The sequence below is a fragment of the Camelus bactrianus genome, chromosome 7 (genome assembly GCF_048773025.1).
Source record: "Camelus bactrianus isolate YW-2024 breed Bactrian camel chromosome 7, ASM4877302v1, whole genome shotgun sequence".
NCBI lineage: Eukaryota > Metazoa > Chordata > Mammalia > Artiodactyla > Camelidae > Camelus > Camelus bactrianus.
The window spans coordinates 30,291,807-30,352,754 of NC_133545.1; the positions used below are offsets into that span (position 1 = coordinate 30,291,807).

At 36.1% G+C, this 60,948-nt stretch overlaps 1 long non-coding RNA gene across 1 annotated transcript; it reads left to right on the forward strand.

Annotated features, from left to right (window-relative positions):
* Window positions 1-31,676: 31,676 nt before the first annotated feature.
* Window positions 31,677-57,791, forward strand: LOC141578250 (uncharacterized). The gene is made up of 3 exons (XR_012508391.1): window positions 31,677-31,967; window positions 55,509-55,770; window positions 56,147-57,791. It is a non-coding gene; the product is annotated as an uncharacterized LOC141578250 (long non-coding RNA).
* Window positions 57,792-60,948: the final 3,157 nt, after the last annotated feature.

Consider the following 60,948-nt stretch of genomic DNA (forward strand, 5'->3'; position numbering starts at 1 on the left):
ATCTGACACCTTGTATTGATTTATTGAATCATACGCTAATTCAACAAGCATTTAGTGAAGGAACTATGAGCTCTGTGTATTAAATAAAGCATAGACTTTAGAGATAGATATTCCTATTTTGCTATTTACTAATTTAAACCAGTAACTTCACTGAACCTATTTTTTCTGTACTTTAATTAATAACTCCTAACTCATATGGTTGCTGTGGGGACTGAGATGAGTGACACAGCGAAGTCAGGACAAAATTAAGTTTCGTTGAACTAAATTATCATTTTCTCTATTCTATCACACAACAGGTAACATATTAGGGCTTTAAGAGTCACATGTGAAACACCATTCCTGCCTTTAAAAATTCTCAAAATGAATGCAGTGGTCTATTTATTTGGGGTGTGAGAGAGAAGCAGGACAGTCGAGTGATGTAAAGAAACTGATCATTGCTTTGGGAACCCAGAGAACTAGGCAACAACATCAATTGTGGAGATGAAGAAGCCTTCATAATGAGGTACATCTCGACCTAGATTTTAAAGAAAGAAGGAGAATATTCATATCAGGGGGAAGAAAGAGGAATATATATACCAGGAAGAAGGAAGGAATGGCATGTGAAAAGCACAAAGTGGGAAAAGTGGCTGAAAGAAGCAGGCAGAGGAGAGAGATTTAGGACGGCACACTGTGTGTTGTAGCAGAACGATACAGGATGACATAGAAAATGGGTCGTGTGCCTATTGTAAGGATCTTTGTACAGTAATTTAAAGAATTTGAAATTTTTCCTGTAGGTTAACCCAAAACTGAAAGAGATTTTTGGCAGGATCGGTTTTGCCTTGAGGAATGTTACCTAGGCAGTGGAGTGAGGGTGAATGGACAGGAGTGAGAATTCAACAGCCAGAGTATGAACAAAGAAGTTGAAATATAGACATGGAGACATCAGCATAAAGCAAGTAGTTGGGAATCCATGGGGATGGCTGGGATAATCTTGGAAAATAAGTAGAATGAGATTAGAAAAGGAGCGAAGGCAAAATCCTATGGATGAACTATACTTCAAGAGTTCAAGGAGGTGACAGATCAAACAAGATAGATCATTTAGGAAGAAAAATTTAGAAAGAGACCAGGTGGACTTGATCAAACATGTCCATCCTCTGAGGCAGCCACAGAGGAGGTAAGTGGCACCATGAAGGAAAACACATTTCTTTGCTGGTCACTGTTCTTGTTTACTGATTATTAAATCAACCATCTGATTTAATCATTTATCACCTCCGAGAACTAGGCACAGGGGCTTCAACTGCCTAATGAGAAATTAGAAGTTAAGAAATCTTCAGAAGTTCGCCCAAGGTCACACAGCTGTGTGAGGTGAAATGGGGAAGTGTAGCAGCAGGACAGTAAGTTGAGTGAGTTCTTCCATGGACTTCAGCTTCTTTGTAACAACAGGAACATGGAAAGAGAGAATCAAGAATAGGGAATAGGCTATCTATATAGTGTGAAAGGGACCTTTGCAAAGAAAGTACAAATGTTGCTGGGCCCTGTGAAGGTGAGAAACTATCAACTCAACATTAGTACCAATTCTCATAACTGCCATTTTCTGCAGTGATGTTTGCATTCTGAGAGCAGGAGTAGAGAATAAATTCATGAAGGTTATACTTTATCAGTTTTGCTCTTGAAGGATTTTCGTGGACTCTTTAGTTCAAGGTTATAACACGAAATGCTTGTAGGATTTTGTTAGATAACTAAAATTAGAGGCTCTTGGCCACTGGCTCCCTGAGGAGGATGGAGCTGTGAAGAACTGGAAATTTAAAGGGGCTTCAGATACTTGGACCCTGCAAATTATTGCCTTGAGAATGCCTGGGTCCCAAGTTATCATAACTTCAAATTTTTCAAAAGAGAATAGAAATGCAGAATTTAACATAAGTCTAATTTTAAAACATTGGCTCTTTGGAAAAAAAAACCCCACTATGCTTCATAAATAACCTATAGTTCTAGTTTGTGATTTGTACTCAAAGTGACTCTCCTTGTGAACTTGCAAAGGTTAATTGTATGTAAACGTCAACAGTGGTTTTTAGTTCCATATCATACTTTCATGTTAGTCCTACCAGAATAAAGTTTCACCCAAGATTTGGATACCATTCAAAAAATATTTAAAGAAGTTTGTTTAATGACTTGGCTGTAACCAAACCTGAATCCAGAGACCACTGAGGAGTTGAGATGTCATCATAGTTTCTGTTATGTTTCCTGAATTCTGGTAAATCACATTGAAACAGAAAGACATCCCTAGTCGAAGTTTTCCCACACTCTACACAGTGACAGACTTCTGGGATGCCCAGGGAAAAACATATTTTAAAACAATTGAAATTTTGGCTTGACATTTCTCAAAACTTTTCCCTATATGGGTAATAAAAAGCTGAATATATTATACAAGATAACACTGACAGAAGATTAATAAAATGTTTTTCTCATCTTCTACATGCATGCCATGTGCTCTATGCTGGAAACACAGGGGTTCAAATCACTATCATCTTTCCCTGGGACTTAAAATGGTAGAAAAAGCACAGATCAGAACTGAACATTCTCTGAGTCTTGTCACTTGCATACAAATGTATTCAGATGACATAGCATTACTTAGAGTAAATCTGGAGCAGAAATAACTCTGGCTTCTGACTGATTTCAGTTTCACTTGTTCCTGGTTTAGAGATAATAGATTAGTATTAAATGGAAATAAGTCAAGGTCATGGTTTTTTGGTCATAAGTGAAATTCATCAGCCTCAGCCTTTTTTCCTATATCTCCTCTGACTTCTGCTGAAACTTTTCCTATTCAGATGACTTATGTGGAGAATTTGAGTAGTATTTCTGTAGTAGACTTCAATATGATATTCACGGTCCTTAGTAAGAAAATTACACTACCTGTCAAATTGATGTTCAAATGCTACCATGCCTTTATGGGACAGCTTTCCTCTCCTTTGATATTATATGTTTCCAATAGAGCAGACAGATTTGTTTCAAGTTGAGATGAGACATTCATTATTAACTCAAAAGGGTTTCATTGGCTGATTAGTTTGCTCTCCAGTCAAGTTCTGAACACTCACATTTCTTTTAACTATTTTTGATCCACTAATAATTTCTTTTCTAATAGCTTCAATTTTTCCATCTTCTTATGTCTGGGAAGCATTTTTTATTTCCTTATTTAGCAGAGACAAAATGGCACTTCCTGACCTTCATCTTCCCTTTATCTACTTGGGGGTAACAATTATAGATTGAGGAGTTTTGTTTTTTTCTAAGACATGTAAGTTTTTGACCAAAGACACCATGTGTGCTCACCATAAAACATGACTATAGATTCCTTTCCCATAACCTGGAGAAAGACAGTGACATAGATGGTGGGGAGGGGTGATCTTAAAGTTATTGGATGACATAAAGCCATGCTATCAGGAAGGGTTGCTGAGGTATCCCTGTGGTGTCTGGTGGCAGTGTGGTGGCAACTCATGTATGGTAGGCAGAACTATGACCATCTAAATGGACCAGTGTTCAAGCTATGGTAGAGACAAGGCCCCAGGACAGAGGGCCTGAAGAACCTCAAGTCATGTGAACAGATGTGCAGTATGACTAGTACAGTGCCTGGCAGGATTCCCTTTGCTACGCCTTGATGGCTGTATGACTTTGGGAATGTTACTTACATTCTGTGACTCAGTTTTCTTATTTTCGTAATGATGAAGATATTTCTCACACAAAGTCATTGGAAGTGTAGTGGTGAGAAACAAAGTTTCATTTAAATTCACAAATATTCTAAGGGCATACTTTTTTTTTTTCCTCTTAAAAAAGTTTCCCCATTTTTTCCATTTGGTTTTAAAAAAACTGATTCTCGGGACATGTGTGTGGAGCCAAGAATGCTAAATTGCTCTGCATGATAGAGTAAAAACAGTGACATTTCTGGAAGGAATAGAGGGATCTAGGAGGATCTGAAGTATGAAGAACTCAGCAACTGGAGTGTAAGAGGGGTGTGCAATCTGTGGTCAATGAAAATGAACAAGAGTAAACAATATGTTCTCAGTCTCTGACTCCAGATGGCCTCATTTTACTTTTTATTAGCTCTGTGACCTTTGGGTGTGTTTATTAGCTTTTCTGTATCTCAGTTTCCTCATCTGTCAAATGTGGATTATAATAAAACCTACTTTATAGAATTGTTATGATAATTAAATAAATTGATAGTTGTGAGTGGTTGAGACCTATCTCTAGAACATAGTGTTAGATGTGATGTGTATCATGGTTTCCCAAAGTCTAAATTATTAAATTTAGAATGATACCATGGTAACTGATACCATGGTGGAGAAAGGGATGGTAGTGAGCTGAGATGCAAAGCAGGGTTTCAGCAAGACCGTCCAGGGGAGATTTGACTACTACTGGTCTGGGTAAACCACTCAAAGCCCTGTGTTATTCCTAATCTTTCCTCAGGTAATTGTCATATGAAACCACACATACACACAGCCCAATGATGAGAAATAATTGTCAGGGATGATGCAGTCTGAGTCCATATCTGTAGTGTCCAGTAGAAACATAATATGAGCCACAAATACAAATTAAATTTTTGAGGGCCACATTTTAAAAAGTAAAAAGAAACAAATTACATTTAATAAGTATTTTCTTTAACTCCATATATCTAAAATTTATAATAACAATACCTGATCAATATAAAAATTATTAATGGTATAATTTACATTCTTTTTTATTTGCCAGGTCTTCCAAATCTGGTGTGTGTCTTATATTTACAGCACATACCCAATTCAGGCTAGGCATATTTTAAGTGTTTAGTAGCCACAAGTGGCTTTTGGCTACTATACTGGACAACACGGAGCTACATTAAGAAAGAGAAATATACACAGATGCCTTTAAGTACATTACAGACCTGCTGCTGCTAAACTTTTCCTAGTCAGCAATGGTTTCAGCCCTGTCGTGCTCATCATCTGGGTACAAAAAGATACAACAGACACTGAAAGGCTACTTTTTGCTTCCTTAGCAGAGATAAGTTTCTGAGGTAAGCCTCTGCCTCCTCTATTTTTTCTTCCAGTTACATTTCTATCCAACTGAGTTGAATTTATTTGAAGTATCAAGGCATGCACATGTTAGCACAGGTAAAGATCTGATCACATTTAAATATGCCTGCAGTAATCCAGGGTTGTGACACAACAATACTTAAGTAAAATCTTTGTAAATTTGCTTTCCTAAACTTGGGATACAGTGAGAAACAATCAGAAAAATGTAATATTGTTCTCAGAAATTGTACATGTTGAAGAAATTGATATTTTTAAAAAGTCTGTCAGTGGCTATAAGTACAAAGTAAATACTAAAAACAAACAAACAAACAAAGAAAAACCTTTAAACCAAGTAAGGAAAAATATTCTTGTGGAAATATCTAAGTTTGCCAAAGATTATTTCTTGTTAAAGCAAGACACTTCATGCCATGCCCAAGTGTTTGTCTTTATAGTTGGACAAAGCCCCAATCCTAAAATGTGCCTCTCTAAATTTATCTAAACTCAATGAGAAAGATCCATTTGAATTTGTTGTTTTACATAAATAACATTAGAATCTGTATCTAAATATCAATACCTCCCAATTCACATGCGTGATAGTATATATTACAAACCAATTATAAGAAACTTTTAAAAAATTTCACTGTGTTCCTGTAAGGCAGAAATTATGTTCTAAGAGAACACTGAAGTACAAGCATAGGTCATATTATAGAAGATCTGACAGCACCCCAAGTAGCTAATCAATCCAAATGAGAGATAGGAGTATGTAGTGAGCCCCATTACCTCAGAACAACAAGAATCCTTTCAGGAGAGTGGATCTCAACCCGAAAGTTAAGTAACTTCATAGAAGTCTTACAATTATTATCAGAATCAGGAATAAACCTAGATTTCTTACCTAGTTTCTCTAGTGATTTTGCCAGTACATTGTTACTGCTTAAAGTGGAGTGACTAATTCTGAGCAAAGGAATGGATCATCTGGAGAGGTGAGGAGAAACAGTTCTAAACAGTCTCTATTCAAAATAAATGCAACTCTTCGGACATTGTTTCTGTGTGTTTCTGTTCTTATAAAAATGCCCCAATGTATATAGAAAGCACTTAGTAAAATGCCGGGTCCACAGTTCATACCTGATAAGCCATTATTTTGATCATTGTTAGCCTTGCACTGGACTTTTCTACATCAGAGATGTATGAGTGATAATACTGCTATGCATGGATCTTCAATCTTGAAGGACAACAGCATATCTATTTGTGAAATAATCTAAAGCCCTGTAATGGGTGTCATTAAATCTTGTCTACCTGAGGCAGTATAAATCATTCGGGTAAATGAACCAATTAAAAACCAATTACCAACACCGTCTGACAATGGAAGATTGAGGAATGGAAGGAAAGGCTGATGTGGCCTCTCTGAAGCTGGTAGAAAGGCTCTGCCCCTGAGGTTCCAGGGAATGGATTTGACAAGATGGTTAGATTGTGGCTGTTCTTCTCAGAGGTATTAACTCCTGCATTTCTTGTAAAAAAAAAAAAAAAGGTTGCTTGCTGGCTAGATACAAAAATGAATTGCATTGAGCAAATGGTCTTATGCACCATGGCTCTTCATTTGATATTTTATTCATTTGGTTTGAAATTTACTTGGAGCAAATAGTTTTCCTCTGGAAATTGTCTGGATTTGGGTCTCTGATTTAAGATCCTTCAAATCAGTAGTGACCATAAAGTTACTAGTTCGTTTTCAAGGTGAGGAAATTTGGTTAAATCAGATGGGCAGTCTTAATAGAAGCTGAAATCACCATTTCAGTGGCAAATTTATCTGATACAGTCAAGGGGAAACTGAACAGACATTTTGGGTGGTTGTTTTATAATAGGCCACCAGTTCATTGTTTCAAGTGGATTTTTAATTTTTCATGTATATGTTGGCTATTTGCAATGGCATAAAACACATTCCTATACCAGCATCAAATGAATGTAGAAATTATCTTTATTATCATATGTAAGAAAACCAGGTCAATGTTTTCTCTTTATATATATATATATATAAATTCAGTCTACTTTATTATTCTAAGGTTGTGTGCTTTTATCTGCATTTTCTCCATTTTCGGTCATTGTCACATAATAACAATAGGAAAACACTATCTGGATTTTTCTTCTATTTTGTTTTTCTGCACTCTGCACAATTGGATCCTTAATGTGCATGTATTGCCTCTCGACACTGCATTTTATTAGCATCCTAATAATGGCAACTCTAAGGCAGTGGCTCTCGATCTCTAACCCACATTAGAATCATCTGGGGTGCTATTGTAAGGACATTCCTTTCACTCCCCTGGTGATTTTGATGTCCTGGGTCCAGACTGGGGCCCAGGAATGTGCACTTGAGCAGTCACTCTAAGTGAATACAATGCAGATGTCTGATGGCTACATGTTGAAAAATATTTTTCCTAAATGAGCCCATCCTGGCTTTCTTCTCATTAAATTAATAAATCTACTTAGTATTTGTTCCTCTCTCTGACCACACTGTGACCATCATCCCTTTCTAAAGTGACCACATCAATAATCCACTGACCATTATATTGCTTCAGTAGAATTGCTCTGACTGTTGAAAACATGCATTGTACTGTTATACTGTGTTCACCAGAGCTCTTGGTTGCAAGTTATAAGAAACCCATTTGAATAAGCTTAAATGCAGCAAGAAATGTATTTGAAACTTACTAGGATATCTTATGTAAACAAATTCCAGAAAGTGCAGGACTAATCCTGAAGACGATTGGTCCATCATTGTCTATGCTTTTCTCTTTATGTTGGCCATACCTCCTTTCGGTGCAAACTGACATTCTAGTATTTGGGAACATGGTAACGAGCGACTCTAGAATTATCGTTCTCATACATCTAAAAAGTACTGGTTAACATTATCTATGATCCAAAGTAAAAAAACAAAAAAATCCAGAGAAGGGCTCTGACAGGCCTAGCCTGAGTCAGGTGTTCATTTCTGCTTTGAGGTGTAAGGCCACTAAGACCGTGTCACCTCCCATTCAATACGAAAGCTTGGACTCAGGGATGGGTCAAATGTTTCCCAGAAAACTAATGTTCTGCCCTTGGAAAAGAAATGGATTCTGAGTAGGAATAGGTGACCACTGTATTTTTTGCTACACAGGTATTATGAAACAGTTCATTATCTAATTGGCCCCTACCCTTATTGCTTGGACAAGAAGGATTAACATCCAGAGAATGTGACCCAAGAAAGACCCACTGACCTAGTAAGTAAAAAGACATCTTTCTCCACGTTTTCCTATCTCAAAATTCCCTTTTATGCTCTCCACTCCTAACTCACTCACATGTGCACACACACACAGGTACACATACTAATAAATTCAATGATTTCTAAAATTTTGTGTTCCAAATCCTTATCTCTTTCAAAGTTGACCGTATGTCACCTACATTTTCATTAAAGGTAGTGATTAATTTAATTAAGAACCTAACTACAAATTTTGAAAGAGAATGCTTCTCAGTTTCTGTATCAAAAATATCTTGAGAGTAATAATATTTAATAGGCCTCCATCTTTTTGTTTTCTTTTCCTTATTGAGATGAATTGCCATATAACATGGTGTAACTTTAGGTGTATAACCTCATGGTTTGATATGCATGTATATTATGAAATGATTATCACAATAAAGTTACTTAACATATCCATCACCTCACATAATTGCCAGTATTCTGTGTGTTTGGTGAGAATTTTTAAGATCTTCTCTGTTAGCAACTTTCAAATATATGGTATTATTAACTATAGTCATCATGATGTGCATTTCGTCCCCAGAATTTATTCAACTTATAACTGGAAGTTTGTGCCCTTTGACCACCTTCACCCATTTTTTTTCCCACTACATCCCAATCACCAATCTACTTTGTTTCTATGAGTTTAGAGGGATTTTTTTTTTAGCTTCCACATAAAAGGGAGAGCATACATTGTATATTCTTGCCTCCTTTATCATAGATTAGTTGACCATATGTACCTGAGTTTATTTCTAAGATTTTGGTTCTTTTCCATTGATCTATGTGTCTTTTTAAAGTCCAGTACCATACTATTTTGATTACTATAACTTTGTAGTGTAGTTTGAAATCAGGAGATGTGATGACTCCATCTTTGTTCTTCTTTTCCAAGATTATGTTGGCTATTCAGGGTCTTTTGTGGTTCTATATGAATTTTAGGATTTTTTTCTATTTCTGTAAAAAGTATCATTAGAATCTTGATAAAGATTGCATTGAATCTATAGATGGCTTGGGGCAGTATGGACATTTCAAGAATATTAATTCTTCCAATTCATGAACACAAGATATCTTTCCATTTATCTGTGTTTTCTGTCTTCTTCAATTTCTTTCATCAATGTCTTAGAGTTTACAGTGTAGAGATCTTTTGTCTCCATGGTGAAATTTATTTCTAATTATTTTATTGTTTTTGATGCTATTATAGATGAAATTATTCTTTCTCTTTAAAATAGCTTTTTGTTAGAGTATATAAAAACAACAAAATTTCATAATGTTGATTTTTTTTATCCTGCTGCCTTACTGAATTCCTTTATCAGTTCTATCAGTTTTTTGGTGGAGTCTTTAAGGTTTTCTATATATAAAATCATATCATCTGTAAATACAGATATTTTTACTTCTTCTTTTCTGATTTGGAAGCTTTCTTTCCTTTTTCTTTCCTGATTGTTCTGGCTAGAACTTCCAGTACTGTGCAAAAAAGAGTGGTGAGAGTAGGCATCCTTGTCTTTTTCCTTATCTTAGAGGAAAAGTTTTCAAGATTTCACCATTGTGTGTGATGTTAGACTAAGAAGGACTGCATTAGAAGAATGGGTTGCATTGGAAAGTGCTGAACAAATGCCATTTTATGCCAGAAATCTCTTGAAAAATGATCAGATAGAAACTTAGAGGTAAGAAGAAAAAGAAGATACTACAGACTTGTGTACTAATTCTGCACCTCCTGTGAAATCCTTCTCAAATAATACATATTTGAAGTGTGATTTTCATGTCTCTGGAATTTCATAGCTAATTCAATTAAACATATTAAATCCAAGACAGTGCTCATATGTTTGACTGTGTATATCAGTCACAGAGTTTTCTTTTTAAAGTTCCCATAATTCTGCTTAAGATCCTCTGAATCACTATTCTGTGTTTTACAGTGTATTCCACATTTTCCCTCTCAACATTTTTATTAGCAATTTTCATTGCCTTCATTAGTTCCCCCTTATTTAAATTTTTCATCTTCATTCTTTCTTAAAGACATTTTTAAAATGAGCTCAATATATCAGCCTTCTTAGTGTAATAATTAATTCTTTGCTTCCTCTCATTTATTAGTTGCCCTATTTTCTCTTCTGTTTCTGTCTTACCCCGTTACATCTGTTACAGACTTTTTGATTCTTTTTCTTCTAGTAATGTATCAAGTCAGTATTTTTTATTTGCTTATTTGCATTCAATTTGTTTTGCCCTTCTATTTATAAATATATAGCCTTTTGTTGGAAGGGGGTGAAAGAAAATATATGGTAAAACTCACAATGGTACTCTAATTTGGCTTTTTTTCCCCTGATTTTTCCACAATAATTAATTCCTCCTATTACAAAAGTGGTTCTTTGATTCCTTTTATTTTGTGAGTTTTCTCATAGACCCCAAGTTGCCTCAGGATGCCAATTAACCCTACCTGTAACTACAGAAAAGGAACTCATTGGTATATTGAGAAAGATTGAGTTTAATTAATTAAAGTTGTTGTTGCTGTTGTTGTTGTTGTTGTTGTTGTTGTTGTTTTAAGTGAATCTGCCCCCTTGCCCTAGTACACAACTTTGTTCTTTACTTGCTAGGGCCTTAATTTAATCTTAGAAGACTTATTTTTGAAGATAAGACAAACATATTTTCAAGTATGCTCAGTGATCCTAATAAATAACAAAATACTGTAAAATATATTTTATATTAGATCTTCTTTGGATCATTTTAAATTTAATCTAAATTTGGATCATGCATTTTAGGTTTGTAAATCTTTACACTAATGGAAATTTGTTCTTGTGAATGAAATCACAAGTTCTTATGAAACCTAGGTAACACTAGGGGGCAGCATGATATTTAGAAAGGGGATGGAGTTCAGCTTCAAGGAGCCTGGGTTCTAATCTCAGATTATCTATTGACAAAGAGAAAAAGCCTCTGAACTTTTTTTGGGTTTTTTTTTTTTTTCCTACATCTGTAAAATTAGGGGCATTGACCATGTGATCCAGAGGAGTCCTTCAGGCTCCCAGCATCGATGTTTAATATCTTTTTTTATGGTCTGTACAAGGGTAAAAATTAAAGCCAAGTCCAAATTCACGTTAGTAGGATTTACATTAAACCGATATGCTCCTTCCATCCCTGCAGTTTTCATCCTTTAAAATTCATGTGTGTGTGTGAGCTCCATACAGTAAAACTCTCCCCTTAAAAAGGCATATTGTGCTTTATGAGCGTGAGCTGACTGTGAACCAAGGAGGCTTCAGAGAAATGGCCCAATTCCAACTGCAATAGTAGGTGACTATAGAAAATAACCTTGAAAAAGAAGTGCCTCAGCAGTAGCTCAGTTGTGAATTATGCTGAGAGGGCAATTGTGAACTCTTCATTCTCCAAGGGGTTTGCAAGCTGTTGGCAAGGCACACAGGGCACTGTCAAAGAGAGAAACCCATGGGAGAATCTATCGTTGTTAGCAGAGTCAACAGAAGCAGCTGATGGCGCTGACAGAAAGTGATAAAAGCCACTGTTGGGAACCATTGACTGGAGCTTCTTTGGGGAACTCCCTTTAATCAGGGTTTTTAGCTTGAGTGTTATACTAGGGAGAACCTTTCAAAGTCTCTGGTCTGCTCCAGCATTCAAATATCTCCCTTTCATGTGGACAGTACTTTACTGAGAAGAGCAACTCTATTTGATCTCTAACATAGAGGTGGTGACTATACTTTCTACCATATGAACTCATACCACCCATTATAGGTGATTGGATCAGGGATTGACCATTAACTCAATGAGAGCCAATCTATAGAATGGCCAGGAGATTATGGGATGGCCTGAAATGCAGTCACTTCCAAGAAGAGATATTATTCATTGGCCAAACCAATCAAAGTCTATTTCTTTGTAATCTGAAGTCGTCATATGGGGGAACATCAACATGTTCATAGCAGAAACAGAGGCTAAAGTACCTACAAAGAAAAGGCAACATGCAGATGCTAGAAGGGAGAATAAACTACAGTTAAGGATAAAGTCTAAGTTAGAATATCCAGTTAGGTTGGAAAAATCATTACAGAGTAAAAGTAAAGTACTTGGTTGGTAGATGCCAAAGAAAAGATAGAGATCTGCTTAAGAGACTACACTAAGAAGGGATTATTTCCACCACTGAGGGGCAATCAGCTAATCCAGTCACTACTTCAACATTGGATTCTCCTACCTACCATTGCAAGTGTGTTCTGATTTCAGAGACAACCAACTACATGACTTTTTCCTACTTTCTTGTGAAAATTGATCACATAGCTAAGATTCCCTTTCCTGTATTACTTATTCTCATGTACTTTCTTGAAATAAATTTCTTGTTAATTGAGATAACAATACTGTCCTATGCAGCATGAGGATAAGCTGATCTCTTAAAGGGCAAAAGCCAGTTATAAAAAGCCACGTGAGGTAACCAGAATTCAACCAGATAGCATTTTAAATGTAGTTGGAATTATATGATACTGAGAATTTGAAATTGGGCAGAATTCTGTCAAGTTCAAAGGTATTTAAGCTTTTAGATAGAGGTAAAGAGCAAAATAAATGCAGCATCCAATTGAATATTTAACCTGATGTGCCAGTAATCAATCATTTTCTTTCAGCCCTAAATCCATCTCTTTCCCATGCTTTGTGATAATGAAAGTGGACCCCCTTAACATATTTACTTTGACAACTGGCAAAATTCTAAGGATCATCAGCAGAGGGCACTGGAGAGATACTACAAGCCTGTAACAGGAAGATACTTCCTCTGGGGTTCTGGTCTTGCAGTATTATTATTCAATGAGAGAGCCTAGGAGCCTCCTGCAGAAGCAGTCCAGTTGTGCCCTTTGGTTATGATCTCCTGCCAATGGTCACTTCTGAGCAGCTCTGTCCTGCCACACCCACCAAGCAACTACAGGCCACTTCTACAGACTAGGTCCCATTCATATCCTTGGGGAAGTTGCTTTGCCACAAGCAGTCTCCATGCTCACCCTATTGAAAGAGGTCTGAATCTCAACCTAGAGGCCAGGGCTCTCCTAGTCTTTCATTTTTCTACTTGGTTTGAGTTTGTTTTTGTTTTAGTTTTATTGTCCACACTCCCTCAGCTTAGAGGTAGCAGTTACTTTCTTGTATCTGCTGTTTTCAAGTCTTCTTTTACCCCTTTTATCCACCTTCTACTAGTTAACAATTCTTTTTATTAAATTCAAGTAACCGTTATGGTTATTGTCTCCTGATTGGACTCTGAATGATGTACCTGTGTAGGTTTTGCAGACTTCTTTGAGTACTGAATAAAAGGATTTGGACTACAGGATCATCTCCTTTGAGTAATGAAATTATTGACACAGCAAATATAAATAAGGTTCAGTGTGTCACATCAGGATGGCCAACAAGAATCCAGTCAGCTTCCATTTAAAAGCTTAGATGTTGTCTTCACTAGTGAGAGTGCATCTTTTAACTATGGGAAGATTTTAAATTAAAGACGGAAAGCCATCTTAGGTTGGATTCCAGGGAAGCAGAGTCTGAGTTGGGGATTTGTGAATAGGAACTCTTTTGGGGAATGCTCTCAGGATCAACACCTGTGGGAAGTGAAGGAAATACCACTGGGAAAAGAGAGGAGTTGATGTGTGATGCATCCCAAAGAAGGTCTCATAGGGTCTCATAGGGAGTTCAGATAATTCAAACTCTTCCACCTTCATGGTGTTTAGGACAAGAGGACGTTAGCATTCCTGCATCAACCAGTCATTTGGTATGAGATGACCCCAAAAGGACAAGTTACTTAGGGTGTTGTATGCCAAATCTCTTTAGCTGAGGGCTATTTCCAGAGAGTGACTCAGCTGAAAACCTCCCCATCAGCTGCTCCCACCCTCACCAGCTAGAGAAATGGGTGCCACAGTCGTAAGGGGGGTTTTGAGCAACTGAATTAGTTACCTACTGCTGCTTAACACCCCCCTGTTTTAGTGGCTTAAAACAATGACAACATGTATTATGCTCACAAATTTGTATTTGGGCAAAGCTCAGTGAAGGTAACTCTTTTCTATTCCCTTCAACATCAACTGCAGTAGCTTCAAGGCTGGGAGCCGACATTATCTGAAGACTTGCTCATTCACGTCTGGTGGTTGATGCTGGCTATCAGGTAAGACCTGAAATTGAGTTGTAGCCTCTCTGTGTGGCCTGGGCTTCCTTACAACAAGGTGGCATTGTCACTTTTTCTGCATTCTATTTTTTTGAGGCAATGGAAAGAACTTTCCCAGGTTTAGGAGATAGAGAAATAGATGCTGCCATTTGATGGGAAGTGAGGTGTGACCAGAAAGATCTCTGTGACCATTTTTGGAAAATATAATCTGCCACAGCAGCTCATCACAAAATCTACTGTAAAGGGAAATGAAAAACATAGTATAAATATTTTCTTAGAAAAGAATGTGTGCATGGCTGCCATTTTATTTACTCTGATATTAAAGAGAATCTTGGCATTTAAAGTAAAGCCTTATTACTCCATTTAAAAATGTATAATTGAGCAATTTATTTAAAAATAATTTTAAGTTGAAATCATACTATGTTTCTTTACAGAACAAGAATTTCAAGAAAATGTAAAGCACACTACCTTTTTATGTTTAATTTTTAGATTAATAAAATCATATTTAGTTTCAGCAAGCTCTAATTTATTGAGTTAAAGTATGTAAAAATAAAAATAACTTATAAATTTATAAATGTCACTTGAAATATATCAGTATATATATATATATATATGAATATATGGAGATTATATATATGTAAATACAACCAAACATTATTCAAAGTCTTCTTAAAAATGTTTATTAAAATCTATAATGTCACAAATACAACATTAAATTTGCAACTTGAACTTAACAATTAGGGGAAAACTAGGGTTTTGAATGTGTAACTTTATTGAGTAATAACCATTAGTTCCCAAAATGAATTTCTAAATAGTCTTTTTGTGCATACAAAACCCACCTCTTTTTCCCCTACACCAAAACATTCTCATCAATGTAATCAAGAGGGTCAACTAACATAGAGACATTAATTATAAATCTCAAACCCTTAATGTAGGTTTTTAACCTTGCAGAATAGGTTTGTCGAAATTTACAGTATCAGCACAGATTGATTCAGCTGTATGTATAGTGCAGCAGACTTAAGACAATGCTACACAAACTACTCCTTTTCTCCCTAAGATCGTCTCCCAAAGGTACTCTTTTTCAGAAGCTTACAATATGAAGTAGGCAAAAGCAGAGTTGCTTTGTTTATAGAGACTAAGATAGAGCTGGAGTTGAATTTGGCCCTGACCAAGTACTTTTACCTTCTCTTTACAGCACATTTTAGAAACCATTGCTTTGTCTAACAGATAAAGAAATCCAATTTTAGGGCTCAAGGTATCATTAGCAATTTTACTGTCAGTAATCTACTGATTAACTGGAACTGAAATATCTTATTTTTCTTGAACTTAAAGACTTCAGAGGGTCAGCTCTGTAGATTAGTACTCACACAAAATTCTTTCTTTTGGAAACTTGATTTTAAATTGTGTCTTGGAGTTATATTGTCTAGAGATACTATAATTAAACTTTTAATGGCTGTCTTTTACTCTGTAAATATTTCCTTTGTGTCACATTAATTTTATAGCAAAAATGGTATGATATTAAATAAATTGATTTGAGATGTAATTAAAGATTATAGTTTTCCATCCAGAAGAGATATGAAACATCTCAAGGTTGAGGGTCCAGCTTCTCGAACTCTCTTTTTTAAATTGGCCAGACAGACTCTAGATCTGAAATAATGTGTTTTAAAAATGAAAAGGTGATTCAGCCCCAAATCTTCATGCTAGCATAATTTAGGTTATTTCTCAGCAATCAATGCAATAAAATAACTGAAAGCTGACTGTTGTGGTCCTAAACTGAATAGATTCTAACTATTTATCACTGTTCACCATTGTCATTTGTAAGAATAACCTATCTACTCCTACCCCTAAAACACTACATATTGATGAAGTCTCAGTGGTGTAATATTTGTGACAAATAATAGCAAGTTAATACTATTATGGTTAGGCTGCATTATATTAATTTTATATTTGATTTAGAAAGTTCTTTCAACTTCTTGCTTAGTTTTTCTTATGTAAAGAAAATAATGGTTTTGTTGTAGCATATCTGTTATTTTAAAACTTGCTTAAAAGATGAAAACCATTAGATACCTATTGTAGTTGGGCTCTTTAGGAAGCAGCCTTTGAGATGGGGATTATAGACATTAGTTTTAGATATATCTGTGGTTGATAAAGAAGCCATGTGGAATCCCCATTCCTAGGAGAATAAGCATAATATAGACCCGTTGACTTCTGGGAAAAAAATCTTTAGCAGAAAATTTCACACCACTCCAAAAACAGCAGCTGGATGCTCCCAGGCTCTAATAGCAAATGAAGGGTGGGGGCCAGTGTAGCTCAGTTGGGAGAGTATGTGCTTTGCATCCATGAGGTCCTGGGGTAAATACCTATTACCTCCATTAAAAAAAAAAAATAAATAAATGAATAAACCTAACACCCCCGCAAAAAAAAAATGTAAATGAGCATCTGATCATGGGACATGAATTGATCGTGTAGCCAGAGCTGACCATCTTTTGCCAGGCTCTGTTAGGCTTTCTAAAACATAAGCTTCAGTGGGCCCAGCAATTTATTGTAAGACAGAAGTGGTATGTGTGGCATCAGGCAAGAGTAGAGCCAAAGGGTAGACCCTCACATCATCCACCACTGTTGTACTTATACTCATTTATACCTATTACTCATGCATGTGGCTGCAAGGGTCCCATAGAACCAGCTGATGGAGAGAATAAATTTCATGCTTAATTTACGTATGGACTGATGCTCCACTCAAGTATGACCCTGAAATATAGTGGTGAGGGGAACTTCTCCCAGTGGGCAGAACTTTGGAGATGATGTACCTGGTCATCCACTTCATATAGGAAATTATGTGACATAGATGAGAATACATACAGACTTGTAAGTTGGTTGTTCAGGGACCTGGAAGGAGAAAAATCAGAAGCTCAGGAACAAGGGGATCTGGGGGAAAGACATGTAGGTAAACCTGAGAGAGTATAAATGAAGGGTGAAGATATTTCCAGCAAGAGTTGTGTATACTTTGTGTCTCCATTTCCTCATCCCTCATGTTCTAAACTTACTTCACTCAGGCTTTCAACCTCACCACTTTACTGTCAAGGTCACCAGTGGTCCCTGTCTTGCCAAATCCAAGGTCTATTCTTCACCTGTATTTACTTGATCTCAACATTTGACATTAATGATGACTTCTTTGTTTTTTAATTAGGTTTTTTTCACAAGTTTTCTAGAATATCTAACTCCCTTGGTTTTCCTTTATTACACTGAATCTTAGTTTTCAATCAGTTCTTCAGGCTTCCCATCTTCTTTCTGTTCTTTAAATGTTGAAGTGCTCCAACGCTAAGACCTTCACCCTCTTCTTGTATCTATATATGTTTATTCATTAGCTACTATTGTATAATCCTGTGGCTTTAGATACCACTTATAGCCCTCACTCCTCCCTGAGCTCCAGATTGGCATATTCAACCGCCTGTATGACATCTACACTTGAATGAATAATGAGTATGCATAAATTAAAATGTCTAAACCAGAACTATGGATTTCCCTCTGGAAACCTGGTTCTCCATGGAGCCACCCCTGAATCCTCTCATCACACACACTGTCTGCCCCACCAACATCAGATGTCACGTTTATACTCAAAGTACAGCATAAATGCAACCTCTTCCCTAAGCTAAGCCTCTTAAACTACTCTAAATGCTGATTTATTGACACCCCACAGTTCTGTTCTTGCTCTACTGCAGTTAGTTCTCAACAGAGACATCCTGGTGACCTTTTATTTAAAAAAATTAATAAAGTCATGTAACAGCTCAAAGCCCACCAATGGTTTCTATTCTATTCAGAATAAAATCCAAACTCCTTGCCACAGACAAAAAGGTCTACCTGATTTAACGCCTGCCTGTATCTCTGACCCCTTAACCTAGTTCAGTCTTCTCGTCACTGATTCTTTTTTGGCCAACTAGCATTCTCACCCTCACCCAAATCTACGAGTTTCATTCCTACTTCAGAAAGATTGTTCTTGACATTCCCTCTTGCAGAAATTCTCCTTCCTCAGATCTTTCTGTGGCTCCCTCCCTTATTTCATTCAAGTCTCTGGTCCAATGCCACCTTCTTGAAGAGTTTTCCCCGAGTTGGTTATTTAAAATACACATCTATCTTCCCCATAGCTCTCACTGTTTTGCTTCAAAGCACTTACCATTATCTTCAAAGCACTTACCATTATGCTGTACTCTTTTCATTTGTTCATTTTCTCCCTTTTTCATTTTCTCCCTTTTCCTGTAAAACATAAACTCATGAGGGCAGACATTGACTTTCGATTCACTGCTTATATTCATACCTAGAACTGTGCCTGAGATGCTAAGCATAGAAAACATTTGTTGAACTAAGATTCAGTTTTGTAATTCATTGTCTCACCAACTTTGGAAGATATACAAGATACAAAAACTTAAGCCATTTTTGCAGATGAGGAACATAAGGTGGGAAGGTTAAGTAACTTGGTGAAAATCACGTACTTATATTAGTTAATGTTCATATAAAATAGCTTAAATGGGAAATTTCTTTTAGGCTCTAGCACCAGGAGAAAAATGCCTTTTGGGAAATATAATTAAAGTGATATTTTTTTAATTCATGTTTCCTTCGTGAACTTTGCTTTAGGAACTTATAACCAGGTTTCCACTCAGATCACTGCATTTTTTGGGTTGTTGTTGATCCTTACATTTTATTTTTTTTTTTATTTCACATTTTCATACTTTACCCATTTACAGAATCTTATCTCATTCTGCTTATGGTCAAATGTGCTTTATTTTAAGGTTTAAAGTTCAAGTGAATAAATTTGGACAATTAGGCCAACTTCAAACCAGAATAACTAAGAAAGAATAAATTGTAAGATATGAATTTGTTGTAGTTTTATGTAAAAGTGTTAGCAAGGTGAAGTGAGAGCAAAATGATTCCTAACAGTCTTTCAGAGGCTTTACAAATTAATCAGAAAAAGAAGAGCTCAGGAAAAAAAAGACCAAATAATAAATGAGGGTTACGTATTATTAATAATTCTGCTAAAAAGGCTGATATATTGAGCTCATTTTAAAAATCTCTCTTTAACAAGAAAAATGATGAAGCTAACGTGGGCAATTAGCTACTGACATGACCATTGCATATCTAGGTAATGATCAAAAGCGTGTGGGTGGTATGACCAGCCCAACCTCACAGAGGAGGATGCGCTTTCTGACACGAGGCATGGAGTCTGAGCATTATTAACTGTTTAAAGTTCACAGGGAATGCGGGTAAATTATTAATTTGTTTTAAGATCTTGATATTTATTTTCTACTTAGTTGTTTGACTTTATAACTCACTAAGGTCCTTTAAGTGTACTGTGAAATAATTTAAGCAATTAAATATGAAGTAATATTTATAAATGTCAGTTTTTTAAAGGAAAATCAAACATATAGAATCAGCAACCAATGGGAATATACTTTCAGAATTTTTTTGCCTTGAAAAGAAACTTTTCTATTTAAAAATAGTATCCCTGACATCCTTATGAATCCAAGGGCATGTTTAATGATCTTACTACCTGATATTATGATTTGTTATGTTACATTACATCACATCGTGTCACATCCTGCCATATTTCTTATCATCCCATATTCTACTGTATTATATATTTGTTTTCTATTTTTTATCTATATTCAAAAAAGAATGCAAATTCTATGAAGTCAGAGTGGTATCTCTCTTTTTATGTTTATATGCTTAGAATATAATAGATCCTCAATAAATATTTATTAAAGAATGGGTCATCTGACCTGATTAGGTTTGAAGGCAGGAGGGTCTGGTTACAAGCAGAGTACAGAACACTAGTAGTCTTTGTCAACCAGCAGCATAATGGCTCCTTAAGAAAACATGTCTGGTTGGAATAAAGTGTCCATTAAAGGCATACTTTTGGCAGACCGCATGGTAACTGCCACATAACAGAATGATGAGCATGAGGAGTACAAAAATTTTGGATAGCCTGACTGTGTTTAACTGTACTTGGGAGCTAGAGGAAGAACATGACAGGCTCAGGGCTTGATGTTCTCAGCTCAAGGCAGCATCAGAGGAAAAGAACATTCCATCTCTTATAACTCAAATTTATGTAAAGAACCTGATTCGACAAGTCAGAAACTCTACAATACAGAGTGAATTACTGCTACATTTTTTCTGTAAAGTTTAGGGTTTCAATTTGAAAAACTGAAAAATGAGGCTCTGAGAATTAGAATAGTGACATTTGGTAGGATTCAAATGACTCTGAGTACCCCATCTCCAAACTGTCCTGAGCAAAAGCAGCTCCATCTTCCAGTCTGAACAGGCTGGTTTACCTTGTTTGGAGAGCCTAGACTAACTTTACCAAGGATGATTGCTAGTTATTCTTATGCTTTACCACTACCATGCCCCACAACCTCCAATCTTCTAGCCAGAGTCAGATCTCAGCATGCCCAAGGGATCAATTACCAAGTAAAACCAAGAACAGAAATGTATATGTCAAAAGAACTCAAATGTCAGATAAAAAGAATAAAAAACTTGAGAAATATGCATGTGGATTCTTTAGTAACAGATGGACCATGGAGAAAAAAATAATTTTTAAATATAGCAAAATTATTAATAAGGGATATTTGCCAAAGATGCTAGATTCAGTGTGCTAGCTTGAGCAGTTATGAGCATTTCCCCAATTAGTTAACTAAAAGCAGAATTCAACTGTGGTCTACAATGAATGAAGTGAATAGCCCTCGATACTATGTACAAGAAGAAAGCCCAATACATAGGGAGATAGGGGTGTATCATGTGCAGTCCACTCATTCACCCTCTAACTATCCTCTCCGCCTTCATTTCAATGGGAGTTATGAAATCATTAAAGTAGTGTTTTACTGTCAGAGACAATGAAGGCAGAGTTACTATGAAAGACACAATGTGGGAACAGGGGTGAGAATTGTTTTATCCATGAGAATCTTTGCTATTTGATAATGGATCATGGGGTCTCCAAGATGAAATAGATGAAAAGTACACTAAGGCATTGCTTGCTCTCTTCAGTGAATATAACCTTAGGCTTGGTGGAAAAAAACCTTGCCCTAAGTTCCATGAAAGAGAGTTATATCCCATCCCCCATGCAATTCCCAGAAGTGAATTATTGGAAAAGTGGTTGTCATTAGGGGAATATCCCAACACTATATACATATATTATACATAATCTTTTATATATATGAAATCTTTAATATATATAATCATATATATATATATATAAATCTTCCTTCAGTTGCAACTATTTGCCAAAGTGAGTGAGCACTGGGGAAGGAATGGAGAAAAGGAATAATTGAAATAGATGCACTGATTTCAACAGGGTGACAAGAGTGACAGAGGCTAAGTAGTGGCACTTGTTTCTTCTGCCAACTTTTTGTTCTGATTTCAGTTCTTTGACATTCATTGAGACTTGTTCCATGGCATAGCTTGGTGATTACTCTGAATACCCACTTGGAAAGAGTTATTTTGAAGTTGTGTATAATGTTATCTAAATGTCATTTGGTTAAGTTTGTTAATGTATTTGTTCAAATCTTCTATACCATTAATTATATTTTCCCCCTGCATGTCCTACAAATTGTTGAAAATGGAGTGTTAAGTTCTCCAACTATGGTTTTGGATTTATCTATTTCTTCTTTTATATCTGACAATATTTGTTCCACCTTGCTCTTTGCTTACTATTTTCCCCATCCTTTTAATTTCTCTTTTCCTCCTTCCTTTGGTATTAGTTGAGTATGCTTCAATATTTTCCACTCATCTCCTATTTTAGATACTTAAGAGTAAGTCTTTGTTTTAGCTTTTAGCCTCTGGAGGTAATAATGTACATATTTAATTTATTACAGTCTAACTTGAATTAATTTTATACTATTTCACATATAATATAGGAAGCTTACAAGACCTACCATTTTTGCTACTCTTGTTGTATATTTATGCCTATAATGTTCTGCCAGGAAAATGGCTTGGTCTTGCTCTGTGACACATGCAATCCTATATTCACAGATAGTCAAGAATGTTACCTTTTGATAGCTAGGTCAGGAATATTCCCAAACTTGGGAATCTCTGAGAAAGAATTGGTCATAGGTTTTACAGATTATAGATTTTATAGACAGAACCCAGTAAATGTGATTTTGAAGATTCTTGGTTCCTGATCTCAGTAGATAAGCTTACAAAGGCAAAAAATATTTCTGATACATAACAGTAAATTACTATCCTGGAGATTTTACAAGTTCTCCACATGGATAGTTTTTTACTCATAAGCTTTAGAATCCTGTGGTTCCATTTTTAAGGCTAGATATTAAGGAGTTCTGTGTCATTTGTTAATATCTCTCAATTCCTGTAAATAAAACTGATCAAATAAAATATCAAATTAATAATATTAATTTTTTAAAAATGTGTGTGGTCAAATTCATGCCTTAGGGACAGAGATTTGCCCACAGTGAGAGGTCTTTGGAAGCGGACTGACTCTTGGCAGGAGGCACAGAAACACACATGTCCAACAGTCAGAAAAAACACACACTTTACACCTTTAGGTAACAAAAAACAAAAGGATTGACCTATCTAGTTCTAGTCCCCAAATTAAATGAAACCTTAAGCATTTTCTGCAAATTACTGCTATCATAATAAAAACGTTATCACTGACTTTTACAATGCTGTTGTCAGAGGATATGCCATTATTTTTGAATACATAATAATGAGAGAAAATATAGCTCTTTTTTTGCACCATGAACAAACTAACGTAAACTTGCTAACCTTGCTTTTTTCCTTTAAATATCTCTTGTGTTTTTTATTTGGCAAATTGGCGCTTCTCAGGTCTGACCAAACCAACTCCTTTTCTTATCTACCTGCTATTATTTCTGAATATTCCTTTCACAAAAGTGAAGTATTCAAATTATTATAGGTGTCTTGGTTGCCTTCAAAACACTAGAGGGAGAGAGAGTGTTGTGAAGGCAGTTTTGACTCATATACAACTTCCCCTTCAGAGGAAAGGGGTCAATGTAGATATATTCACAGAATAGATTATATCTTTCAAAGCCAATAGTTAAACACATTAGTCTCAGTAAAAAATATTTCAAAAAGCAAAAAGGCAATTTTCATGATCATTGTGATTGTATTTTAATCAATAATTTTATGCTACATGATGACCATAATTTAGCCATTATAATATATTCAATTAAATGACAATATAGATTGGCTTGATTCTTTGTCAGTGAATCATACAATTGAATCATATATTCTTATCACTGTACATTTTTGAAGCTACACGAATTTTAGAGACAAATGCCTGCTTGAAAAGGTTATGACAAACCCCCACAACATCTGCAATGAGTATAGCCATTTAGGAGTTAGATAATATTTAAAGACTCCTGGGAAATAATGTACTCTATAACAAACAAAATCAGAACATGTAGAGATTTATGGAGCCCAAAACCCACACATTTAAATCTCTTAACCAAAGGAGAAAAAGTTTTAAGTATTAGTTTTACTGAAAGATTTGAAACACAGTATAATCGTCCTAATTGGAATGGTCTGATAGAAATAGAAATGTGCCAATTCAAAAATAATAATGCTAATTGGTGACTCAGAAAACACATAGTTCTTCAATCATCTCACTTTTATTACCTAATTTTATTTGGGAGAAAATGCATTTTAAATTTTCAACATTTTATAAACTATAGCAAGAAGTAGAACAAAAAAGGAAGATGTCCACCCTCAGAGAAAGTAACTGAAACCAAGAGTAGCTGGCTGAGCAGAGAAGTAAGACTTTCTAATTAGCCTTCTGATGCATCTACAATCATCCTTTTTTATAGTTCAGGCGGCAGGATCTAGCCTCCACTGCTGTCAGGGTTTACGTGTAATCTTCAGGCATCATTGAACATAAATCTCAGTGAAAATCATGGTGATAGTTAAGAAATGAGCCCTTTCTTCAATTCTGAGCAACATACTGGAAAAACATCATATGACTTTGAAAAGAAGAGATTTTTTTTTCTCTGCTAGATGGAGAGTAGTTTTTTCTTTCTTTCATCTTACCAAACTGACAACGATATGAAATTTTTTAACTTAAAAGATTTCACTTTCATTTTTAGCCAGCTTACTTGATCTGGGGGTTAAGAATAGCTTCCTCTAATGGTGTCAATCTGGAAAAAGAGAAAGACTTGCTCAGAGGAAGTCACTAGTGAGTTGCTGTCTGGGCAAAGTGTAATGTAAAGAGAGTGGGATCCTCCAGAACCCTCCTCCTCTGTCTCCTGCTCCTTCCACCATGTCCAGCTGCTTTTTCCTCAAACTATGACTTGAGACTGAGAGAAAAAAATAAGTGGACGTGGCAGAAGCATGTGACAAAAGCTCTGTGGGAAAGTACCTTTACTACAACACTGACTCTGTAGCTCACGGCTAATTAATCCCACAATAGAATGTGAGTTGGCTAGTTGTATTTTGAATGTCCTCATGTGGCCTCTCTTGACGGGACTTGCCACCGAGGGTTTTAAGCCTTCACCCTATTTAATATTCATGTCTAAAGCAGCAAGGTGCCTTGGGATATTAAGAATTTTTTAAAAATTGGTCCTTTAGGTTTAGATTATAATGGAAAATTCAACAGCTGTAGCTGCTGGAGACAAAAGGTGAACAATTCACATTCTGAAAGTAAACCATCAACTATATGCGGAATAGGAAAAGCCAGAATCATTGGACAGTGAAGTGACTGTCTTTGCAATTGAGTGGTTTAGTAAATTGTACCCATGAGAAGTTAATATCCCACATGATATGATTCCTACGAGCAAAGTTCTTTACGGTAGGAGCAATATTTCAATGAAAGATTTACTTTGGATGGAGGGAGTGAAATCGGATTTCAAAAATATATTGTTAACATTTGTGATACTCTTTTTAATGAAGCACCAATTCCTATGTATACCTTGTGGTCCATTAGTCAGTCAGGCCTTTGACGTGTATTGTGACTTGAACCATACTGAATCCATGGGAAGCAGATTCAAAGTTTGCTAGGAATTTTCCTCCCTGAGGTTCCACGTTGCTGCCAGTGCTGCTCTCATCTCCTGGGCTGTGCGTACAGCAGGGGACAGGTACGACTGGAGACAGATGTACTGCAGCAACCCTTGAGTTAATATTGATGATGTGCCCCATGGCTGTTCTTCAACAGGGTGCACATTTTAGAAAAACTCCCAAGTGATGCTGAGGGGTACCTTTGGCTAAAAATCGCCATAATGAGAAGTTCGAATAAGAGTGTGGATGCTTCCCTACTCTTTAGGGAAAATAAATTTGGAAAATATTTTCTTTTGACTTCTTTTTTAGCACTTTTTGTCTTTTTTTTAAAACCATACCCTGTGTTTTAATCTCCAGATTTCTTCTCCTTTGTAATACATGCTTATCTACTCCCATGGACTTTTGTATGATGTACCAGATTATCATATTTGATTCACATAATAGGCCAAATATCATTCCCTTATAAATTTTACTTATTAGAGAAATGGGAGAGAGAAGGGTAAAAACAAGTAAGATTTAAGGCATACTGATAGTTAATGGTGTTTGTTGAGGTGGTTATTTTTTTTTTTAATTCCATGATTTTTCTACTATAGAGCACTGCTTGGGTTTATTGTTGCCTATAATTAAATAGGATTCATTCTGCCTCTTAAAAGGAATACCAGCTCCCAGCAGAGTTTATTTAGTGGGGGGAATAATCATCTTATGATGACTCAATCCTGAGCACAAAGGCAGCTGTCTATACATTATGAAATCCAAACGTATCTTTTCTTTACCTTGTTATATTGGAAATTTTACAAAAGTTTCCTTATATTCAGATAGACGATAATAATGGATAAAATGACTCATATTCCTTTGGATTTAGAATGTGTATTTCCAAGAATCCACTGTTAAACTAAAAGTTCCTCTGGGAAGTATAATATATAAATTCCATATTAGGTATTAAAACTTACAGCTGGACTAATTTTCTCATAATTTTTCATCACTTTGGCAAGTTGAAGAGAAAATATTCAACAAATAGGGAAATCTGGACTTTAAAATTTTAATACGCAAGCTGGTATAAGACATGTCCAGAAACTGGAATGGTCCCAACACTTGCACAGCATTGGAGAAACACAGAAACACAGGGCCATGTTGGCTCTGGACATCTGAAAGAAGAAAGGGTTGAGTACCAAAAGTAGGAGAGGAGAATGGGCAGGCAAAAGGGTATTAATACAAACATTGATGACTTCATCTAATTTAGACAGACTAACAAGGCACCTAAGCTCAGGCCAAATAGATATCTGATGCAAAGAACCTTAGACCTGGAAGAGACATAGCGTTCTTTTTCTAATTTGAACTCTGTGAATGAGAAAACTGAATCTCAGTGATATTAAGTGAAGCATAAGAGAACATCTTTCATACATGGTTAATGTTTTAGTGTACATTTTTTTGTTCAGCTCTTTGCATAGTACCCACAACCCACTAGTTCTTGCTAAATATAGATGTTGATTGGTTGCTCAGCTGTCAGTCATTTATACTTTTATTTGAATGAGTTTTTCGGTGTTTTAATTTTTCCAGAGTCCTTCCTTGATAAGTAGTATGCCTGAATATGATTTCAAACCATTTTTGCTGTGGTTAAAACATTTTGGGTTTCAACAGATCTTGAAGCTCTTATTTTGGAAAATGGATAGATAATTGACACTATATATCAGATATAACATCCAGGCAATTTCTTTTCTCTGTGTTGGTATCAAACACATGAGAATCTGAATTCATATCAGTATGTAGATATTTAATGTAATAGTGGGCATCACTGAGAAGTGATCTTCCAAAGGGGTACATGGAGTTATTTCAATTTGCTGTTGGTGGACATTTTGGTAAGGTATATTTTTATTTCTGGGTTAAGTTGCGCATGTTGGATGGTAGAAGGAAAGGGGTTTCTAATATCCTAGTGATCGTCCATGAAGAATAACTGCTAATGTTCTTTGTGTTCTTATTATAAACATTGTCATTTTTATCCCATGAAAATTAACTAGGATTTTAGATGACTCAATCTTCATGGTAAACTCTAGGCATTCAACTAACAATATGTGTTTTTATTTGAATTATGAACACAAAACTCGAGAGTTTTGCCTTCTATTTAACTATGCATTGAAAGTGGTTAGCCTTAAAAAATTGAAATAAGCAATTTTAAGAGAAGGTCTTTATATTTTTTCATGAACTCATTCAATTTTTTTTTACATTTCCCTCTTTTTTCCTTATGAAAAAATTATGATTTCCAAAGCTCTAGAACAATTTTTCAAAATCTTTCTTATTTCATTAAAACTATGTAGTTATAGTTATAATATCTATTTAAACTACTTTTAAAAACTTCTTTTTACAAACATTTCTCTTCCATTAAACACACTAAGAGTGCATATAAAAATGCTTCTAATCAAGGTGCTGGTGCCCTTAGTGTGGTCCATGTCCTTGTTTTAGATTGACATAACACAATCTGATCTCTTTCATGAGTAGATCCTGTTTGGGAAACAGTTCTCCAGGGTTTCACATATTTCCACATGATTTGTGAGCAGAGTCACCAACAGCCTTTGTTCTGGAATATCTTTTCAAGAATGTCTGTGTAATGAACAACCTTGGACGAATACAGACAATGTCTGTCATAGCAAAAGGTATGCTATTTGTTTACTGTTCATATAATAAAGCTAATGCCGTCCTTTGGGAAAAGGTCAGGCATGTTTGCTTCCTTGCAGACTGCTATAAAAGGTTGTGATTCCCTAGATTCCTCAGCTGTAACACAAACCCTCTGCATGTGTGACATCCACTTGGATGCCCCATTTCACCCCTGTGAGATTTGGGAGGCAAGGGAAGCTAATAGACACATGCTGGTGCCCGTGCTGCTTGTTGTGCCTTGAGTAATAACATCTTTCTTCTGTGGTTCAGGGGTCGGTGTCTTCTGCCAGCAACTATGAAAATGTATCAGCCTAACTTATTAACTTGCAGGTAGAGTAAAATCTTAGACCCTTCACAGTCCTTGACAGTACTTACATTTTTCTATTCTATAGCGATAGTAAGAAATATGGTAAGTCACTGCTATATGTGCTAAAATTTTACATAGATAAATATATGTTAAGTATTTTAAAAAATAGTTATTCATGTATTTGGAGATCTGAACAAGGGCCATGGGAGAACCACCTGCCAGCTTGCAGGGCTGCCCGTCTCCCCTCCAGAGGCACTGAGTCCACCTGACTCAAGGGGGGACATGTGACAGGGTATGGCTCGTCTGGTCCCTGCCCCCTGTCAACAGTGATTGGTCCAGGAATACATACAAACCTTGAGTACCTTCTCAGATTTTCCTAACTATTCCTTCCTTCTCTTGGTTAGCATCATACCCAGGCTAGGTTGCATTTCCATGCCAAGGGTGTAACATCTAGCTTTCCAAGCATCTGCTGAAAAGCATGATGGTGAAACCTTCAAGTTAGATTGAGTCAGTTTCCCTTGCTTCAGCCATTTCTTCTGCCTTGTTCTCTCTGTCTTCTCCCAACATCCCAGTTATGTGAATATTACACGATTTGATATTGTGCCACAGTTTTTGAAGGTATGTTCTTTTGTTTTTATTTTCACTGTTTTTCTGTTTGCCTTTCAGTTTAGATAATTTCCATGGATCTACCTTAAAGCTCATTCATTCTTTCCTCATCTGTGCTGAGTCTCTGTTGGGCCCACCTAAGGCATTCTTCATTTTCGCTTCATATTTTTAATTGCTGGCATTTACTTCTGACTCTTACAGCTTCCATCTCTTTATTGATATTGCCTATCTAGCCTTGCTACTTTTTCTGGTTAAATTAATTAAATGAGGAGGCTTTTCTAAATAAGGCAAACATAGCCAATCAAATAATTCCCTTGCTTTGCTTCCATCTTTTGTCTATGAAAGTCTCCCCCTTCTGGTTGGTGGAGAGCTCCTAGCCACTCTCGGTTTAGAGATGTCCAATCAGAGTTGATTTTTGCTCATATAAACTCTTAAAATTTTTATGTGCCTCAGTTTATCTTTAAATATTCCTTTAGTGCTTTTAACATATGATTCATAATAATTTTAAATTCCCTGTCTGATTATTCTACCATCTGTATTGTATTCGAATATGGTCCTGATTACTTTGTCTCTTCAGCTTGTGTTTTTTCTTTCCTTTTGGCATATTGTATAATTTCTTGAAGAAAGCAAAACACAGTGCATAGGGTAGTAGAAATTGAGGCAATCAGGTGTTTAGTGTGAAGATATATGTTGTAACTATGAGCATCAGAGGCTTCAAATTCTTGCCATCACTTTGTCACCTTATTTTCGTGTCCCTCCTTGGTTTTGGTGCTTCCTTTTCTGCTGATCCTCAGAAAACTTCTGCCCTTCAGAGTTCTGCTAGCTGTGTTCAACTGTTACTGCTACTGAAATCTTAGCTTGGTGGTAGGATGTAGGGCAAGGCGGATATTTTCTAATCTTTTAACATAAGCCTCAGTCTTTGGACTGCACTAAGGATCTGCATCTCAGGGTTGTGCCTTCTCCCCAGCGACCCCAACCCCATCCTCAGCTGTACCAGGTAGTTTCCAGTGTTCTCAGTCTACAACTTTAAAACCCTCTCCCTAGTTGATTGTCAAAAAATGCTTTATCTGCATTTTTTATTGCGCTATAATGTCATTTCTCCCTTCAAGATCTCTCTTTGTTATAAAACATTCTAGTGATCTTTCTTCTAAACTTGAAAATCCTTTAAAGGAGGGATACTTCAGTGCTGTTATTGTTAAAGATGATTTCACAAGAGAAACACCAAAGTCTCATCCTGTTAGCTGCAATTTTAAAAATCCACGTTTTAAATAGGTATCTACGTGCATCCTACACCTTTTTAAACTGAAGCAATTCTTTGCTATTAATAAATTAATTCTTAGGGCAATTTAGTCTCATCTGCATTGCCAAATTCATTGTTGGGAGCCTAAGAGGAAGCATCTGATATGATGTAACCCCAGATTTTCGGTTGTTTGGAATTTCTCATTCTTTTTTTACATTTTAATTAACTGAGCATACTATATATTGTTTTTGTGAACTCATACATGTTCACTGTTGGAAATTTAATTTAGACTTATCACACCTTTTATAGGGTAGGTAAAGACTGATATAAGTACATTTATATAAACAGAATTATTGGTTAAAATTATACTGTTAAAATTATACGGCACCTTGGATACTCTATTCCTACGCTTTCAGAACAATTGTGGCTGAAGTTAAACTAATTTGGGAGACAATGATTGTGTGATTTTGTGTGTATGTATGTGCATGTGTGTGTGTAAACAAAACAAATGAATAAAACCACTGGTTTATTGAGTTACAAATTCAGTTATCAAAAACCAGCTGCTCAGATTGGTCCAGCTCCAATTCCTTTGATGAGGACAATCTTGAGAGATTTACATCAGCGTCATGGAATTTGAATCTATTTTGATGCTCCCTTGACTTTGATATGGCTGCAATACTTGTATCATTGGTTTCCACTATGACAGACCATTTCCTCCATACAGGTACATTTTGGAATGTTTAAATTATTTTATTAAAATTCTTAAGACAGGCCTGCATGATTAGGATTCTGTAAATTTTGCTTTTGTGAAAATGTGATTTTAAAAACACAAAAAAATTCCTCCTGCTAAATCATGGATGAAACTGATTCTCTCGAAGTGTTGGCCATATGAAGCTTACCACAGAAACGTGTGTACAATTTGCAGAAACTTAGGTCTAGAGGATCTTTTAGAGGTTTATTGCCAGAAATCTAGGAAGATTCAGATGAGGAGCAGAACTAAAGCTTTCCAAAATCCCTAGACCTTGATAAGATTTGTCAAATAATCAAATCCAATCGTAGTAAAGAAACTTATTCCTAAAGATTATTGCAAGAGGAAGGACAGGGACAATTGCAATTGGGAGGACCTGTGACCCTAGGGTTTGCAAGTATCTGAGAATTCAGCAAAAACTATGTTCTATCAGGAGGGAGAAACAAGGCTGGAAAGAACTGGATGTGGGGAAGTGGGATGAAAGAGAGGCATGGTCTGAGAGTAGATCAGAGAATGTTTTTCCATGGGGCCAGCCTGTTCTCAGGAGTGGAGCCAGGTGAGCGTGGGCCAGAATTCAGAGCCCTGAGAGATGCAGAAACGCTTAACCAAATTTTGGTTAACGAGCATTTTGTCCTGATGGATCTGTGGGAACAAGCAGTTCATCTAATCATTTACGAGGCAAAACCCCTGGAATTTGGAGGGTCTGTGTCTGGCCTTGTTACAGGTAGATGAGGCAGAGGCAGGGGCACATCAGCGCGTCTTACGAAAGTCACATGGGGAAGGTGTTCTCAGAACACGAGGGTGAGGCGATTTCTTAACCATCACTATTTTCTTGGAGTGCAGGGCTTGAGTATATTTCAACACTGTCAGATTAGAGGTTGCTTTCTTTAGCTAGCTCGAAGACTTGGACTCTGCAGCACTTGTGCTTGTATCTCCTGGGCCTCTTGGGCCTTTAGAACCTGGAGTGTCGTGTACCTGGCCCAGGATTACATCTGGGCTGAAGGGAATAGAGCTGGAGCTGCCAGACAGGTGAAAGGTGAGCCCTGTTCACTGGCCTGACTGCCGTGTGGCAAACGCGTGGAACTTGTTCGGTACTTTTCTGCCTGGGGAAGGACCGCTTTCTCTTCAAGACTGTCCTCTGACCCTTTGGGGTTTGATATGTTTGGACATGGGGAGCGAAGGCTTTCTTCTACTTTGTTGAGAATTGAATGTTCAGTTTGAATAGTTTTCTATTTTTTTAACTGACTTTTAAATCCTTCTATAATTCTAATTAAGCTCATCTTCATCTCGGGAGCTTGGCTAGCTCTAAGGCAAGAAATAAAGGAAGCTTGCTCGCCAGGCCAGGCTTCCTAAGCTCTCACATCTCTACTTGAATTGATTTGCATTATAATGCACATGGGCAGGAAGATAGGTAAATTGAATGTGTGATTAACTGAGCAAAGAATAAAGCCCATATAGAGTTAACATTATTGCTAGGCTACTTGCAGGCCATTTCTGAAGGGTGGAAACAGGCACTCTCTAAGAATGAATGTATGAAATATGATGATTATCTTACTGAATATAAAACATTTATTACATCATCCAGTTCCTTTTTATTTAACATGAAATGTGTTAAACAATTTCTAAGATGAGAGCTAATCATGCTATGTGGAGGTAGCCCAGTGCTGGCAAAACGGGAAGCCTACTGGATCTGGAAATGATCCTTTTAGTGCTAACAGGGAAATACGGTAAAACAATACAACTCAATCTGGGATGCTAGGTTTTTTTTTACATAGTTTGGCAAAAACTGAATTAATGTTTTTTAAAAATATATATATTTGGTAAAAATATGTATCCTATCTTTAGCTGGATTTGGGGGAGTGTTAGTAAAGCCACAAACATCTATCATTCAGAAAAAATGAATCCTAGATAACTTTAAGAAGTAGCTTTGTGAAGATATGTTTTAAAACATCCGCCTGCACATAGGCAAGAATTTTTTCTTGGCATATGACAGTCTTGTTGCATGACCTAATAGTACCCAGAGTAAACATCTTTTTGACATTCAGCATGAATTTGGGTTTTCTCATTCCTGACATTTTCTACAATGCTTTGATAATTTAAATATCACCTTTAGACTTTCACAATACAATTTCTCAGATAAAGTTTGTGTTAATCATAACAATACATATATAAACACTTTTATTTCATCGTCTCTTTCTATGGAAGGGTGTCCATGGGCAGATTTTGCATAATCAAGTTAATAGTATTCGTGTATCTGCATGATACTTCTGGTTTATTCTCAGTCTTGGTTCTTTCCACTTTATTAAAACCAATCATAATAAGAAAATGTTTATTTCATAGGGAAAAAATCCTATTTGTCATTATTAGCATACCATATAGTGTGAGATTAAACAGTGTTTTATAATTGAATTGTGTACAATAAAAATGTGCTAGGAATAATTCTTCTCTGTGGTAAGAATGAAATCATATCTCTAAAAATACCTTGTATTTTTTAAGAAATAAAAGGTTTATCTTAAGTCATCTCTGAATATCAATGTTGCTGATGTTATACATCCTGAAGACAACATGAGTGTAAGTAAGTTATGGTAGAAAATGTTTTTCCTTGTCAATGAATTTCCACACTTCTGGAGGATATGATCTTTTTAAATGAAAAGACATAAGAATGTTCAATTCTGATACCTAATTTAGCTATGACTTAAGGGACATACAATTAATGCATGGAATTTAAAGCATTAAGATTGATATTACTACTTCTCTTTTGCAAAAGTAGTTGTTAATTACTTGCTAGAGATCTCAGAATATTAACGTCAGCATGTGGCTATCTCATTTGCTTACTTTAAAATGTGCGATTTTAATTGAACTGCAATTTTACATTTTTAAACACATGGTCCTAGCTATCCAGGATAGAAACAAAGTTTCAGCCAATCAAAATACAGCATACATAAATGGTCCAGGTAGCAAGGCCCTAAGTGATTTTTTTCTTTTATTTGTTTGTTTTGTTTTGCTCAGTTTAGAACCTCAATGTCCTCCTGATTTTTTGACTTTTAAAACAGTATTAACTTTGGTCATCCATTTAAATTACAAAGCTGGTAAGTGTATTCACCTTGTCAAAGAAAATTATCCAAAACTTCTGTTTCCTTAATGTCATGCAAGAGAATTATCTAACAGGGCTGTCCTTGTCTGAGGGTCACCTGATTGCCTCTGGGAAAGAAACTTTGTTTTACTTAGAATTCACACTTGGCTAGAGCCTAGGCATTTTACAACTCTGAAAAGTTAGAAGTTAACCTTTGGAAAACTAATGTTTGATAATACTCTTTCTATCCAGTAGAAAATTTAACTCAGGAGGTTCCATAGTCATTGAACCACAGGGTTAATCGATTTTGTAATTTCCTAATCTTATTTCACTATTCTTGTTTCAATGGCTGTACACAAGCCCAGTTCCTCTCATTTTTTTGAACTAGTTTTGCCATCCTGCTGATTTCCTATTAATAAGTTGAATAAAATGCTGACACGTGCTCACTGCTTATTGGTGGGAATTAGGTTTCTTTTAATATTTTAAGAATTATGATTTAATAACCTAATGGCTTTTAAAAATAAATAGAAATATAAGCAGAGAAAGAAGCTGAAGGAGAAGAGGGAGTGAAGGAATTAGGCGTATATCTCAGAGATTATTCTGGATGGGGCATTCATTCCAGTTGTTCTGATAAAATATTACAAATGTTTAAAATCTTTTAATCAATAAACTGAAATTGTGCTGTCTAAGCATGATTGCTTTTTTAAGGTATAATCCAGAATTGGAGCACATAATTAGACAGAGAATAGACTTGAGTTAAATCAAGTAATATTTGATATTAAAACTTTGTGGGAAAGAGGCTTTTTATTCCTTATTCAATCCAACTATTACTATATTGGACAGGTTCACCTGAACCCTTTCCTGTCATAAACTTCAGTGAGTTTTATCTGTGTACATATGTTTGTACATGCACATATACTTTATTATTACATTTAAGATGTTGATTGCCCACATAAAGTCTTTATCGATGAGAAGAAAAGTTTTTAAGTGATGTTTAAAATTGCATTGCTCATCCAATCAAAAGAAAAAAAAAAGGCACCAAATGTTGGAGCTTAAGATAGGAATGCTTTGATATTAAGCCTAGAGAACTCTGGTTAAATTCTTTTTACACTAGGTATGAATGATACCATACCTCCCTGAAATTAGTAGTGAAAAAAAAAAAGACAAACAGACACACACACACACACACACACACACACACACATTTCCTCATTGAGGATCTCTTACACAAAAAAAGGTCTGCATATAAAAGACAGTCCAGAGACATCTTTGAAGGTTCTCTTTCAAAGCAGCTTCACTTTCTCGTGTGTCTGGGGATTTCTGTTATTAATTGAAGTTAATTTTCTAGGATATCAGTTTGCCATGCACGTGGGAAAGATTGATAGCCTCTTCGATTCTCAAGAGTGTTGAAAATGACACTGTTCCATCACCGGGTGCCTTCACTTTTATCATCACAAATCAAATTATAAACATCGGGGCAACCTTGCTGGAATCTGGCTTCGGGAGATTTCCATAAGATTAATTAGGCGGCCAAAGCAAAGATGGTAAAATAGAAAAAGGGAGGGGGTGGGGGGGAGGGAGAGTGGAACCATTCATTCCTCACAGAATGGAAAGTCAATTCAACAATGGGTAATTAGCGTGGGCCACAGATTCTCAAAGGCACTGAGGACACTGGACTCTTTCTCGCACTCTGATGTTTAGTGCCGTATTGTGGACCCCTCATTTAATTAGTGCACTTTGATACCCACAGGAGTTTGAGGCTCTAGGGCATGCTAAACACAGACTGACACCAGCAAGCTTCTGCCTCCTTCCACTCTAATTAGAGACACAATGAGCTGCAAAGACAATGTTTTACTCCAAGATTTCTTCTGCAGATACCTCTGGCAGGAAACAATCGTTTATTTTGTGTCTATATTGGTATTCAGATTAAATTGTTAGCATGCAAAAGATGAGCTAAGGGCACATATCTATTAAAATGCTTAGTGGGGTTCAAAAATTAGGGAGGCAATTTGTGCAAAAAAAAGTATTTTCCTTTTGGGAAACTATTTATTTTCTACTGGTCTAATTAGAAATAAACTTTAAACCGAAATGCAGGTTGCATTCTAAAGTAAATATCAGTTCTTTCTTAAAATAGCTATAAGTTCTATGCCTTAAACAAATGGTTCTAAAATTATCTAAAAGGGAGAGGGAGAAAAAGAGGGGAAACCCTTCTCCTCCTCTGAATTTCACTGCATTGAAATAACTAGCCAGCACTGGGGAGGATGACAGAGGTCATTTTTACAGGAAGATTGCTAATCTGTCTGGAGCTCTTTAAAGAAAACCGTGAAACATTTCAGAGTGCGAAGTTAAAAAAAATTATACCGTTAGTTTTGATGGACAGTTCTATGCTGATTGGAAGAATATAAATGTCCCAAGGGAGATTGCATATTGAAAATTAACCTCTCAGCATCCACAAAATACTAGTATGTGTTGCTTTAAATATACACTGTAAATTTAGTGCCCCTAAAATTTAAACACAGGACAAATATTTCTCTATGGTATTGTTGGCTCTGTATTTCTATAACACACAACCAGTTTGCAAAATAACCTGTCTCAAAGCATCGTCAACTGAAAGGAATCAGTGCTATTATTTCTTTATGTACCTATATGTCCACCCAGCTACTTACCTGCCTACCAATCTATATCTAACTTTTGGCCAAATTAAGCCAAAAAGTCTTTGTTTTGAAAAAACCGAAAACCCATTTTGAGATTACGTCTCCACCAAACGAATATGTCCTAACTAACTTTTGGTGCCTTTGACACTGAAAATCCTCCCCCCACCACGCCCTTTATTACTCATTATGCAATAGATCAGAAAGGAAGGACATTGTTTTCATAGGAAAGTGGCTTGTTCTGTTGCTCACAGTCGCTCTGATACTTTCCATAGACATATTTTTCCAGCCCTATTCTGAATTTACAGCTACGTAAGGATCTGTGCAAGAGTTGTTAAAGCGGTGTCATCTCCAATGCCAAGCCCAGTAGATTGTGAGGATCTCCTGGGAAGACAGTTTTAAGAAAGATTGTGTACCAAGAATGCCATGATTATTTAGCAATGCCTTTTGCTGGCTTGGCTTGGGATGAGGTGAGTCAGAGAACATGAGAATGGTAAGATAAGTTCCATGATTTTGTCAACTCCACCCTTGACTGAAGCGTTCGATGTTTAGACCTAATTTGCACGCTGCCAGTTCTGGCCACTCTTTTACAGTTTATAGAATTGGTGCCCAAATCTAGAAATCTAGTGGAACCTGCCCTATTTGCCTCTGGATAAACTTATAGCATTTCAGATTCCATTTCTTAAAACTATAATCTTCTTTGGGCATTTTGGCAGTTATGGTCTATCATCAATTTACTTTATACTGACCTTGCCTGTGAATACTGGACATGTCCCACATCTTACTTGAATCTCAAAGTCAGACATCTAGGTCAACAAACTTTGATAATGGTCTCAATGCATTTATTGATGAACTTTTCATCTGAAAATGCCCCATTATATCTGAGCAGTTCAAGAAGTTGTGGGTTAGTCATTAATAAGCCATAGTCCTGATCTGCATTTCTTGTGATTTTTGTTGGTGTTCAGAAAAATAACAAAAGAATGTGCTGCTCAAGTGTCTAGAAAAGACTATACCCATGAAAGGAATATTAAAAATTCACAATTAAGCCTAAATTAAAGAAATTCTCCTTTCTTGTCTGTTTTAACCAAGTAGATATCTTCTGAGCACTCGATGACTACGCCCTATATTAAGAATTGCATATTTTAGACCAGGGAGCGATGTATCTGTACCTTTTGGGAGAGAGTTAGCGATAACATGTACTATATAATTTTTGGTAATAATACTTTAGTTAGCACCACTTGAAAGTAGAATCCCGTCTCCCAAAGGTAACCTATTCCCCATCTAAGTCACCGAAGTAACTGCTGAATAATTAGCTAGCAACCACGTATTAATGTTTCAAATCATCCATCATTTGAAATCCTGTATTCAGCCTCAGCGCACTTTCCTAAAAAAAAAAAAAAATTCATGCTTGCAGCTAAGAAAGCAGAGCGTTCTTTTCAGATATAATAGAAGACAGTGTGCTTAAGGAGAAACAACCAATCCCATTATGAATAGTTTACAAATGGTTAATATGCCTTCATATTTTCTGCATGTCCTGCTGAAAATCACCTCATCTATTATTAAGACATGCACTAGATTATAGGTGCTTATGGGAACTATTTAATTTATTTTTTAAAAACGATAAACTAAGGAGGAATTCCTTTAAATATGTGACATCCATAGAAAAGTTTAACTTTGTTGGTCACAAAGATGGGTAGTTCTCAAGTCACCTATTTGCAGAGTAGAATTACATTACACAGGTTTGTATTTAGACATCCCTGAAGCTAGACGAATGTTAAATGCCATGTAGCATTTCGTTAAATGTGACAGCATGGAGTACCATGCTATGACATTATTTTAGATTACAGGCTATGCCAAAAGCCATTTAACAGCGCTATCAGAAAGGAATGAAGGGACCCCAGTGAAAGGTTTCCCTGCTCATCACACCTGCTTTTTAAAGTTCCCCTATTTCCATTAGCCTATTTTCTTCCTATTCTTCTCTATCTTCCCTTTTCTTTTAGAAATTCATTTCATTCCCTCCTGTATTCAATGATGCTCCTTGCTTCAGGGGCCCTTTATAGTAATTTATTCCGTATGCTTATTATCCTTTGTGTAAAAGAGTTTTGCCTTCTTTTTTTCCTTGCTCCCAACTTTCTAATTTTCAGATCATATCTACTCACTTCTCTGGTCTTGAAGCATAAAGACTTTGCTTGGATCAATTTTATCAATCCACTTTATAATTTTTAAAACTTCAATTGGGTTACACGAAGTCTTTTCTTTTCCACTGAGAATTTGCTCAACTTTCCCTGTCTTTTCACATAACTTAATCGTTGATATCTGGTATCATTCATATAATTGCTCCACACTGTTCCCCTGAAGAGCAATTAAACCTTGCAAAGATTTGGTGACCTGCACTGTTTAAATTATATAAGGCAAGGTCTAGAAAAGTTCTATCAATAGCAACACTATAATACCTTCAATTGATAAAAGAACTGACTGCTTCAATTTATATATAGCATTACTAAAAAAAAAGTATTACATACTTCAATAAACATTCATAATCTATCATTTGATAATGAGAGTTTGTGCTTGCGTGTGTGTGTGTGTTAATAATACAGTTAACACAAGTAAAGACAAAACACATCAATGCCCAGATTTCTGTTAGGTTCATGCCCACACCATTTGTAGGGTTGGTTTAAAAAAATCACATTAAGTCATATTCCAGGAGGCTTATTCAGGCTTCCCCCATTTGATAGTATTGATCCATTTTATGTAAATAGATATTTCTTTTTCCACAAAACCTCCCACCTATACTTATGAATCTCTATTTCTATTTCCAAATGGTAAAAAAGTGGGTATTTATATACAAGCCAGCCAAGTAAACAAGAAATAGGCCCCCAAGGCTAGAATTTAGATAAGGCATTCCTAAGGTGTTTTTTTTTTAATCATTTACTACTTACACATTTAATTGAATACTGGTTTTGACTTATAATAAATATTAAAATAAAGTTTTTAGTGTATTAGGCATGGAAGCTTTAAAAACATCTTTGTTAATGGTGGTTTCTTTCTCAAGAAGAAGAATAGTGCTTATTTTTTAAAGCCTTGCTATGACCTTTACTTAGTATGAATTAGGTGACTTGGGAAAAACTCTGATAACTACATTTACTTAAAAATTGTTCAAATGAAGTTAAATTATAAAATGATTATTTTTAAAGACAATGAAAAAAGCCTTTTAGAGGATTCTCTATACCCAGATGTCTACAAATTGCTTGTATGGAATACCCAGTTTTAAAGCTCTGAATGAATATGGATGGAGGGCAGCGTGCAAACTGCCCAGATCCTCATATTATCTTAATGACTCAGAGCAGCAATTCTCGACCGCCTCACTGTCCTCTACTTTCTGAAATACCACTTTGATGTTCACGGGTACTCCATATACAGACAAGGGCCCCTGCATAAGGAATTTCAGCATAGACATTCTTTTGACTAATATCCATCACTGAAATGACTTTATTTTTTACTTAAGAACAAAATGATGGGTAGTTTAGGCAATAGGGTCAAAGGAACACCATTATTTTTCTCAGACCAGTGGTTCTCAGCTCATGTTGCACATTGATATCACCTGGGAAGCTTTAAAACATGCCAATCTCCAAGTCTAACCCCAGGCCAATTAAATCAGTCGTTAGGGGTGGGCTTTGGAATTGGTGCTTTTAAACCTGAGTGATACGAATGGGTGATCAGAGTTGAAAAGCATTTATTTAAACCAATAGTCCTCACTTGGGTGGGGGTGCATAGTGTAATCACTAGGAGATATCTTCTATAATGCACAGAATGTGGGGTGGGGGCCCGGGACAGTATTTTCAAGTTCCTCCAGCTTGTATTGCCATTCATGTTTATCTGAAGTAGAATTTAAATCATGTATCAATGTGTATTTTTGAGAATTCACCATATGATTCTGATTTGCCCTTCATTCACATTTGAGAATCACATACTTGGATTATTTGTCCTATATGTATTAATAGAGTCAAAGCAGCAAATTAATTGGTTCTAAGAGCTGCAGTTATATCCTGCAGACTAATCCTGAACTCAGTGTTTCTGGAATATGCCAGAGGGTACCAAAAATTTTTATTCAGAACTGGGAGATGTGCTACACTTCTATGTTTCTCAAGGTGTTTTTTTTAAAACAAAATATTGTGGTGGTATAATAGTTGTCTTCCCCCTAAAAAATACATGTTTGTTGGGGGCAGTTCTTTGATCTAATAAGATTAGGAGATGTTGTTTCAAGCCGTGCTAAATAGATTACCTTAATGCATAATTAATGAGAGCCCTGAATGTGTGGATAAGCACTGGGAATCTTCTAGAGCCGTGTTCCTCAAACTTAATGTACATACCAACCTGTCTGGTGGCACAATGGGAGAATACTTGTTAGGAATCTTGCCACTGCTAATAATTAGTCAAAACAGAGAAGCAGGGGACGTGAAAGGAACTAACATTTCTTGATTGACTATCATGAAATAATTTAATGTGGTTAACACGTCTATAAGGTAGGTGGTATTTTCCTATTTTACAAATGACGAATCTGAGGTTGAAAATAATGAAGTAAGTTGCTCAAACTGATAGAATTATTAAACTCAAGCTGTAATTCTAAATTCAGGTTCATCTTATTTATAAACCTGTGCTCTTTTCACCACATCTTATCTGTCCTCTTTTTTCTTTTTAAATAAGGTATAGTTTTCATACAGTAAAATGCATAAATCTTAAGTGTATAGCTTAGAAAGTTTTAATGTATGTTTATATTCAAGTAACCATCACTCAGAGCAAACTGGAATATTTCCGTTCCCCAGAAACTCCTTCATACTCCTTCCCAGAGGAAGCTCTATCCTGACTTCTATCACCATTGGTGAGTCTTTGCCTATTTTCGGACTTCAAACAAATGGAAATATATATTATGTACTCATTTATGTCTTTCACTAAATACAATTGTTTTGAGATTCACCCATATTGTTGGGCATATATGTGGTTCATTAATTGATTCTCCCGTTGGGAGACATTTACATTGTTGCCAGTGTTTTGCCTATGATGACTAGAGTCTCTATGAATATTCTTGTACAATTTTTTTGTGGACGTAAGCATTCATTCCTTTGGGAGATATACATAGCAATGGAGTTTCTGTATCATAGGGTAGGCGTATATCGAACTTTATTAAAACCTCTCCAGCACCAAAAGTAGTGGTGCAATGAATGACAGCTCTGGTTATTCTGTTATTTACCTCCTTTTATTTCTTAACTGTCTTTTTATTTATTTCTTCCTAGGTAAGCAAAATCAAGAAAAAGGAAAGTGTAACCCTTCTAAAAGACTATCTTCAAATAGTGTGCAAAATTAATGGAAAAAAAATTCCCTTGACAACTGGATGTATGCCTGCCCTACCCAATTTTAACAGGGTGATTTTTCAAATCAAAGAAACAAACACACAGTGAAATGATCATCATAGAACCCAGAATAGTGGCTAAACACAACTATTGATAAGGAAAAGATAAAAAGGAATATGAACAGGTAAGATGCCTTAGAAAGGAAAGAAGGAATAAGCATGGGAAAAGCAGGAGGCATCAAAGGTAAATACGAATGTGCGTAGAACAATAAAGGCATATTGAGGTGACTGGGTTCCAGAAAAGACGGATGCCCAGAAAGTCTTGGTTGGCTGGGCAGACACTGAATAAAGGGAGAGTGGCAGGCAGGAAGCAGTTAGGAATCGCCTTCCTCTAAATGGGTTCTGTTTAAAAATCAGCATGGAATGACACTTTTACACGAGTATCTCCTATGAAAAATCATACTCCCCACCCTCCTCCACTTACTAATGTGATTTTAGCCCCCACTTCGGTTCATCAATCACTCTCTTTCATTCAGGAACCTAGTTTTGGTGCAGGTGCATAATTTACTCGGCCCTTCCCCCTCAAAGTATGCCGAACTCCTCGGGTGCAGACTCATTTTGGTTTTGCCTCCTGCAATGTTACCTTCGTGCTGTGGCCTGTCTTTATGTAACATGCTTTAGTTTCTAGGCCAAACTTTCAACAACTTCCCTCATTCAGTTTCAAGAGCTCAGCAGTATCACCTAAATTTGGAGCTCTAACGCAGTCTCCTCAGGCTAAAATTAATCACAAACCCTAAAAAAAAAAAAAAAAAAAGCATTTTAAAGACACTCACAGTATGAGTTTAGAAGTAGCTCTTTGAATGACCCTAAAAAATAAAAAATAAATAAAACTCAGCTGTACATATTGATTCCTATTCTTGTCTGTTGGCTCAGTTTGGTCATGGATGTTTGTATGGTCAGACCATTCAAGATGGCTGTTCTCTTGCTCTCTGTACATCCCCTGCTCGACCAGTCCCTGCTCATTCACAGGACTATCAAATCCTCTTAATTATCAGGCTTAATCAGAACTGCCTACGTGCTTGCCCCCTGCCCCAGCCTCTGGTTTCCCTAGTAACTGATGAGCCAATCTGACATCAGCTTCCTCTATAAATGGTACCCTCCTCCTCCCTCAAGTGGTGTAGCTTGTTGCTCTGTCCTGCCTGCTGTCTGCCGTGTACTGTTGCTCCAAGACTTTTGCTTCTAACTTGTAATATTCCCTATCCAACCAATCCTTGATGTTTCTGTCGCTGCTTCTAGGCTCTTTCTTGGGTCTTGCCAGTGGGCAATTACAAGGCCTGAAAGGTGAAGCCCAACAATGTTAATTTACGTTTGTGGAAAGTTTGTTGTACGTGGTGATATGGAATTTAGACCCAGCTTGTTAAGATCAGCTCCCCCACTTGCCCACAGAATTTTTTAAAACCCGTTGATGAGCCCAATGGTCACAAAATGTACTAAACTTTTCTCTAGCCACCACCACATTAGAAGTGATCATTCATGTAGACTTCATAGAAAGAAAGTAGGCTTTACCATTTGAATAGCCTTCTTGGAGGAGTTGCCATTTGGAGAGGCATGACCAAGAGATACAAGTAATCTGCAAATAGCGTGGTAATTTATTTAATCTCTTCTCTTTGTTTCATGCATTGATGACTAGCAAACATTAGATGGACATATCAAATACATGAAGCATTATAAACCAGTGGCCCAGATTATATATGATTGTTAAGTTCTAGGTTGCTATCCATATCAGGTAATTAAAATTTGTTCAAAGGACTGATTTTTGAAAATTATGATTAAACCAGAAGCCTATCTTGCTCAAGGCTGCTAAACTTTTTCTTGTTTATTTTCATTAAAAGTTATACAGAGTTTCTGTTTTCTTAGATACCTCATAATTGTTTAAAATTAACCCAATAAGAACAGAATGTAGCCAATAGGTTTTACTGGTTCCATGGGGTTTAAAGTAAGAATTCTACCAACTGGATTTTTTCCCCCAAATATCAACCAAGGGTAAATAAAACAGGAAGTAATCTAGAAAAGCTATATGTAGAATATACATGTATGACAAAGAATAGCAAAAGAAATTTACAAGTCACCTAAATTTTGTACAGTTTTAAAAAGAATCCAACTATGAAAACATTATAAAGACTAACGGAGAAAGCAGCACCTGCTTTTATATATAGGCACTGATTCCTACGGTTTCATAAAATATACACTAGAGTCACAATCCCCACTTCTATTTATTTTAGTTTTATATTTTAAAACTCATTTCTAAGTACTAAGAAAAGATCAGTTATCACCTACTGCATAGTACCTTTAAAATTCTTCAGTAAATCTTACCTTTTCCTTTTGCATTGTGTGTCCACTTGTAACAATTTATGACTAGCAATGAATATATGATGCAAGAAATGCACATACTATCCAAATCACTGACTTTATAACTTTTTTCTCTCTGATTTTCTATTTGAAATAAGTGGATCAAAGACCTTTTTCTTTACCCTATTGTTTTTACTTTAAAAGCCACTCAGCTCTTAATAAAAAGAAATACTAAGTACTGGTTTTAAAATAATCTGTCAATCAGTCAGGCACTTACACTTTGGGCAGACCACTTAATGGAGCTTTAGAAAAGAGTTTTTTAAAAACACAAATAAAGGAAAATCACAATTAAATGCAGATTGGAAAATTCCATTTTATATTGATTTTATTACTGGAATTTGGAAGGAAGCCTTGTGACTGCATTAAGCTGATGTTGTAATGAGTGAAATGAAAGAGACAGTTAGGACCTTGGCCAGTTAATCACGGAAAAAAGGCTCCCCTGAGCCCTTCATTCATGCACCTGGGAGGAGGAGAGGTACCCCTCCTACTTATTTGATCCCTGTAAATCTCTTGGTTAGTTTTTAGTATTTTACTGTATCGTCTATAATGGGGAAAATGAGATGAGAGTCAAATCCCCAGGAATAAAATAGAAGATGCGATGCCACCTGTCTTCTTTTATGAAGCTAATTGCAAATAATAATGACTTGAGTGAAGATTTTAGATCACGTGGCATGTACTATAAACTACTTCATAATTCTATCTTGCTTTTTCCTGTTTTAGATTTTTAAAAAATTGTGGATATAACTAAACTTCCAGGTTTTCAAGGATTTTTTTAGGGGGCCTATTCTACCTTCTTTCAGCATGGTGTCTAAAATTGTGTGCATCAAATAATATCCTCAAACACTGCATTTTTATCTCACTATTAGAAATATTTGCCCAAATAATTTGTGTTTGCAAATTTAGAGGCTGGGTTAAGACCATTTGCAAAAATTGGCACTGGAAATGTCAAGTACACACAGCCTTTATATAGCATCATAAATATTAAAGGGTGGAAAACCTAGATCATGAAGTTCCAGAGAAGTAATACACCTTATCTACCCAGTTGACACTCAGAAGAACAGGAGGTGTCAAATCTTTGGGGGAGGGAGTATGTAGAGCTCAAACTTTAAAATCCCCCACCTTAAGCACAATTTGTAACATACTATCATGCATTATTGAGTTCAAAGATAAATCAAGTGAATTTTTTTCTCTTTAAAAACGGATTTCTTTTTTTCCATTGGCCTGTTGGTATGTTCAGTTGGACGCATCCTGAAAGGGAGGCTGATCTCCAAGGATCCCTTGTATTAGCCTATGAGGGATGGATTTTATAAACATCTACTCTTTACAGAATAATTCTGGCTTCAGTAAGCCAAAATGGCCATCGCTTCCTATTATCTATTTTTAAAAATACATAGTTAAGAGGTAAAACATGGCACTCTGAGGTGCTAGAAAAGGAGAAAATTGGGTTTCATGACATTTTTGCAGCAAATAGTATTCAGGGCATCATGGTTAACAGCAACCAATCCATAAGATTCTAGATGAGATGCTAATTCTAGATCCTATATGAAAAATAGGTTTTATTGAAAAATTTCAGAAAGAAAAATTCCTTATGGCCACTTTTCTACTTAAGAGTAAATTAAAAAAATAATAATGAGATAATATTCCTAATAGCATGCCTTAAGGTTAACAAAATAGTTTCTCAGAAACTATCTAATTTGATCTTTATAATATCATGGACAGTTTGCTTTATTATTCTTATTTGCACATTGAGAACACTGGAAGCCAAAGAACTAAAGTATTTCACAAAATATTGTGCCGTTAGTAAGTTACACATTTGTGATTTGAACACATGAGACTTCTCTGTGATAGCAAGAGCAGAGTTTCACTGTGTGAACTTAAATTTCTTTGAGGCCATCAGTTACTTTCTGTGGGTTGTCAACAATGGAATGTGATTATTGTTCTTCAACCAGATAATTTAAAAATTCTTAGTGTTGTATCATTTGGGCTACATGATGACTTGAGCATAACATACACCATTCCTGGTGCATTGAGTTGCATAACATTATCTGAACACACTTCAAGACTAAGAAATAGAGAAAGGGATAATTGTTCAAAAATTGGCTTTGCATTTTATTCTTCTTGGGACTTTTAGGGTCACTCTCTGATCTACTGATCTGACTCTCTGGTTTTGATAACTGGCCTGACCATGGGCTTGGCTGCAATATCCTATCATATCTTAATTTAAAAAATAAACAGATTTGGGGATTTAAGGAAGGAATGAGTCCAGGATTCCATCCTATCATCCCTGTATTATTTTTGCTAGGGCATCCTAACAAAGTGCCACAGACTGGGTAGCTTGAACAGTAAATTTATTTTCTCACAATTCTGGAGGTGAGAAATCTGAGATAAGGTGTCAGCAAGGTTAGTGTTTTTGAAGTTTTTCTCCTTGCCTTGCAGATCAATATATCTTCACATGGTCTTCCCTCTGTGTATGTTGGTGTTGTAATTTCCTCTACTTATAAGTAACCAATCCTATTGGATTAGGACACACCTAGGGGCCTCATCATTACTTACCCTTTTGAAGACCGTCTCTAAATGCAGTCATGTTCTGAGATACTGGCGGTTAGGACTTCAACATATGAATTTGGAAGGGACACAATTAGCCCATGACAACCTCTCACTTCTTTGCCATCTCTTCCCCAGGAGGAAAGGGCTGCTTACCTGTTCACTGAGCTCTCAGGACACTGATGAAACCACTTTGCCAGGCGGCATCACAGGGTGGCAGAAGGCCATGCTTGTGGCTGTGCTCCTCCAAAATCTTCTCTACTTTCTCTCTCATACTCAACCAACAAGTGGCATGGCCCTAAAGGGCTTCTTTTTCTGATTCCTCCTTTTGCATGGTCAGAGGGGAAAAGGGCAAAGAAATAAAAGTATCATAATAATGTTCCATATTGTCAAGCAAAAATCACAAAACTTAAGCCTTTGTTGAAAATATGTCCACATGAGGGAAAAAAAAAAAAGAATAAACCACTTGGCCCCATCGACTTCTCCAGCTTCTAAAATAGCTGCTCCTCTGTCACATCCCACACACAGTTCTGAAGTCTCCACTTTCTTACCTCGTCACTCTTCCTCCTACTTCAATCTAGTTCACCTGACCATCAGTTCAGTAACAATGCTCTCTTGAAGATCACCACTGCATCCTCTAATACCACGTTCATCAGACAATCTTTTCTTACTTTATTCATCAGGCTTCACACTGCAATCTTCCCCTTCTCCAATCCATTCTCAAATCCACCTTGTAGTTCCATATAGCTTTAAGATTTTTGTGACTTCCTGGTAGATTGTTTTTTATTATCACGTGTTTGAAATTGTGTATCTTCTTTTTCCTTAAATTCTATTTTATCAGATACTAAAATGACTAAACTAGTTTATTTGGCTAGTGTCTGGCTGGCTTGTATTTTCCCAAGACTCTAATACAAACTATTCTTTATGGTTTTGTTTGCCATTCCTTTGAGGATGATCTCTTTTCTGTAGGTGGTCTTTGTGTCATTAGTTTCTGCCATTTCACTATGATGGATTATAATTTTTTTTTTCAATTTACTGTCCTTGGAATTTGTTGCACTATCTGCCTTAAGTTGGTATAAATACATACATATATACATACATATATTTGTGCATATATATACATATATATACCTACAAATATTTGTGATAAATATATATATACACATACATCTGCCACTATAAGCCTATGTATTTCTCACTTTATCCTTTGTGTCTTTCAACAATTTTTACATGTTTTCTACTTCTGTGTCTCTGTGCCATATTCAGGGTAATTTCTTCATCTATATCATCCATTCACTAATTTTCTTTTTATTGATCTATGCCTAAATTGCTATTACTTCTGCTCATTTATTTTTCAATCAAATAATTATATTTTTCCCCTCTCTAGAAGTTCTTTTCATTTCTTTTTCAGATAAGATCATTTTCTTTTCTCTTGATCTTTGTTCATATTTCTAATGCCTTTTATATATGCTTGTACTCTGTTTCCTGGTCACTTCTATTCCTCAAGACTTGGAATTTTATTCAGTCATCTCTTTGTTTCTGCTCTCTTTTGCTCATGGTATATTATTTCCTTGTTTGTTTTGTAGATTTTGACTGTAGGCTTATTTTTCTAGAAATTTTATCTGTGGTAGTTCAGTGAGAATGGAGATGGAGATGGGTTTCTCTAGAAAGATTTGAATTTGCTTTTGCTTGCCATCCAAGGGCACCATCAGTCCAGGACTGCTTTCTAACTCTGGAATACAGTTATTTATTGTGGGCCTTGGCTATGCTCCATGTCCTGCAATATTCTTTCTCCCTCTCCCTCTCCTTCTCCTTTTTCTTCTTCTCCTCCTCCTTCTCCTTCTTCTTCCCCTCCTCCTCCCTCCCCTTCTTCTTCTTCTTCTCCTCCTTTTTCTTCTTCTTCTCGTCCTCCTCCTTCTCCTTTTTTTGATATCTTTTCCTCTTTTTGCCCAAGTATTATTCTGAGTTAATCCCTCAGAAACTTTTCGTTTCACCTTTTTTTTCCCCTTCTAAGTTCAATCTGGAGTTTATTCTAGGTATAAAAGTTTATATTTTGATAACTGTTTCATCTAAAATTTAAAATTTGTTCTTTTCATATCCTCAGCTAATTATTTTTGTATGGATGTTAATGATGTTTTTAGCATCCTACGCTTTTTTTTAAAAAAATATGCTTTCATACTGTTTTATTGATTATTTTAATCTTGATGAATTGACCTCTGGTTATATACTTGTGGCTATCTTTTTAACATGTACCATTTCTCTCTCTTTCTCATCTTTCTCCTTTTTTCTTCTCTTTCTCCTACTCCATCACTACTACTTCATTTCTCCCCCTTCTCCACATTCTCCTTCTGTTTCTCCTCCTTCTCTCTTCCTTTCACTCTCATGATTTCTCTCCTCATCCCTATTGAATGGTTTTTTATTTGCTGTGTTACCATGTGCAGAAATGCCTTCTGTACCAAGGTATTTTGGGGGCTCTTGCATACCAGTCCTCATGTAATTTTTCTCAGTTTTCTTGTGACAATGTGTGTATTTTCAGCTACCTTTCTAGGCTTGAAGCTTTATATAAGGCACAGGTCCAGTCTCTGTGTCATCAGCATCTTGGAATCCACAGTATTCTCTGGTTTCAAGAAATCCTCCTATGAAATGTAAAGCATTTTAATCCTAGTTCTCTACACAAGCAGAACCCCACCTACCTCTGTTTTCTCTGGACTTTGGATTCAGCAGGCTAATTCCTTCTGCCTACTCTTTGGCTTTGTTTGCGTGGTCAGTGGGGAAGACTATCTAATTTTTGTGTCAGGTTGAGTGTTTATTCTATTTACTTATTTTTTACTTTGTGTATCATCACTATGTAGTTGGAACCATGGCATGGGATTGTCCAAAAGCATGAACTTACAACCATCTTGGCTGGAAATCAAACTGTTTCCTATATTGCTACTTCTTATTTTCCTAAAACATAATTTTCTGCATTTTACTCTTTCCTAAAATAATTTATTGACCTCTCAAAGTATTAACCTGGTAGTACAGTAATGTCTGTGGTTCAGAAATTTTAAACTAAATAAAGGTTTTTTTTTAATATTAAAATATTATTTGAATTGTTAGTGATGACAGATTTTCATAGTGAAATCTCAGAATTATAGCTCTTTAGACGTACTCATCTTACTTTGTTTTAAAGGGCTTGTGTCCAGTTTAAGCAGCAGTAACCCATTTAAGATGTTCCCATGGGAATTAGCCTAAAAAAATACATATTTCTTCCTGACTAGATTTTCATATGGAAAAAGAGCCTACATAGTAATTTATGGATCAAGAATAAAAACAATATCTGACCTCAAGTCAATTTGGTGGGAATGCAGAAAGTTGATGCCTCCATTACATACAAATTAACCAATTTGAAATGTCTTTAATTATAACCTTTTCAGATAGAATATACCAGCTGGCCTTTGCAAAGTATCTTAATACATTTTAAAAAGTTAAATTGTATCAGTTTTCTGTTGCTGCTGTAACGATTTATCACAAACTTAGTGGTTTTGTTACCAAACCAAACTTGGGTCTTCTTGCTTGCATGCAATAAAGCCAACCTGCTGACACCCAGTTGTGGTGAAGGAAAGTGTAGCACTTATTATAGGGCTCTGAATAAGGAGTGTGGGGCAGCTGGTGTTCAAAAAGCCCAAACTCCCTGATGGGTTTTGGCAAAGCATTTTTAAAGGCACCATGAGGGAGGGTAGTCCCAGTGTATGTGATCAGCTTGTGCACAATTCTCAGATTGGTTGATGGTGAGGTAACAGGGTGGTGTCACAGGAATCAATATTATCAATCCTTAGGCTCTAGTAGGCCTGGGGGAATCTGTGCTCATGGTCATCAAGTAGTTAATGTCTTCCATTTCATGGGGGTTTTAGCATCTGTAAAACAACTCAGGAAATGGTCATCAGATACTATTATCTATGTACTTCAGAGAGGAGCTAAAACAGAGGATATGGGGGAATGGTCTGTTCTGAGAAGGCCCCATAGGGTCCTGCTTTACAGGTTGAACAATAAAAATTTATTATTATAGAGTTAGGGAGATCAGAACTCTGAAATGGGTATCACTGGGCTAAAACGAAATGTGAGCAGAACTGTGCATTCCTTCTGGAGCTATAGGGAGGATCCATTTTCTTCCCGTTTCCAGATTCCAGGGGCCACCGCATTCCTTAGCTTCTGGTCCATTTCTCCCATCTTCAAAAGCAGCGGCATAATATCTTCAAGTCTTTCTCTGACTCTGGCCCCTTTTCTGACTTCCACATTTTTCAGGACCTCAATTATTACAATGGCTCCACTGAGATAATCCAGGACGATCTCCTTTTTTTAAAGGTCAGTTGATTAACAACTGTAATTCCATTTGTAATCTTAATTCATCTTTGCCTTATAACTTCATGTTATCACAGGTTCCAGAGTTTAGGATGTAGGCATCTTTAGGGGACAACTGTCCTACCTACCACAGGAATATTTAATTAAGAAATGTGCAAACTATATTCCAGGAAAAGTTCTACAGTTAACACTGGTCAATTTTTCAGTATTTTTACCATATTTTAATATTTTACTTTGTGCCATAAAAAGTGCTTCAGACCTTAAAGACCCTGATACCTACAATTTGGAAGTGGGAGGTATTATTCGTAACATTTGCAGGTGAGACACTATTCAATTCTGTCTCATTTGGTATGTACCATCTGGTAAGGTTGGCATTTACTAAATCAGAAAACAGGTTTATATAATATCAGAGTATCAATTTTTCAAGATATTTTCTCTCATACATGAGTATAATTGACATGAACATTTTGTCATTTTTCTGAATGTTAATTTTAAATTAAAAATCAGTATTTCAATATTTTCTATTTTGCTTTCTGTATTATTTTTTAAATATAAAAGGGATTTGTTTTTAATATTAAGCATGCCATCAATCTTAAAAACAGTCCCAACTATTTAAAAAAATCTATTTTCTGAAGTCGTAAGACCTACATTTCTCATAAAACAAATTTTTTTTTGTAGATAATTGTTAATAAATGATTAAAGAAGACAATTTAGGTGATATAAACAAAGTTTATTTAACATTTCATGAAGTAGACAGTCTCCTTTTGGAAGACTGCAAAATAAGGCAGGGGGCAAGAAGCTTTTATAGGATAAATAATAAGAAGAAACAAAAAAGTATCTGATTAGCTGGGGCCATATAGTTAACCTTGCTTGAGGTGAGAAGGCCCAGAGTTGGCTTCTTGTCCCAGGATTGGATTGGCTTTGGGAGCTGGCTGACTGAATATACTGCACTTCTGATTAAGTGGAGGAGTCACAGAGACACAAAAGTTATCTAACTTTCAGTTTGTTGATGTGGTACCCTGAGCAGGAGCAGCTCCATTGTGGGCTTAGAATTTTTTTTCAACAATATTTATTTTTCTATTATAATGGGCTTTTTGGTGATTCCAATGACTTGCTAGCTTTAAACAATCAAATACAATCATCCAAAAAAATCTATCATTATTTAGACAAAGATTTTCTGAATTTCTTATTTTCTTCAAACTAAATGCCTTATTTTTATGGAAAAGTTATAAAATATAGCAATAGTACACAGCAAACTATGCCAGCATGTTATCACAAAATACACATTTTACACTGAAAATAATTTAAAATTTTAAAGTATCTATACCACAAAATAAGAAATGTATAATATGATTGACTATCCCTCTGAAAACAATCTAAAGTCCTGGATATAAAATATTTGAAAAGTTGTCTTGGGTGTTTCAGTGAATTTGTATAATAATAATAAAAAAATCCAAATATTGAGGGAAGGCAGAAAGCTAGAAAGTTAAGCAGAGCATGGAAACTTGCTTTTGTGTGTGCTGAAAAAGATGACTTAATAGCTCCAATATGTTGTGAAATTATAAATTGCTATAAATTGCATATCTAAATAAATCATAGAGCAAAGGCAATATTATAATGGAAATAAGAAAAATAATAATGAATAACAATAATGAAAATACTACCCCTTAAAACTTACAGAATGCAGGTAAGCAGTATTTAGAAGAATAGTCATAGCCTTAAAATGCTTAAATTAGAGAATAAGAAAGGCTGATAATGAGCAAATTATCCACTCATGTTAAAGAAGGAATAGTAGTAAACTGAAGGAAGGAAAAAAAAATCAACGAATCCAAACAAAGAATCAACCAAGCAACATATTGCCTTTTTCCCTCTCCCAAAAAAGTAAAAATCACAAACCTCTGGAAAATCTCTAGATGAAGAGAGAGATGCAAAAACAACTTTAGTATAATGTAAAAAGGGACATACGGGGTACAAAAAATAAAGTGATAAAAAGATAAGAAGAAAACTAGAAACATCTTTATGACAAGAAATTTGAAAACTTATATGAAAGGACAAATTCCTACACAAATATAGCTCACCAAAGTAAATGGTGAGAAGGTACATGAGAATGGATAGAAATGGATGTGTAAAAATCTATATAGCCTTCAACAGGTTTAAATGTGTAGTTTAAAATTGTTCCACAAAGAAAATTTCAGGCCTAAACAATTTTACTAATAAGTTCTTCCAAACATTCAATGAATTGATGTAATAATTTTACACCAACTCTTCCAAAGATATTTTAAAATAGAGAATATTTCCTAATTCATTTTATGAAGCTGACTTAATCCTGGCAGAGCCTAACAAAAATGAGAAAGAAAATTATGAGCCAATTTCAAACATAAACATAGATGTAAACTCCTAAACAAAATCATAGGCATTAAATTCAAATAATGTAAACAAACAGCAAGAGGGAGGGAGGAGGGGAAAAAGAGAGATAGGAAGAGAGACAGAGCAAGAAAGACAAAGTGGAGTTTGTCCAGGCAATTCAAGTTTGCTTTAATATTTTTTTAAAAACAACGTTTGTAATTTATCACATTAAATGTTAAAAGGTGAAAAACCATATGTTAACCTCAAAAGATGTAAAATACGTTTTTGATAAAGTACTTTCATGATAAAGATCTGTAACCTAGACATAGAAGGGAATTTCCTTAACCCTGATCAAAAATACATACCAGATTAAAAAAAAAAAAATACCAGGTTACCTATAGCAAATATCACACAATGTTAAACATTGAATTTTTATGTCGTAATATTGTAGAATGACCTTTCAGATCAATTAGGGGAAAGCCTGAGTTTTCAGCAAATGATTCTGTGACAATTGGTTTATTCATCTGGAAGAATAAAATTTGGCCCTTACCTCACTGATAATGCAAAAAAAAATTTCAAGTGGATTAAATATAAGTGGTAAATTATGGCAAAGGACAAAATAACTGATGATCTTGGGATATGGAAGCATTGCTTAAGCAAGATAAATAAAACATAAAGCAAAACAGGAAAGAGGAAGTTAACAAACTACATCAGAATTCTACTTATTTTCATCAGATTATACAAGGAAGACAGTAAAAAGATAAGTTACAAATAGAAGATATTTCCAAGCTATATCACTGAGAAATGATTTGCATGCAGGATATTCAAAAAACCCCTAGAAGTTAATTAGAACAAGATAAACAATTCAATAGAAAAATGAGCAATAGACAAATAGTCATTTCACAGGAGCCCCAATAAACTGAATTAAGCAAAAGCCCATAGAGAAAACTTTATGTTAAACAATACATTTAATGTTTCAATCTTGCAGAATTATGTTTGAAGTTCAGAAAAAGATAAAGGTACCCACTATCACCACTACGATTCAACATATACAGGAGGTAGGAGTATTTGAAAAGGGGAGGAATAAACAATCTTTAACAAACTTAATAAAGACATAAAACCCAAATACAAGAAAACGACAATGCTTTGAGGGACATGACACCAGATATGGGTTCTAAGCAAAAATTATTCAAAATATGAAAAGAAAGGTAGTTTTCAGAAAATATTAACTATACTGAATCAAGCTAAATCATGAAGTCGACAAGACTAACATATTCTCAGTGTTGTATATTTTCTTTTAGCAGTATTTCCCCCCATTATTTGACTCTTTCAAAATTAAATTACTGTATGATGTGGATGTATGTATTCAATTATTTCTCAGTTGACTGTAAACATTCTCCCACTTCCAGCTAAAGAAGGATATATTTTCTAAATAAAAACGTTAATTTTTTCCAGAGTCTGTTTTGTTGGTTTATTGGTTTATTAATATCTAAGATTCCTATTATATAAGTAATGAATCATCTAGATCAGTTCTCTGTAATGCTAATATTTCTCTCCTTCCCCTTTTTCTTCTTTTTTTGGTTACTTTAGGTGCCCACCGAAGAGGTGATGGAGGGCAAACGTGGTCTTCAGAACCTCAAGCCCACCAGCCCGAAGTGCCTAGAAACTGCCACTGTCCAAAATAATCTCCCACTTCAGCCCCCGATGTTATTCCCCCAACACATGATCTGGCCTCCACCGAATGCAGCAATGGGAACAGCAGGGCATCCACATCCCTTTCTGCCGAGCCCTTGTCAACACAGCACCAAATTAGCTTCCCAGATTCTGAGAATTTAATGCTGCAATCTCATTCTTTTCTGTGGCCAGAACCGACTTCTTGGATCCAGGGGAAATTCCAAAGAGGCAAACCTGAGCTTCCCAACATACCGCCGTCTCCAAACTTGCACTCTTCGTCTCCGTAGACCACAGATGCAAGGAAATGCAGGGCAGCCCAGAGCCAGAAGTGAGAAGCCCGTGGACGCCGCTGTGACTGGAGCCCAGGCCCCACCCACCGCCGGCCCAGCATGCACCGCGCCACGGCCTCGGCTTTCGTGGAAACTTCGAGCTGGGACCGCCGGCCAAGCCGTTGGTGAGGCGCTCTTAATACTTATTTTCTTGGTTTTCACTTCTTCATAAATTACAAGTTGCTGTCTTGGGGTGTTCTTCAGCTCGTTAATTTGATTTCCTGCTCTGTCCAATGTGAGGTTCAGTCTCTCCTTTGTATCTTTTCACTGAGTTAACGGTGGTTGCATGTTTTACAATCTTTTTCGTTGCTACATGGTATAGTTTTATAGACGTAATAGCCTCTTGAGATTGAGTAAGATTGTTTAACCTCCTAGGTTTTAGAGTAAAAATTTTTTTTTTCTTGAGAGAAAGTTTACTCTCGGTTTTCAAAGAAATGCCCTCTTTTCTGGCTTCATATTCTCTACATATCGTTGAGTAGCGTTTCTCTGCTTTCTTGTTAGAAACCCCACTGCACCGGCCTTCTGCTTCTAGTGACCGCTTAGTCCAGAAAGAAAACTCATCGCTCTGATTTTCTGCTGTCCCCTGACAGAAAGCTTACCCTTCCACTGTTATGTCAGAGATTAAAGGAGTTTCTCAGTTTTCCTTAATTTGATATGTGTTTGTGTGTGTGTCTATGTATATGTCATTTTTGAGAAAGTATTTACTGTGAGGAAATAGGCACATGCCTGTATTCTTACGACATTTTACCTCAAAGACCTTGAGAAATCACTGTGCATACCTACATTGTCTTAAGGTAGTGCATACTCTGTGGCCTGATCATTCCATTTCTAGACTTTTATCTTAAGAAATTATGAGACATATATCCAGGTTTCAGTAAATATTTTTATTATAGTTATATTTGTAACTGTAAAATAGTAAGAAATCTGTTAATGAATGGAGAGTTACATATTCAGGGATTTTTTTTTTTTGTATGTGTTTGTCTTCTACATTGAAATATTTATAGTGTTAAGTGAAAATAGTAAGATCCAACAATGTGTATAAAATATGATCCCACTTTGGTTTTATATATTTATGTGTGAGGGGGAAAAGAAGTTTAGAAGGAAATATATCAAAATGTTAACAGGCTTGTTTTAAATGTCTTCCTTCCATTTTCCCTGATACTCAAAATTATCTATAAAACCAAGCATTGCTTTTATAATTGAAAAGAAATAATGATTTTAAATTAAATCTCATTATCTAAAATTGAATTCTTCATCTTGCTTCCCAAATGCTCTTCACTTACTGACATTTCTGTCACTACAAGTGGAATCATTTTTCTTGTTTCCCAGACTTACAACTCTAGACAATGATTTCTTCCACTCTAGTACATTCCACACATAGGGCAACACCTCAGCTACTATGGCAAAGGCATATACATGTACTCTTCTTGTGGGAATTGGATGGAGTTGATACCTGGAAACAATACTGTGGTGTATTACAGGAGCTCTGCTTGACTAAGCCTGTATCTCACGCTTCTACCCTGGAGCAGTGGTGTAGCTTAACATGAACCCTATGCATGGATAATGGTGGAGTGTGGCATCTCAAACGAAGTTTGTGGTGCTGTTAGCAGAAGGAGAATGTATGCTGGAAAGGTAAAAAAAAAAAAAAAAAAAAAAAAAAAGTCCACTGTGACACTTATGCTTACTGTTGGGGGGGTGTATGTGCCAAAGACTATCAAAAGTGTATCCTTTGTTTGGGCCTACTTATTTTAATCTGTGACTTGGTTTACCTGGACTGAGACTGTGTTTCCTTAATCCAAGGATTATGACATTCATATTTTTTATCCCTAGTACATGGGTAGTGCCTGACCATGACATTGAATTGCTTTCGTTTGTTAATCATGTCCCCTTTCATGTGATATTTACTTTATTGTCTTCTTAAGCAGTTTTTAAAATATTGTATGTTCCAAAGCCTCTACACTTGTTTCCTCATCTTAAGAATTTCAGTGCTCAAAATCTGAATGCTAATGCTTATAGTTTTCATATTGTATAATCCAAATGTATTGATGATACCAAAAAAGAAAAAAAGAGATTGTAAATATGTTTAAACTTTTTCCATTCAAAAACTATCCCTCCTGTATCAATGTGTCTGCAATAGCAAGTAATAGAAAACCCAATGGGAATACATTTCCCTTCAGAATTTAATAAGCTTTCAGTCTGTTTTCTTCTGGTCAATTCCATGTGCTGATAACTACATCCAAAAATTTTGTCTTGGAAAATGTTTCTCAGGTTTTAATGTGCTTATGAATCACTTGGGAATCTTGTTGAAATGCAGATTCTGATTAAGTAGAACTGGATAGAGCTAGAGATTCTAATTCTAATGAAATCCCAGATGGTGCTGATGCAGTGGTGGTAGCAAAGAGTCTAGAGTTACTCTTACATTTAACTGTGCTAAGAATGGTTAACTCAGTGGCTCAGCAGCCACTCTCTGGGAACCAGGTTCTTTCCATCTTCCTGCTGTTCCATCCTCAGTTTGTCAGATTGTACTCTTAAGCTAGTATCCTTTATTTTCCCAAGAGATTTGTTATAGATTCAGTTGTCACATGCATACAACAGTATTTAGAGGCAAAAAAGTTCTCTTCCTTTTACACTTAACTTTTTTGGAGAAGGACTCATTTTTAAGAAGTCCCTAAACATAATTCTTTTATGTCTCAGTTAAAATTTCATTTCTTATCCTGGCAAAGAAAACATAATTCTAGGACTGGCTTAGAATATTCTAGTTTTTAACATTTAATTTATAATATTACTCTCTGGTGACTGGGTAATGGTCAGTCCTGCTTATTCCGATGCACAGACACCATTTTTCAGAGCAAGAATGGAAGGAACTGGATAGATAGTGTACTACAATCCCACTCAAGGTGAAGAGAAAACATCTTAATATATCCATCTAGTTATCCATTGCATGTGGGAGGAGAGATGACTTGAGAAACAGATCCACACTGATAGTGTTGGTAGTGACTAACAAGTTACTTGGCTTGTCAGGGACTTGGAAAGAAAACTGTTTTTAATGGAAAGTTGAAAAATTGGAAACAATCTCGGGAATGGGTATGTGGGATGACAATTCTGGAAAGGTACAGAGTGTGACAATATTTGTATTTTGTGTAGTGCTCAGCAGAGGTAATATATTACAGAAGAGGCTCTCAGTAGTTAGGTAAGATGACCTACCGATGGATAACAGTTTTCTTTCTTTAGGTACTCAGTGCTTGCTCAGTGTATCATGTGTAAAATGACTATAGCATCAGGGGTAGAGGCTATGCCTAGGTTTCCTGCCAAGGCTGATTTGGCTACTGTCACTGCTGAGTGTCCAACTTATTCTGGTTAGGAATTTGCCTTCAAGGCCTGCAGTGCTTCCACAAGCAGCGTAATTCATGAATTTGTAGAATGACTTACCAACTGTAATTTTCTTCTGTATATACCTTGTTTGCCTAGGGCTACATTTCTTGAGAGTGGTCCCACACCTCAGAATTTACTGATTTTTACCACAGGCCGCATCCAGAAGCAGCTGGCTTGACAAAACAGTGAAACAGCCTACTAAAGCCTCAGATATAGTGCAAACACTTAGAAACCACCTTGTGAGAGAAGGGTGGTATTTCTGTCGGATGAGACCTATGCCTTAAAACAGCAGTCACTGCAAATTTAGGCTCTGTAGATGGAATGAATAGATCTGAGAGTGAAGGCCCAGGAGTGGGAGTGGCCCCTCAATTAGTCTTAATTAATGCACTAGAAGAATTTTTGCATCCTGCCTCCAAGAGTATGGGTCAATGAATTTGAAGGTCATAGTGCCTAAGAGAGGGATGTTTCATGAGAAAACATCATCATGTTTCCAATAAATTGGAAGCTGAGACTATTCCCCAGGCATTTTGAGTTTCTCATGCTGCTGAACCATTAGGTAGAGAAGGTGAAGATCACAGTAATGCTCTGGGTGATTTATCACACTTACCAGGAGGAAATTAGGTTGCTGTTCCAGAATAGAGGAAAAGGGACTAGTATTTAGAACTCACAGTTATCACTGGGGTACCTCTTGATACTTAATTCCTTACCAAACAGTCCTTGGAAAATGTGCTAGTCAAAGGAATGCATGGCCACCTATGGCTCAGAATCTATAGGAATGAAGGTATGGATTACTCCATCAGAGTCAAGCCCTGTTGGCTAAGGGGACTGGCAGAGGGTAAGGAGAGCACAGAATCATGGCAGAGTTGCTTTGATTATCAGCACACGCCTTGTGACCTGCTATAGAAGTGAAGTGTGTAGCAGCTGCGGTTTATGTTACTAGTTGATATTTTTTCCCCTCCATTTTCACATTGCTGTATTATCTGAAGAACATCAGTTGTGGATGACATTTTAGATTTTCCATTAATGATTGGCCAATTTTACAATCTTAATATGCTCTTGGGATCTTGACTGATTTATCTGCTGTAGAAAATCTCATCTCCTCCCACAAGTTTATTACCCACCTGCGTGCAGGAGAATCTGTGGCTCTAACTCTGCCTTGATCTCCAAACACTGATACCCCATTGCTGATTTTAGTTATCTTCAAAGTAGGTTATTGTTTTCCTTCCCTAACCCCTGTAGTTGTTGGCTTTCTTGCTGACCCAATCAGCTAAGCCTGGTAAACATCCTAGATGATTTCTTCCTCTTCTCCCTTTAATGCCCAAGGCAATTATCCTGTTAATTCTATATTCTGACTATTTCTTCATTCTATCCCATTCTCAAAATCACCAATGTCACCACCTAGTTTAGGCCCTTATTTTATCTTGCTTGGATTGTCAGAAACTATAACCCAGATAACATTGGGGCCTTACCCCACCCCCACGTGGAATCACATTTGAAGAAATAACATCTAAAGGAAAACTAGAATCAAAAGAAATTCTAATCTTTAATCTAGCTCTTAAAAAATACCCAAAGGGAGGAAGTACATTACTGATGAGCAGTGATTGTACTTTAAATTTCCCCACCCTATCTCTGCCTCTTTGCTCCACCCTCCATGTGGATGACAGCTGCTGCTTCTACTGTACCCCTTCACAAAGCTAAACTTTATTATATCTTTTTTCTTTCTTGTGATTCCTCCTCTTTCCAATGTAAATCTTTTAAACATTCTAGCTTCTTTTATTAAGACAATCCTTTTGATGGTTATTCTGATTGTCCTTCATAAGGCCCTGGTGCTATACAGGAAGACACAGACTCTTCCTTAGAAGTTAGAGCAAAAGGAGAAATCAGGGAAGTAGAGCAGAGCAAGGAAAGTGTTAGTTTGTTAAGAGTGTCAC